This window comes from Cucumis sativus, chromosome 3, assembly GCF_000004075.3.
Source record: "Cucumis sativus cultivar 9930 chromosome 3, Cucumber_9930_V3, whole genome shotgun sequence".
Classification (NCBI taxonomy): domain Eukaryota; kingdom Viridiplantae; phylum Streptophyta; class Magnoliopsida; order Cucurbitales; family Cucurbitaceae; genus Cucumis; species Cucumis sativus.
This window is the reverse complement of record NC_026657.2, coordinates 4282232-4352118: the sequence shown is the minus strand read 5'-3', so window position 1 is coordinate 4352118 and position 69887 is coordinate 4282232. Positions and strand designations below refer to the sequence as shown.

The following is a 69887-nucleotide window of genomic DNA, read 5'->3' as shown; positions in this document are numbered from 1 at the left end:
AGTCGTTTTTTAGAATTTGATTGAATTTATATCGAATTAGAACCCAAAATAATAATAATAATAATTTTAAAAAATATATATTATAATAACTTTTTCCCAACCCTCTTGGTGCGTTGGGAATGGTTGCCGATCCCGACGTCGCGTCGGGCAAATGTCCTCCCACATCGCCTCATGTGTTTTCTATTGCCGACATAGACGTCGACATTGGCAATACTTTATTGCCGACACATTGACTGGACGTTGGAAGTGGCCTTTCCACGATGTTTCATATTATTCGGCGAAGCTTGCATCGAGAAAAATGAATTGCCGATATCGTCCTGTTTGCGCTTGGGTTTTTCCTCACCCAACACAGTACTGTGGACACTCTTCACGGCCTGGCTTACTGCTTCGAAAGAGCCATTCCCAACTTGTTTGGTTATTTTGGCACAAAATAATATACTCAACTTTTTGTAATCTACTCCAATCAAATTTAATAATAAAAGGAAATTGTTGTGCAACCAATATTGAACATTAATTATGTAGAACACAAAGAAGATTATAACTCTAATATGTATAGACAAGCAATTTTCAATTAAAATGGACTCAATCTTCAAATCTGCTAAGGTAGAGAGTGAAACGACAACGTCTTTTGATCTAAAAATTCTAACATATGATCACGACATTATGTGACATATGAGTTTGCGATCAAAAGATTTAACAAAAAGAAAACAAGATTACTCTCTTTCCCATGAATAAAATTTAGACAACCTTTCATAATTAGCAAATCCAACTACCTTAGTATTGAAAAAACCTCAAGGAAAAGTGTATGTATGGATGAAAATCCCCATAATCACGCTTCTCTTCTCATTCCAACCAACTTTTTTTTCTCTCATATAAACCTTAAAAACCAAACTAAAAATCAAAAATCAAAAACCCAAAACTTGTTTTCCACCCCTTTCTCCTCTCTTCCTCTCAATCCCATTCACTCTCAACTTTAAAAACTAAACATAGAAACTACGATGGAAGGGCTCCACCACCACCCAAACAAGGGTGGTCGGAGCCTGGAAGTCATAGACGTGAGAAAATTGAGTGTAAACAAGGTGTACCTAAACCAGTCACAGAGGCGAACTGTGGTCGACCCTTCGTTTGTGAAACAATATGTGACGAAGACATCGGAACCGTCGAAAAGTTGTATGAAGAAGCCATGGTGGAAGAAACCAGAAATGAGGAGACGACAACGCGTTGCTAAGTACAAATTGTATGGAGTTGAAGGGAAGGTAAAGAGATCAATAAAGAAAGGGATCAGGTGGATCAAAACCAAGTGTAGCAGAATTATATCTGGGTTTTGAAAATATTATTCTTTCTAAATCTTATATTGTAAAATAAAAAAGCATTATTTATAAGAAAAAACCATACTTCAATTTCATGGTTTTTTTCTTCTTCTTTTTCACGTTATTTCTGTGGAGACGCTCTTAAACATAGCGTTAAGATGATTGATTATCATAAACATCAATGTGCATTGCCTAACGTTGTTTGAATGCTGCATGGCATTGTTGTTTTGGATAATGAAAATATTGTGAAAAACTTATCATTCACTATATATTTTTTACATAATTTCTATGGAATCCTCTTTCCTTTTATCCTTAAATGGGTTTGTTTTAGCTTTTCAAGTATTTAATTTTAAAATAGATCGTCAAAAGTTTAAATGAAAATGACCTTTTTAAACAAAATTTTCTCTTGTAGTCTTCTAAATAACTGTTTCGTGGTACTTTACCAACACTTCCTTTTAAAAATGGTTTTTTCCTTTATTTATTTATTTTTTTTTTTACTTTTTTCCATAGAAATTTTACTCATTCTCCCTTTTTTTTTCTTTTTCCTTTTAACACTTTTTTTTTAAAAATATTATCTGTATTTTTCAACCAAATTTATTTCAATTTCGAGAAACTAAAAATTAAGATATGTTTGGTATAGATCTCATTTTAGGAAATAGGTAAAAGGAAAAATTAAAGAAAAACAAAAAAAAAGAATAGAGAGAATGTGTCTAAAAACGACGACAAAAAATAAATCTCTTTACTACCAACAGAAAAGAAAAAAACCCTATTTACCTAATTTGTTTCAAAAGAACCCATTTTTCCTCATATATTTTTTTTAAAAGAAACACTACATCATTTTTCCAATTTACGCAATAGTATAAGTTACAATTATATAACCTAACCCACTCCATGTTTGAAACTTCAGTAATAGTATTATTATCTATTTCAAATCTCTATTTATCGTTACAGCCCTATTCTTTATTTCTCTCTTTATTACAATGTTAACCCCCAGACATCTCATAAGATTTTAAAACAGAAAGTTTTAATCGACCAAAAGTTGTGTTGAGATGACAGTTAATTTGGTGAATTTATTATATTGGTAAGATGACAGATTGGTAATTAGAGGGGCGAGGTGGCCATGTTTATCTCTCTCTAATCTCTTCTTCTCTTTTTTTCCATTTCTTCTGGATTCTCCTCTCCCTTCTGTCATAGTTACCTGAGAATCTTCTCAAATATCTACTTCTACATTCCCAAATCTTATGTAAAACTACAGATTTTAAACTTCAGAAACAAACATAGTGACAAGAGAGACATTATTAGAACATAATCCAACCTCATTCAAAAGTACAACATTGTTTTGCAGAAATGCTTGGTGAGTAAAAAATTTAAAATTCAGAATTACAAGTGGCTCAAAATTTTTTGATTAAATTATACAGAAGGGACCCTATTACAAAAAGGCTTTGGACCTGAACACAGTGGAGATTGCTACAGAAGAACATAAATAAAATCCTCCAGGGTGATCAAAACTCAACTAGTATAGTGGGTAATAAAACAGTGGAGATTGCTATGAAAATTTTAAATACAAGCACCTTTTGAAAATTATGATTGCAAAGAACTCAATAATTTGAGAGCCAACTCCTCTTGTTCTGCCACTGAAATGGACTCTGTATTGAACTTGTTTTCTACTTTATTGTCAATATCACTATCACTGTCAACAAATTTCTTGGACCTTTTCTGTGGTCTTTCTTCTTCAGACTCAGAAATGTCATCCTCGTCATCCTGTGTTTCTTTGGCCGCCCTCTTCTTCATCTTATTCATCTTCTCCTTTCGCTTCTCTTTAAGACGATTCCGATTGAGAAGTTTGTCTTCCTTGTCAGCTTGTTTTAACTCTTCCCTCCTCTTTTTGTAGAACTCATTTTTTTCATCTGTACACATAAACCAAATAGTAAATAAAAATACTTATTTGCTTGTTTTCATGCTTTTGCACACAGTAGAGCAGATTCACTACAAGATACCACTAGTAGTTCAGGCATCACTTTGCACTATTTTACATTTTCTACATTTGTTATGTAGTCTAACAAAATAAAAGTGTGTTTGGATTGGCTTTCTAAATCTCAAAATTAGAGTTTACAAGTGCAAAAGAAGTAAAGACAATCCAAACAGGTCCTAAGTCAACACCAACGCATTTATTTGCCCTTCTTATTTTCCTGTACAGCTTTACGTGGGAAGATTGAATAGACAAGAAAGAAGAAACCATATCAAAGAAAGCAGCGCCTATCAAAAAGCAAAGGAGTCCCAAAAGATAAATAAATAAATAGTAGTAATCACAATTCCTACAAAAAAAAAAGTAGCTACAATCACAAATAAGAAGGCATACCTTTATCGACTACAAATGCATCATTGCTAGTTTTGATGTCAGCAAGCTTAGCAAGAGGGGCAAGTGGGTTGCCATCATCATCAAAACTGACTCTCGTCCCTACTGGCCTGTGGACATTGATCTTTAACTTCTTTTTCTTCAATATCCGCGTAGGTGCCCTGAGCAAAATTTCTAAATTTTCAGGTAGCAAGAAAACTAAAGAAAATAGTTGTAATTTTATTAACATTTTCCAATGCAAATTGCCAGATCATGATCATCTACTGAAGAAAAAATAACTGAAAACTAAAACAAAAAAGTGAAAGAACTCACACAGCATCTTCAACTTCGCTAGAAGGGTTATCAATAGGTGGAAAAAGTCCTTGGTCGCTTTCTTTAAAGTCACCAACCTCCAATTCTCCATCCATTGTATTGGAAACATTCTCATCACCCGAAGAATCCAATGCAAGAAAAGTGGTAGGATTAGCAGACATCTTCTGCGACCTCCTTTTCTGATCAATGAAACGAATTTTTGGGGTCATTGGCAACCCCAATGAAGCTGAAAATTCGTCAATTGACAGTTTCATAACATCAAATATTTCCTTATCCTTCTGAATATGAATTGACCGAAGATAAGTGATAAAGGCCCTTTGAGCGAGTTGCTGAAAATTAGGATACTTGACTAACAAGGCTGACAGCAAACCAGAAACTGGTTGAAGTCTTTTTGTGTTTGCCTACCAAATGAAGTAAATATTAGATAACACAGTCAGTACTAGTTAAACAATGATATTCTAAGAAGCACCTACACTTCTTATATGGCGAAGTATCCGTGTCGACACGTATCTAATATCGTTGGTATTCTTTTATAAACACCCCAAAAAATGATAATATAATTATCTCAGCTGTCATTGTATTGAATGTTAATAAATACATATATATGGCAGAAATGTCCCTTACAATATTACTTATCCAAATTTAAAAGGTCACATTTCCAATGATTAAAAAATTATAAAAAGAACTATAAGAAAAATTGGACAATAAAGGGTAAAAGTTAAATAAACCTCCCTTGATATATTTGAAACAATTCTAGTATATAGACTGTATACACAACTCTTCATAAGATATAATAAATAAAAGAACCAACAGAACAGGAAAAGGAGATGAAAAAGAAAGAAAGAAAAAAAAGAAAAAAAAAGAAAAAAACATTTACCTTGATAAGCTGAATAGGTACTTTGGCTGATTCCAATTGTTCAAGCATTTTCATTTCCGAGGGCATAATAAATAAAACCGATTTCCCACCTGAATGGTACCGAGCAGTGCGACCAACTCTATGTATGTAAGAAGCCACATCCTCGGGGCAATCAACCTTCATAAACAAGAATAAGATTGAAATCAAGCACCATCGGAAGTTAAGCACGATCATTTCTTTTACGTGGTTTACCTGGACAACCCAGTCAACAGCCTTGTTAAAATCAAGACCTCTAGAGGCTACATCTGTTGAGAAGAGAACTGAGCGCTTCTCACAGAACTCGGAATAAATACCCATCCTTTTGTCCTGCTTCATCCTTCCATGGAGGCACTTCAATGGGATTCCAGGGCGCAACTTTTTGAAAGTTTCAAAAACAAATTTTACCTGTTGAAAGATGCAGAGAAATGTCAATGATTGAAGCAACGGACAGTAACATTGAGAGTGACATTATTGTTGTTTTTTATAAGAGATGTGACAGTATTTTATTTTTTCATAATAAACAATAAAAAAATTATAATTTTTATAAGAGATGACAGTAGTTTCTAAAACAATATTCATAAGTTCTTGCTTGGTACCAATATGCGTGCATGTATTTTCTTAAAAGGATATAGAACTTTCCAATAAGGAAAGGAAAGAAGACTAATCCTCAAAATTATAAATATAAAGGAACAAACCAAAAGAAAGATTGTGAGAACTAAAATAAGTCTTATCACTTTTATCTTTCTTTGAATTTGTATTTGTGGGGCTTGGTACTTTTGTTATCAGATTACTTCTTGGAGAATAATAATCTTTTCCATGGATGTGCATAATACGAATTAAAATTTATGCTACTAACCAGTTTTATTGTCTTCTTATACACACACAGACAGATAAGAAACCATAGTATTGATGTATGAAATTACAAAAAGGGGAGCGAAAGCCCCATACCAAAGGCAAGGTTTATTAAAGCTTGAGGCACAATAAAGCACATAGGTTACAAAACGTGGAGAAACAGAGTTCAGAGTTCTCCACTACACTCCAAAAAACCTCATATGCTACGATCATCCAAGTGGCCAAGTCCAGTATTACTTAATATATTCAACAAATCAGCCGAATCTTCTATCATCTTCCCAATGGTCAAACATCGAAGCATTTAAATGAGTCATATTTGGTCTCAGATCCCAAGGCAGAGCCACAGAGGATTTCAGGAATTTGAAATGATAAGGAACAAAGCTATCATTAATACTATGAACTATAGAATGATTTAAGATGATAGCAAAATCCAAAAAATAGGCTATAACAGCCAAAAATAGAAGACTATCAACCACTGCATGAGCTATAAACTAATTAAACTGGGGTTTATATTTATTAAATAGTTATCTATGTATACATGGATACGTATGAGTATGCAGGCCCATTATTTAATGATAGTATGTAAACTTTAAAATGTCACAGTAGACAAAAAGACCAGACCCATTAGACGTAAACATGTGAGAACTTATCTTTTAGAGTGATATGTTTAATATGAGATCTCCTACAATCAAAAGTTCAACTTGTAAAAAAGCATGACCAATCCTTACCTGCTTACAACTAGAGAGAAACACGAGAATCTTAGAATTAAGATGCGCCTTTATAAAGCTCCATAACATGTCCAGCTTCTGCTCAAGAGGGACAACCATCGCAGTTTGCTGTAGACTATTGGGTGTGGCAGTCGTAGATTCTTCATGGACACTAAGGTACTCAGGATCTTTCAAACTGAGTCTGGCAAGATCCTGAACAGACTTCGTTTGAGTTGCTGAGAACAGAAAGGTTTGTCTGTGCTTAGGTAGCTGTGAGATGATAGCATTTAAAGTCTTCTTAAATCCAACATCAAGAATACGATCTGCTTCATCAAGGACTAAAACCTGTCACTGGCCAGGAACCATCCAATCAGTAGAGAATTATGCATACAACTAAAACGTCACTGAGAGGAAAAGGAAGCACATTATTACATTAAGCAAGTAGCGATGAACCAACACAATAATTTTTTAGAAAAAAACAAAAACAAAAACAAAAAATAAGCTTGGAAATCTATACGATGTAATCTTATTTTCAATTCCATTCCCTAATTCGGTGTAAGATAGAGAAAGGAGCCTAATAAAAAAAATGGAGGAACACTGGGCAGCGGCCAATGTTTAAAACAAAGGTCAGAACAAACAAACAAAGCATCAAATCTACAGTTGTATCTGGGAATGCAACTAGGTAACTGAGATGCGAAGGGTGATAAGAATGGCGTTCAAAGAGCTAACTGTGATGTATAAAAAATTACATGACATTTTAACCATTTATTTGTAAAGAAGAGGTATGGAATATATTTAGAAATTAAATATGATGACCTGAAGCTGTGAACAATCAAAATTTGGAGTCTCGTCCATATGCTGAAGAAGTCGACCAGGAGTGCAGACAAGAATGTTCAACTCATTCACGTGCTCCTTCTCAGTGTTAACATCTTTACGACCACCAATTAATAGGCCAGCACTGAAATTATGAAATTTTCCTACAGCTTTCAATACATCAAACAGCTGAGCTCCTAATTCTCTTGTGGGAGATATTATTATACTCCCTACTCCAAACTCGGGACCCCATCTCTCTCTATACAATTTTTCAAGAACCTGAAATAGGATTCCTTTGATCAATTTAAGCAATTATGCACGCAAGAGGTAAGATACACAATGCAAATAAATTTTTGACAAAAGCCAATTACAAACGCTTCTCAATTATCCCAAACTTATTCTAAATAACGACCCTCAAATCCAATCTAGAACGACTTTAGTTTTAGTTAATTACACGATCCCTATTCAACTTACAGGTATAAGAAAAGCTAGCGTCTTTCCCGAACCAGTTTTAGCTGCACCAAGAATATCTCGACCACAAAGCGCGTGAGGCAGTGAAGCCTTCTGTATGTCAGTCATGTCAATGAACTCAGCTTTGCGCAACCCATCTTTGGTCTTGCTCGAAATCGGCAGCTGATCAAACCTCGTCGCTCCGGCGTAACGAGAGTATGTATCGTCGTCGATACGGCCAATGGGAGCATTCGGTAGCGGCGGAGGAAGCGACATAGGATTGGAGCCTGAGTCCGGTTTCTGTGATTCAATCCATGAATTTAAGAGCTTAATTTCTTCATTTTCGGATAGTCTCTTCTGCTTGCCAGAGTTCTTGGATTTGAATTTCTGCTTCATTGTGAAAAAACTGAAAGTGCAGCAGAGGGAGAAATAAGGATAGAATAAAAAAAAAAAGTGGCAATTGGGGGCGCGCCGGTGAGTAGCGGTGGCTGAGACAATAACTGGAGATGGAGAAGTAGAAAGATGAAAGAACTGAAGAAGGAAGAAAATCAATGGCGTAGAGGGGGCGAAGGTAGGGTTTAGGGTTTTCTATCTTTTGGAACCTTTTCTAATATTATAAAATAGGAAATATAAGTAAAATAAAAGAAATTATTTTAGATAGCAATATTTTGTAAATGTTTTCAAATAGTTTTTTACTTTTGGTGCTTCTTTAATCCTAATAATAATAATTTCCAAATACCTTTTTTTCTACTTGTTATTAAAGATATCTCTCAACATAAACACATCTTATATAAAACATTATTCAAATATCATTTAACTATTATAAATCCAAAGGTAGGTTGTCTCCTCCCGTCGTTCTAACGATATGTCAATTTTTTCGTACTCGTTATAATTAATCAAATAAATATTATTTTGCATGTTTGATATATATTAAATTTCTATTATTTATTTCTAATAATAAAAGTTTGATACATTAAAATGTCATGAATAATATTATCATCAGAAAACAATTATCTTATATTTTGGATAGCTTCTACAGTAGTAATATCAAGAGAAATATTTTGAAGAAACATTTTCTTAATTTCTTATTGTGGTTGAATGAAATAACGAGTTATTGGTTGAAAAATAATAAACATTAGTCAACTAAAGAAACAACATTTTTATGAATTGAATGTTGTAAATTTTAAATAGTGGTGTATGAAAATAATCAACCTTGACCAACTAGAACAATCACATTTCATGGAGTGAATGTTGTGAATTTGACGATTGTTATAAGAAGTAATTATTTTTCGTGGTTGATCATTATAATCATTCAAAACTCAAAAGAGCCACGTGAAATGATGATCATAAAAAGAAAAGCTTCACAAGAAAAATAAGAAAATGTGGAAGTAGATTTTGCATATCAAACTTATAATATACTTGACCCATCCAGTATGACAAAATTGGATGCAGTAAAATTTTGAAACTCATGAAGAAAATAACATATTTGATCAAAAGTGTTTTATTTATGAATTAATAATTAAAGCTTTTTGTTCTCTCGTTTTTATATATATTCTAAGTTTTCTTATGATTGTAATTATTTTGTTTAATAAAAAAGCATAGATAACTTTTTTATATTGAATAACTTAAGAATAAGTAATGAAGATAGTGCAATTATGCACACATTACTAACAAGGAAAAATATTTTGTTCTTTTTTATCAATCAAAGAGAAACTTATTGAGTTTTAAAAATATATGTTGCAATGGTTATCATATTGATACTGATAGAAAGAATGAGATAGAATATATTTATATTATATCTACTGTCTCAAATGAAAAACTTATATTAGAAAAGTTGCATGTTTTATCTTCTGGATTATATTATACTCATATAAGAGTAATTGAAACATATGCAACAATGAACTTGAAGTTCATGAATCCATACATATTTGCAATTTGACACAACCAAACAAGTCATCCACGATCCATAATGATGAGAAAAATTGATATCCTACACAACATGTTGTCATTAATTAATATAGAACACACTAAAAGAATGGTAGACAAGTTGGTTTCAAAGATAAAAATCATCGAAAAAAGAATCGAGCCAATAACTCGATTAAAGATGTGGATGTTCCAGAAGAAATCCAAAAAATAACTTTTGACAAAAATGTCGAAGAAGATAAAACAACTAAGAATAATGATGAGATCTCGATAAACTATGTCATGACAAGATGGAACTGAATTAATGTAGTTGTTGACAACAATTTTGCATATAATGTTGCTCTTGATGTTAAATTTAAAAACGAGAATTATGAACCAACATCTATTCAAGAATGTCGACAGTGAAAGGATTAATTTTTGTGGAAAGAAGCAATTGAGACATATATAATTAAATTCCCTTTCCAAACGTCATATTTTTTAAAATGTGTAACCAAAATCATTGATTTGAATTTAGTTTAAACATATTTCAATTTCTAACTTTTTTTAGGTTAATTGCGTGCTCATGTCTAAGTATTAAATTTTTATTATCTAAAATAGTACTAATTTTAAAATAAATAAAAAACACTCTAAAAAATGTTAGAAATTTTAGAGTAAAAACACAATAAATAAATATACTAATTTAAGATAAATGACATGATGAAAAATAAAGTGTGATGTCATTTTACTTTCTCATTTATCTGAAAAAATAAAAGAAAGATATAATAAAAAAAAGAATATGGAATAAATTTTTTATTATACTCATCTATATAAGAAAAAAAATAACAAAAAGACGAAAGAGTTTCAAACAAATAGAAAATAAGATAATGTTTACAAATAAATGAAAGAAAGTATTTGTATAGATATCTAATATGGAAGAAATAAATATTATTGCATTTCCCTCTCCTTCTTGTAATTTTCTAGATTCACTATTTATCTTTTATTTTTGTCTTCTCATTTTTCATGTCTCCTTGCACTTTCATCTCCACTTAACAATGATTTGTTTCGAAGAACCAAGCGATACTATACATTTATATTGAACTAGTTCAACACATGTCACGTGATATTGTGTTTCATTTTTATTTTATTGAATAGCTTGATTTTTTTTCTTTCTTGCAAACTTTTTTTTTATTAATTATCTTCAATTTCAATTGATTAATTTTTTTTTTCGATTGTTGTTTAAGATTAAACTCATAAATAGTTCTTAAAATGAAATGCTATAATGACTGTCAGACAATTCTACTTTGCAACCTTTAGAAAAATAAATCAACAATACTAGATTGGTTTACTATACTAAATTACAAAAACTCTTAGAGAAGAGAGTTGATGAATGAATAAAAAATACAAATTAAAAGAAGATAGCAAACCCAAAGTTTTTCTCTTATATCATATTCTTAAAGATGTCAATTGACGATATATTTTTTGATAAAAAAACATTAACTTCATAAATCACATACTATCAATTAATGATACATTTTTCTAATTCCTATTGTTGTTTGTATTGAACTTCGGATGTGCTTTCATTTTTAGTGATGTTTATGAATTTTTTGGATCAAACCCAATGACTTCTCTATTTGATGAGTCTAGCCTAGCCCCTAGGTGTAGATCGATCGAAAACTCAACCACTAATGGAGATGTTCTAAAGTGCATGTTTATGTATTGTGAAAACTCTTCACTAAATTAGAGTATCATTTTGTAAATACCTTGTATCATTCATTTTTGAAAAACACTCATACTGAAAGACAATCTTGCTCCCAAAAGCACAGTGGACGTAAGTATATTTGTCGAACCACTTAAAAAATTCCTATGTATATCTTCTCATTCTTTCTATCTTCATCTTCATCATCTCACCACCTTCTACAAATAAAACCATCAATAAAAATCCAAAAAGAAACTCATAAAAGAAAAAAGAAAAAAAAAGAAAGTAAAGAAGAAGAAAGTTTGGAGGTTTCTTATTTCTTCTGTAATCAACATAATCACTGGCAAATGAAAAGAAAGGGAAAAGTTAAAGATAGAGGGAGACAACCTACTTTTACATGCAAAGAGGTGTTGCCCCTTATGTATCAACTTGAAACATAGATGAAAGGTAAAATATTTTCAAGAGATATATTTTAAAAATAAACACATCTAGAAAAGCATAAAAAACCAGAAAAAGAAAAAATAATGAAAATAAAATGAACAATCCAATACTGAAAATATGTCAGCTTCGTTGCATGTAAAAGTAGGTTGTTTGACATAAAGCAAAAAAACATGCAATAAAACTGACATATTTCTTTCGAAATTGTGTGCAATGTGATGTAGAAAAAGAAGTTTTATAGCCATTCATATTTGAAAATTACCACAAGCTCATTCACTGTATTTATGTAAGAATTAATAATTAAATAGATTATTAATTATTTTAATTTAGAAGATGAACATTTTCACTTCCTTAACTATGAAATTGTTAATAGTTACATCTTTTAGTTTGATTGAGCTATTGATTTTTTTGTATTTTATTAAGCTATTAGTTATTTAACCTAATTAATTTATAAAATTATTTCATTTGTTCTTCAATTAGAATAAAAATAGGAAAAGACAATATTGACATCTACCTAATCATAGAAGCTATTATTAAAGAAAGATAAAAAATGGAAAAAAAAATTTCTTCTCATCTAAACTTTTATATTTATCTAAATGGGTAGAAAGTGTGGGTTAATTTTTTTTTTTGAAAGGCTTCCTTAAATTTATTATCGTATCATAAAAATTCATCCATCGTTGATGAAGTTGGTAATAAATATTTTTCTTAGTGAAATATGGAAATGGTTAGAGAAATGGAGAGAAAGAGTTAAATTTGACCGTCTAGTGAAAATATTTATAATGAATAGGGTAAAATGTTATCAATTTAGGCCAATTGAGAATAAGGGAATAAATGAGGGGTGGGGTCGCGAAAAAGGAAATAAAAAATAAAAATTAGGTTGCGAAAAAAAGAAGGAGAGGAGAGTGAAGTACGGTTAAGGATTTACGCAATACGCATAGGCATAGGCACGTAACGCAACAGCCAACAACAACAACAACAACAACCTTTCTTCTTCCATTTCTTTTCTTCATTCTCCATTAGATCTCCTTTCTTCTTTCTTCAACTCCGCCACCCTTTTTCCATTCTGATCCCCATCTCTCTCTCTCTTTCACAAAACTGGTATATGGGTTGCCGAAACCGTGACTTTTCAGAAGATGAAACTTCCTCTTCCACGCTCAGCGAAGCCCTTCTCTTCGCTACCATGTGCCTCATTGGACTTCCCGTTGAAGTTCACATCAAAGATGGTTCTGTCTATTCCGGTATCTTCCACACTGCTTGTGTCGACAATGAATATGGTTTGTTTCCCTCACCCCATTTATTCATTCTCCCCTGAATCTGTCAATTGCTTCAATTCTTCTCTCTGTACTCATTCTTTTCTCAATTTGTGTATTGTTTTTGCATCTGGGTTTTTTTTTTAATTTTTTCGTGTGCGTTTGGTAGTCTGGTGTTTAGATGATTTGGATCGTTAATTTTGACCTGGGACATGGATGGATCAAAAGATTGGCATCTGTTTTGTTTTTTTTTCTTTCATCGTATTCTCTAGGACAACAGACGTATGTATCTCGTTGATTGAATTTATAGATTACAAACGGTGGTAGTTATGAAATGAACCTATGCATCAACAGGCGTTGTTCTGAAGAAAGCAAGGATGACAAAAAAGGGTAAAAGGAATGTAAATGTGGATGATGGCGTTGTAATCGATACTCTTATTGTACTTTCTGGTGATCTTGTTCAAGTTGTTGCGACGGTATGTAGTTAAGGGCACTGTTATTACTATTATTATTCCTTTTTATGTAGTTTTCATTTTATTTTATTTAATTCAGTTCAATTTAAATCTAGGTCATATTGGGTTATTTCAAATGTACAGGAGGTTATACTTCCGGCTGGTAGTTTCTCCAAAAGTTTGGCTGGTTGTGATAACGAATCCAAGGCCAACGATCCTACTTTGTTGCATCCAACTACAGCAGCTAAGACATGTACAGAGTCATTCAAAGAGGGGAGTCAGGTTAATCAAACAAGGTATCCTCCCGTTGTGGCTTAGTATATGTGTGGCTTAGTATATGTCTAGATAGCAATCTGGTCTAAATTTTGGAGCTTCATATTCTTTGGTTAGTGGCATTGACGTGATCTTACTGGTAATAGGTGTTACTCATGAAGCAGCATTGTTGTTAGAAACATACAAATTTTTCTTCAGTGGCGCTCTTGCCTATAACGTGAAAGTAAAGAATGTAGTAACTTAAAAAGTGTTGTAATTTATGTTAAAGAATATAGTCGATTTTGCTTTTTATTTAAAATTAGTACGAGGGATTTGCCCTCAAAGAAATGACTCTGTGTCGAGAGGGATATGTTGTCTTCAAATGACCACTTTTCATCTTGATTTTACTTGGAAAGAATATTCTGTTCTCTCCTACTTGGTTTTACATACAAACTAGACAGAATATTGCAATACTTAATCAGTTACGTGCAAGTAGCTTCAGGAAAGTATCATTTATTGACATGATAACGAGCACTGCCTATCGCATAGAATGCAATAGTATATTTTCTTAGTAAATCCATATTTCAAGATGAGAGAAGGGCTTGCCAACCTGCGCATAACTTGACTGGTTATGACATTATAACCTTGGTCAAAAGGTCCGACGTTCAAATTTCCATCTCACTTATTGTTGGACTAAATAGATACAGGGGGTTTTCAATTATACTTTATCGTGATTTCTATGCTTATTTAAATGAACGTGATTACCAACACAGATTCTAATTGTAAAAACAGTGACCTGGTCGAAGATCAAAATGGGTTTGCTCGTGGTTCAGTGCCTACCTTAACTGGGAAGCTAAATGATGTTAGACAACTGTTGCAAGATAATGCTGAGAACAACCAGGGAGATGGACATCAGAAAAGGGAAAAGATAAATTGCAAAAAGGTAATACCATGCTTGCATGGGGAGGAGCGACGACCTATTAAAAGGATATTTAAGCATGGCTCATGTATTAATTAAGATAATCTTCTGACAGATGCCTACAGTTAGTACTTGATAAGTAGTATTCACTTATGAAGCCTAAACTGTTAACTTTTTTTGTCTTTTGTGAATTATTTTGTTATCTAAGTTTATGCTTGTTAAATCTTTGTTTTGGAGTTTATCATTTTCATATTCATAATTTATCCACCTTTCCCCCAACTTCCTTGCAGCTTGAAGATGTCTCTGATGCTGGAATCAATTGGAGGTATGAAATAACTTCTACTAAATATATCTCTTTCTTTATGGTTGTCCAGCATAGAATTAGGCTCGTCTCATCCTATGATGAGGCTATCAAAAGTGGTTGTGATTCATAAACTATCATCAGTTCTTTTATTGTTATTGTTGTTTATGCTATTACTCTTGGTAACAATTAAGTTCATACCAAAAAGGAAACATGCTGTGTGGCAATTGATTCTCTTACTTTATTCGAGATTGGTATATCTGCTGGTTCAGTTTTATTTTGTAACTAATTACTATCATCAATTCTTTCGTTGTTGAAACTTAATATTATTATTATTATTTTTGGTAAGAAGCAATTTCATACCGAAAAGGAAACTTGTATGGTAAACACTACTTTATTTGAGATTAATATATCTATTGGTTTAGTTTTATAATTTATTTTGTAACCAATTACTCTTATCTCAGTGATGTGCTCCTTATCTTATAGTTTATGTCAAATTATTTGACAGACAGGACCCAGATAACCAATTGAAAAAGGAGCAAGATGATCATGGCCAGGAATTTGACTTGCAAAAAGTAGTCAATGTATGTCAATTATGCATTATTCAGGTCCCAGGTTTTCTTGAGAATTAGATGTTATTTGTTTGGGTGGACTAAATTTAAGAGACTATTTTTGTTTCTATAGGTTGATCGAGTTCAATCCTCTTTATCAAGTGGTGAGTTTAAATTACCGTTAGTGATATATGGCTCAACTAATTTGGTTTTGAAGCTTGTACAAAAGGGTTTTCTTAATATAGAAACTAAATATACTAGCAGATGGTTTTTTATTTAAAATATTGATTTTACAAATAGCATTACATAGCTGTAGTTTCAGCTTATGCTACTTACCTACGATTTTTAATACTTATAATGTTTTTCACACAAAGTGATGTTGTAGGATTAGGTCAAGGTGGCTATCTCTTGAAATTAGCTAGTTATTGAAGGCTCCTATGAATTATGATTTTGCTATATAGTGGATATTTCTTTGTAATGTTCATCATTCTCTGCCCACTTGAATTGTAAATCTTTCAACCTGATAAAGTAAATTCTGAGAAGAAAAAAAAATGTAATAACGTGTCATTTTTTTTCTAGTATTTAATTATTCTGCTCCCTCTCTTATTAAATTAGAGAAACCAAGCACTGAAACCATCTCAGCTACCACTACTACAAACGCATTTTCAGTTGGTGTCTCAACTTCTTCACATTCGTCTGTGGATAGCAGCATGGACTCTTGTCATAGTTCTATGTCGTTAACTACTGACATTACTCCTTCTCATAAGGTACATTCTGCTATCAGTTTATCACCATCAGTTCTAAGATAGTATGTTAATGAGACACTTTTTGGATACTTTTGAGCATTTTCTTAGTTGGATAATATCAGAATATACCTTCACCCATTTTATCTGGTTTGACCTCAATATTTATGTTATAGATCTTATGCCCTGGGTTAAAAATTTATCAATTTTATATTTGTACAAGTTCTGCATTCTTTGCTGAAATTCCCGCAAAGAACCTTTTTTTTTTAAGTTTGGAATGCAAAAGCTTACAAAAGTTCAAAGTAGTTAATAAACAATCCGGTCAGCACTAGTAAAACCGAAGCTACAGTTGCAAAAGTTGTTAAAGAAAGCATAGGAAAAACAAAAACAGTTATTTGTACAAAATACCACTAAACTTTGGGCCTTGCTGTAGGTTTCAGTTATGTCCATAAATTCTGGAAAGTTTCATTTTTATATTTGACTTTGAAATGTGTTTCAAATAAAGTACATTTAAACTTTGAAATTGTTCCAAAAACTATCTTTCCTGTTTAAGTAAATGATAGAAATTGGCATGATAGTTGATGTGTGAAATTAGGTGTACTTGATATTGCTTACAACAATATAGAAGATTAAGATTTCTTTTTGCCATTTGTGTGATCTCGAAAAATATTGTAAAAGTCATTTACAAAATCAACTTTTATATATCACTTGCTATGTTAATTTACTTGAATGAGTAAATGATGATGTCAGGTCTGAGGTGTGTTTTCTAATATTTTACACATTAGCTTTCCATATGATTTAGAAAAAATCTCTGCCAAGGTATTTTTGGAACAACTTTTTCAAAGCTTTAGGGTAGAAATGGAACTTTTCAAAGTGTGAGAGCACAATTGAATATTATTCAAAGTTAAGAAAACAAAAACCATGCAATTTCTAACTTATTTTCTTCACCTAGATACTCACTCTTATTCTTGTCCAAAGAGACCTCTTATGGCGTTGAGCTACAAAAGTTTGGCCACACAAAAGATTTCAATTAGTTCCTTCCTATTTCTCTAAGACTAGGCAATGATAGCATCAATTTTTTACCTGTTGCAACTTCGAACAGGATTTGAATGAAATAAGAAAACATTGTAAAGAGGCATAACTTTCTCATATACATGTAGAAGGTTCTTGCCACAGGTAATGATATAATTTATACCAAGGACTGTTTGGTTTACGGCAATGTTTTATTTCTTTATTTTTTCTTTTGTTGGACAAAAGTATGTTCTATTTTAAATGAGTCTTAATAAAACGTTTTTGATTGATCCTTCTCTTTGTCTTATAAAATGGATGCTTGACGTATTTTCTTTAAAGTCGCTTAAACTGAACAAGGTCTTAAAACTGTTTTCTAAATTTAAAAACTGTTCAACCATAAAGTCCTACACATGGTCGTTAAGTTTGACTAACGGGGATCCAGATTGATAACTTTCGTAAGGCCACAAGACATAATTGATATCTCCAATAACTAACAAACTAATTCTTCTATTTTATACTTTTACAGGAATTCAAGCTCAACCCTAGAGCCAAACTCTTCTCTCCATCAGTTGCAAATAGCATGTCAGCAACTCCTGCAGCTCCAGTGGCTGCAAATGTGGCTTATATTCCAAACAACTCACCAGTACTACCTGTGCCTGTCGCTCAACCAGAGGTGGAGTTCAGTCCTTTTGTACCTCGTTCACCTGTTCCTGCTGCCAAGTTTGTCCCATATGGAAATTCAATATCTGGTTTTGGTGGCAACGTTCCTCAATTTTCCCAACCTGTACGTATTGTTTGGGCAGGTTTCTCTTGATCAGTTTTTCTTTTCGAACTATCTATTTAGCCTTATGGGGACCTAAATAAGCTCTGCTAATAGCTGTTTCTCCATTTCACTATTGAAAGGAAGCTAAAGCTTAAAATCTTAATTCCAACATTTCAGCAGTACATCTGGGTCCTTTCCTAGTAGATGGAGATTTTAGGTCTTATTTAAAAGATCAGTTCTTAAAAAATGTACCATACCTTGGGTAACAGATTTAGTGTTAGTTGTTTGGTGAGTATTGAGATCTGACATTTGTTCTTAGCTAATCTCTCCAGGATTTTGTCAAGGGGTTTGTTTGTTTCATCAAATGAATTAAAAGAACATCGGGTTAAAGTGTAACCCATAGGAAAAGAGCTGTCTACAGGGCTTTTATTGAATGTTGCAATTGGCATTCTGATGTCAAATTTAGTTGACTAAGATAATGAGGTGAGGATAGGAGGTCTTGTAAAAAATTTGAGATCAACCATTGTACTGAAGCTTTATACTGCCCTGTAAACGAGAGATGCGATGTAGCAAACTAGCAATTTTAGTTTATCAATTACACAATAATTTGAATAGGATCCTCTTCAACTGGTAGTGGTAATTGCATTATGAAAATCTCAGTGCAACCTTTGATGAACTTCATTCCTGCCAATTTGCTGGCCAAAGTTTTGTACCTTATCTTTATCTTTCTTACAGATGGTGGGACATGTGGGAACCAGGACGCAGCCACTCAGATATGTTAGTCAGTATCCCCTCCAGGCTGGTCCAACCTTTGGGCCCCCAAATTCTTCGGCAGTAAGTGGAAAAAGGGTTAGGCTTACCCTTTGAATTTTGTTTCTTCCAGGTTGCAATTTTAGTTAGCAGATTATCATTCATGACCAGCTGGTAATGTGTTGCTAATCCTTCTGCACCCCCACCTCTCCTATTGTTACAGGTTATGGTTGGTCGTTTTGGGCAACTTGTATATATGCAGCCATTCTCCCATGTAAGCATTTAGTGACTCACTCGTTTAAAGTATAAACCATCCTTCTACAGAATCTTTTGCTTGAAATATTTTACCTTTTAAAATAGGTTTTTTTCTTAGAGTTTGAGTTTTGTGAGTTCTGAAGGATGTATATTCTGTTTTTGTTATTAAATGTTTGAAGTTCTTTGGGTTTTCGTCAAGGTCAATTCATCGTTTAATCTGTTTTCGTGGCATTGCATCTCCCTCTGCCTCAATTTCCTGTGACTTCTTTTTCAACTCCTTTATTTGTTATTTTAATTTCCCCTCTATTCAACTTTCCTATTTACCTTGTCTCATATTTCAGGACTTGGCTCACGGTACGACAGTTGTCTCACCAGTACAACCATGCCCTTTGTTGACCGCACAGCCTGCTCAATATCCGAAACATCAAGGTAAATTTTTTTTTTCCTAGCTACTGATGAATGTTTCCTTTCCATTGCTCAATTTTTCTCGTAAGCTTTGGTTTCCATGATATAGCTGTTTTTATTAGAAGTAAGAAGGCAATTATATTCTGTTTCGAAAGTGAGGACTTATGTTGTGTTTCAAGCTCCAAATGATATATCAATTCCAATTTTTGCAGGAACTGCTGCAACACAAGCATTGCAGTTTTGTGTTCCTCCCCCTTTTATGGCCGGTGGCCACCAATCGCTCGCCGCAGTGCCTAACCAAATCCCAATTTTGCAGCCCCCCTTCCCACTCAATCGCCCAATGCAAGTCCCAGGAACAAATGCATTCTTCAACACCAAGTTCTAATGAGTTTTGTGTCTCCTGTTAATTCTCCATGTAGTCTCAACCACAAGCATTTAGCAAAATTTTGGTCCTCTGAAAGTTATTTTTTCATAATTTGTTTTAATTATTAGCATTCATCTTTTTTTTTTTTTTTTAATTATTATTATTATTATTATTGGAGGGAGAGGTATTGTTTCCATTCAAATCAAGACATTTTACCTTTGATTGGTGGATGGGGTTTGTTGAACTTTGTATAGGTTGAATTAAATTTGGTTTTAGGATCAGTGAGGGAACTGAGTCATTGTCATTCATGAATTGGTTTCAAATTACAGAAAATGTGTGGAAAAAAAGATGGAAAGAAAAAGGCAGGATATTCTTTTGATTTTAACACCAATCTTAAATAAATGTGATCCCGACCACGTTGCATACTGACTTTGTATTATTAGGTCAACCGTTTTGATTAAAAACATTATTGAAAACATTTACATAGTGGTCATATATATATATATATATATATCAGTTATAGACAGTGAGATAGTTTACGTTTACAATATTTAGGATAGTAATCTGTAGATAATATATTTTGTTATATTTATAAAATTTTTTATTTTTAAATGTATTGACTATTTTAAAAATAAAATAGTTGAAGTATATAACAACATAACCAATTGATTTACAAATATCATCAAATAGTTCCTTTAATTTCTTTTTTACCTTAAAAAAGTTGAATATTTTTCAACCATCGGTTTAGACTTTTTAAAATTATTGTTTCTCTAATCAATCCAAATAGGTTCTAAATTTGTTCCAAATATTTGTTTCTCTAATCATCCCAAAATCCATTTAGGTTTGGAAGATCAATAACTATAATTCTTTTAATCTAATGTATAAGAAATAAAAAAGTACACTAAAGTTTAAAAACCAATTTGTATAAGAATTTTCATTATGAAGTTCAAACTTTAACTTCGAGTTTACAAAGTAACAAATGAGATCATAAGATGAATGAAACCTAGAAAATTGGTTAAAAATGCTACCTTGGTTTTTGAACTCCATTTTGGTCGATAAGAAATTTGAAAAAACATCACAAAATAAATACAATAGCAAAATATCATGTCACAAATAGGGGTAGATAATAGCATATTTTAATCATGAATAGAATGTAGTATTTTACTATATTTGTAAATATTTTAAAAGATTTTATCACTTAAAATAATTTCTAAAATAAAGAATTTAAAAATAGAGGTTGAAAAAAAAGAAAAGAAATGAAACTCAAAAATAGAAGTACAAATAATGGTATGTCAACCTAAAGAGCACTACTTGGGTTCATACGTGGAAAAAGTTGGCATTAGAAATTTTGAACTTTAAATTTTCATAAATTAAATTCAACTGCCTATGGAAACTTTATATAAGACTTAAGGCTCTTAGCTATTTTACTCTCACAAAGGTGAAATTGTCCATATCCAAATATCCAACTAGAAAAATTTAATAACTTTCTAGATAATGATCCTACTACACTAAGTTAGGATTAGAAGTGAGGTAGCACCCAGAAAACAGATACACCATATGATACCTTCTCTACCAATGATGGCGAAAATATTACTGCGATACAAGCTACTCAGATTTGCTTTTGGCTACCAGAATTTTCATCTCCAATCTCTTTTTTTGATTCAGGTTCATCTGACTTCAGCATGAAACCTGGGTTCTGTGCTTCGGCCCATGGCTCCGGAGTTTGGATCATGTTTTCCTGCAAAACCTTATCAAAGTATACATTACTTCATTAGTGCAGCCAGTAGCATCAAGCAAGATAGCTCTTCCCAGAAAAAAATTATTTAGTAATGTAACAAAATACATGAAGATTAATACAGAATATGTTCTAGTTGAAGTGTCTCGTGTACCTGTAGCAGCTCAGTTATTTTGCCAGTTTTAGACTCATCATCCAGAGCTTTGGGAATAGGCTCTGAACTTTCATGAAGGGGTTGTACTGCTTTTAGGGGTTCAATCATCAAAGCTCCATCTGCTATTATGTTAGCTTCAACCTCTGAGCCATCTTGGCATTCTTTAGCTGATATTGTAACAGATGGTTTGTTATCCTCAGTCTGCGTCTCAGCGGTCAGAGAGGGGGTTTGAATTCTCTTGATCACTTCAGTCACAAGACTCTCGAAAGGCGTGCTAGGCAATGCCATTGATTTACCTTCGGAATCATGCACTTCCACTACCAAGGATTGGTTATGAGAACTATTTTCTACTTGAACATCATCTATTAAGACCTGCTGAGTAGTTTGGGGTTGGAAGTTTTCAATCCCAACTGTCACACTGGTGGGAGCTGATTCGCTCAAGGTAGAAGTACCTACAAGGACCTCTTTGCCTTTTGCGGATTCAATATCAACAGTTTGAATTGTCAACGTTTCAGTGGGAACTGAGGGTCCATTAGTTAACTTAGCAGGTTCTAGCACAACAGGGACCACATTACCTCTTAAGCTTCCCGAAGGGGTAATTTGGGCGAAGATAGATGATATAGAATTGTCTTTCAAAGCATCCTGGCTGGAATGCGGAGTTGTATATTTAAACCCCAGTTTGAGACCTGATGATTCGTGCAATGGGATTTCTCCATTTTTGGATTGAGGGGTATCTTCAGGCGCTTGATTTCCCGTAGCAAGAGGAATTGCGTTTCTTCTGATCATTTGAACATCTGGAGCCACATCATTCTCTGCTGAAACAGGGACATAATGGCCGGGTTTAAAGACAACACCCCTCAAAGTGATTCCAGAGTTGCCAACCCTAACACACAGAAGATATCCAGCTTCAAATACTGCTTCAATAACACCAGACACAACTTGTCCCAGCATCCCATCAGCTACATTTTGAATTTGAATTGTTGGAAGTGATTGGTTTCCATTTACTCCAGAACCAGGAGAAATAGGAATAGCCTCCAAATGTTTTTTACCTCTATTCTTTGCAATAAGAATGTTCTCATCGTAATTTAACTTCGGATATTTTCTGGGCCGACCACGTTTTCGCTTCAAGGGAACATCAACTAAATTATCAGCGCTGATTCCTTGGTCAGCCTGACTCATCCTCTTCAGTCTCAGCAAATCGTTGCTTGTTCAAAAGTACTGATTAATTCCTTCCGCCTGCAGCCAAAGGAACAGAATATTTCAAGCCTACAGAGGAGGCAGATCTCTAATACCTTTATTTTATATATATATATATAAGAAAAAGAGAATATTATATATTTATATTCAAATCAAAATAAGACCAAAATGGAGATGAACAATCCTCACAAATCCTAGAGGATTACAAAATGAACTCCCAATCCGCATAAACTTGAACAAAACCATAATTACAAAAATTCTTGTTAAGTGAGAGCCATAACTAAGAGTCTCTATACTTACAAAGGGTTAGGTTTTAATATAAATATCACAAAAATTCATGTGAAATTTTAATAATAACAAGTAATGGAAACGTTTATGCAGCTGAATCAGAAAAGTGGCCCAAAATGCACAGAAAACAGTATTACCTTTTCAGAATTTAACACTGGTGCGCCTAATTTTACCATCAGTTACCCATCTCCCCATAATATTCAACTTTGGATTTATGAACTTTCTGACACTATATCTGACTATGATTTATGAAGATGCACGAAGACATACATGTTTAAATATAAAATAGTGAATACTAATCTTCATCTATTGCTTGGCTATTATTTAACAGACAAAATAATAGATTAGAAGATGCATATCTCTTGCTTAGTTCTTTTATGCTTGACTTAATCTGAATTTTCTCAGTAATCAAAAGATTGTTCTAACAATCTGATTGACTGATGATAATAGGCTATTGACTAATGATAGGCTCTGTATTACTAAAGTGTATGTAAGGAAGCATACGAAGAGAGGTGAGCGTGTATGGGGAAAATGTAGTTGTGAGGTGGGCCCAAGAGACTATTGTTCAAACTGGCAGCAGAACCCCCTCACCGTTTTCTTTTGTTTCAGTCGCATCAATCTCGCATAAGAATCTGCCTCATTTGCCGGCTGAAATCTCTTCAAGTAAAGCTCCCGAAACTGGCTCTAGTTACCTATTGATTTTGATGTAAGACCAGGGGTTAATTGGGTAATTAGATAATATTCTAGGTCAATTCCCTTTTTACCCCAATTGTAAAGAACTCTATAAATAGGAGATTTCTCCTCTTGTATAAAACATATTATTCATTCTAATAAAAAATCACAACGTTGGTTCTTGGAGGATTTCTCTTTGAGGTTACTTAGGCTACATCAATTTGGTATTAGAGCAACCGTCTGAGCTAACATTGACCGCTGCCGGTGGAAAACCGGTAAACTCTTGTTGACGCTGATCACAAGAGGGAGCTTTGAGTGTTGTGCTTGTTCCCAAACAACACATCTAATTAGGGGGAACCCTTAAAATTCCAAGAAAGAAAGAAGACACCAAAGATTTTTCAAGAATGGACTTCTATCGATCAAAGATGACCAAGAAAAATAACCAGCAGTAGGTATAGACAAGAAAATCAATTTTACTCCCATAAACAATGCTGGAGTTTTGATTCACGTGATTCGGAAGAAGAATACATTCCAATTTTGGCCATGCTCAATTTCCTCAAAGAACCTATCATTATCCAAATTGGAAAATTGATTCTAGCGATTTTAGTGACTCCAATGATATTTCTAAGGCAGTTTGGGACGGAATAAGAAGGCGACAATATCGAAAAATGGCTTAACGATCCAATCAAACCCATTTTTTAAAAAATCAACGTAAAAATTGGAAGCTGGATGAATTAAAGAATCGTCAAGAATGGATTTTTACCATCCAAGAAGAGCGTTCAAGACTCAAAATTACTCTTTTGGTTATGAAACACGCTCAAGAAAGATTGATTCAAGAAAATCAATGGATGGGTCTTATACCCGCTATGAGATTGAAACACGTTCAAGAATCCAACAAAATGACAACTTAGATCCCATAGCATTGGAGGAAATAAAGAAAGCAACAAAAGAAGTTCAATGTTCATTGGGAGAAATGACTAACATATCAATCAACTATCAATTCATCTGCAAGAGTCTAAGAACGGACTGGTTTCATATACAAAAGAAAAAACAAAGGAATCACGGTTGGAAAATTTTCAAATAGAAAATCTTGAAGATAAAGTTAAAAGAACAAGAATTTGAAAATGTTGATTTGGAAATGGTCACAAGTAAAGAAAAATCCAATGAACAAGAACGACACATTGGTTGCAGTGGAAATGAATCTTCAAACCGTCCAAGAGCTTGAAGCAAATGATAAAGAAAATGTGATTCTTGAAGGATTTTCTTCGAAAGCTAATTCTTTTGAAATTGATTCTTTGACTACGGTTATGAGTGAGAATGAAGGAAACATCTTTTTTGAGTTCATGGCCGATGGAGAGATTCATCTTTTAGTGGCCATATTTGATTTTTTGTCTCGATTTTATCCCTTAGATTATAATTTTTTTTTTTTAAAACGTAGGAGGTTGGTTTGGTCATACTCCATTGAAAAGTTTATTTCATTCTTTTTTCCTTTTATTTTGCTTCATAAGTTTCTTCTTTCAAAAACTCGGGACAAGTTTTCTTTTTGGAGGGGTAGAATGATGTAAGAAGACTAAGGATTAATTGGGTAATTAGGTAATATTCTAGGCTAATTCCCTTTTTACCCCCCAATTGCAATAGAACTCTATAAATAGAAACTTCTCTTGTATAAAACATATTATCCATTCTAATAAAAGATCCACAACCTTGGTTCTTGGAGGATTTCTCCTTGAGGTTACTTAGGCTACATCAGATTTCCCATCTTCTTCCCACTGATACCAATCTAATGCCTCCCCTTCTAAACATAACACGACCGCATCCAATTTATCCTTCTCAGACAAACGATTAACTATGAACTATCTCTCAACCTGATGTAACCATCCGACTGGGTTTTTGTTATCCACTCCCTTGAATATTGGAACTTCGAACCTGCGCAATCTCATGTCGAACAAAGGAACCACCTTACTCCCAAGGAGTGAATTCCTTCTCTCTGTTCTTCCTCTTTCGTCCATTCTTTCATTGACGTCTCAGCAACCTCCTGCCCTTTATCCATCACCGTTCGTTCTATCAATGTCGATCCTTTTTCTGTCATCATGACATTCAATCACGACAAGATCAGATTGATCTGCACCATGACTGGCTGCATTTCCCTTGCTAATTCATCAATCTTTCTAGTCGACTCATTGAATCCTGAATCCATTGTGGTTTGCAACACCATCTGCTTCTCACCAACTTCCAACATATTCTCCTCCAATGTCATGACTTTGCTTTCCATCTTTCCCACCATGCCTCAGATTTACCACTCTGGTCCCAAAATTAATAGGTCTCAGCCATTTATTTTTTAACAACCAAGGGAGAGTTCAGAGCTCCCTACCTCTCCAAAACTTCTTAGATAAGAGAATGCTTACAAAATCGGCCAAAAAGATATCACTCCTTCCCTCCTCACCCATTGCATACTGCCCACCCCTGGCCCTTCTAACTAACAATATTCTCTTGGGCCCACCTCACAACTACAATTTCCTCACACACGCACACCCCCTCTCTTCGCACGCTTCCTGACATACACTTTCGTAATACAAGGCCTATCAAAATCTAAGACAGAAACAACAATCAAATCAAAGATGCAACCTAACGATCAGGAAATTGGGAAACCATTAGAGCTAAAAATCAAGGATGAGAAGGGTAGCTACATCTACATGAAATAAATCAAGGGACTTCAAATAAACTCCATGTGCCGAAAATCTCAGGTTCTAGATGCAAATCCAACCAAGATACTCTTGCTTCCCCAGGAGGAACTATTATAGGATGGAAGTGGTCAATAAAACCTCAAAGACAGTAGAAATAGAGGACATGAAGGAAATGAGAGGCGCTGCGAAATGAATTCTTTTGTTAATGTCTTGGAGATGGAAGGAAAGATTCAACACCTGTCAAAACCAAACTTCAAACTATGGTATATGTCTTATTACAAGGATTTTGTCGTACCTTTACAGTTCTCCATTTTATGCCTCTAAGGCTAACTTAATTAGGGAAGGAGTTTTCAGGCCTATTTGCTTCGTTAAGAGAAATGAAATAATATCCTTACATATAAAAAACAAGCCCACAAGAGGAGTCTTCAACTTCCTACAAGAAAAGACTCCAATCTAAAAGAATCATACCAATATGATAATTACAAAAGATCGACACATAAAGAGACCCATTAAATTTCACAACCTCCCGCACCTTCTCTATTTCTATAGAGCTACCACTCTAAAAATTCTTGACTAAAGATGGAAAAGTTCATTAATTTTACACCCCAAAATTCATTGTTTTATCAAAGCAAACTACTGCTCTAGAGCTTAAGCAGAAGGTGCAAAGACAATTGAGGGCTTTTTTTACTTGAGGTACATAATAGAAAAACACAGCTTTAATAATAATAAAAACAACAAAAACAACATATAATGAATAGTAAAATTGTATACATTTTACAAATATAGTTTATTTTATTTTATTTTGTCCAGAAATTGGGGATGAAAAAGAAATTTCCTAATAATTTCTAAAAGATTCTTCATCAAAAGATGAAAGACGGAAAAAAAAAAAAGCCCTAAAGTGCACTCAAGTACGCACATTTACACTTAGGCATACCCTCTAGTAAGGGTGGCACCTTGCTTAAAGTGAGGCCCATATCACTTTGCTATTCTGGGAAGCATGCATTTCCAAAACCCCGGGGTCTAGCAGTATACTTTAAGAATGAAACTCCAACACTTTTCAATTAAATGAAAAAGGAAGCTTTTGTAAATATATATTTGTATGTTTATGGTTTTCAATTGTTTAGTTTTAAAAATTGTGTTTAACAGAAGTACTCTTACAGTACTTCTATCCCCTCTTTTTACTGTCTTTGCTTGAAAGATGAGGAATCATTCGATCACTTATTCCTGCACTGTGAGTTTTCCACTAAGGGGTGGTTCTCTTGTTTAACACCTTTGGTTTGAAGTGCTATCTTCCAAACATAGTTGATCACTGGATGCTTGATGGTTTTGCCTTTGCTGGTAATGGGAAAGTTATATGAAGATGTGCTACACGATCACTTTTGTGGTGCCTCTAGAAAGAAAGGAACAACAGAATTTTTTAAGATAAACTCTTTTGAATCTGTTTCGCATGTTGTCCAACATACAGCTTCTTGGTGGTGCACAAATCACACCAAATTCTTTTGTGATTGTAGTCTTTTGATAGTTTTTAAAAATTGAAAGACTCTTCTTCACTTTCTTTTTGTTGGGGGATGGGTGGGGGGAGTCTTCTAGGGTTGTTTTCTTTTGTCCTCTACGAGAATATACACATTTGTTTCTTAATTAAAAAAGTACTCTTACAGTAAAAGAATATATTAAATTCACATTCTGATCTTTGAAGCTTTAATTTAATTGTTTTAAAATGAATTAGATACTTCCCATATAAATTAACAATGAACTGTAACTAAAAAGTGCAATAGTTTAGAAAAAAGTATAATGTACAACACATGATGAATATATTTTAGTCCTGACAAAAAAAAAACTAAACTAAAATGAATTAAATATGAAAAAATAAGTATGAATTGAAAGGAATTGCACATTCAGTCATATGCTTTCTCACTGGAATAAATCACAAATATTTGATTATAACTTGACTGATATGTGCAATTCCTTTCAGTTCATACTTCACTTTTAAAGCATATTTCATCGGATTTATTATGTGAAAAGTACGGGCTCAAAAGCAAGCCATACTAATAAAAAAAGTTGATAGAAAAACCTGCATAAAAACAAAGGAAGAACTTTCCTAGAACAAGCCGGCCAAACTTGTTCACGGTCTACATATCTTTGCAAGCCATTCAACATCATTTTTAGGATTCTACGGGATGCTATTTAACAGGATTTAAGTCTTTCATCTACAAATTCATGACACAATTCAATTGTTATAGAAGTTCAACAAAAAGTTAAGAGTAGCAATTTCCAAATAAAAAATTATATTAGAACATGTACAAGAGAACAGGATATATAGTTCACCTCCTGTTCCATTCATAGAAACCACAGGTCACAAGCTATCGTCAACCTAAAACACAAGTCCAAATGGAAAAGAAAGTCAAAAGATAGTTAAAAAAATATTAAAAAAAACCCTAAAACAGCTCCAATGTCAGTAAAGTTGTAAAAAGCCCAAAAGTTACTGTCGCTCTTCAAAACCCTATATTGATTTTGAAAAAAGAACATGTTTGAATTATTCATCATGAAATTATTAGGCAAAGGGAGAAATTTCTCCAAACTATCTTTGAGTGTTCTATTCCACTAAGCAAAACAGAAGCGCTACCCAACCTTCACAGAAATCAACAATATAAAACCATACTGTCTTCAAAAAAGAATAAAAACAAAATATGAAACTATCCAATCCAAGAATCCTAAAACTTCTGATGACATGGTTAATCAACAGAAAACCACAAAATAAACAAGATAACATCAAAAAGAAAGGAAGAGCTAGGGGAAGAGAGAGAAAGGAAAGCCTATCTTTTTAGCAGTGGCGAAAATTAAATGAATAAAATATATACTTGGAGTCACCTACAACAACATATCTCAACTGGTTAAGGCGTTATATCCTTGACCAAGAGATCAGTTTCGAAACCCCATTCTGTTGAACTCACTAGGAATCATCAGTTTGATTTGACCAAATGAAAAAGACATTAGACATGACTTGGGAACGTCTCTCTTTTTACCCTCAGACATGAAGCTGAGTGAGACAGTTTTGGTGGGTTGGGTTCTGAAGGTAGGTGAGGACAATGACATGGCTGTGTAGGACCTTTATGACACTGCCACATAAATGTAATTCCACATTCCCACATGCAAGTACTTTATCAACAAGAACAAAACTCCTTTTATTGAAGTGAGAGTAATGATCCAAAATTACAAACTCCCTTAGTCATGATGGCTGAAGTTAGATAGGAAATACTGCTGGTAAAATTAATTTAATGGTTTAACTGTAGTTTTCACTTTTGCTATTGTTTTTGGTTAGAATATCGTGATTGGCCTTCAAAGTTTACTTCCTTTTAAATTGGAGCTCTAAAAACACAGTCCCACAGATTTTAGTAAGTTCAAGATTGAACCTTGGGTCCTTGACAAATAAGTGACATGATTTTACCTTCCTTGGTGGAATGGAAATCAATTTCTCCCTTGTAATTTGGCTAAATAATTTCACAATAAGAAAGTCAAACATTTTCTCATCTCCCAATCAAACTGGGTTTGAAGAGTGTCAGTAACTTTTGGGATTTTCACATTTGCACCAGCACTGGAGGTGTTTTGTTTTCATTATTATCTTTTCTGTTTTGGATTTCTTTCAGGTTGACATCATTTGTATGCATTTTCTGTTTACATATGTGATATGTCTATTATGCACTTCACAAGTTTCTTCTTTTTTTTTTTTTTTTTGTATTTCCTTTTCCTTTGTGTGCCTCATACTTAAACCTAGGGTGCTAATGAACTTTAGAGGGTGCCTCAGATTTCAATAAACATAGTTCATTTCTTCATCCTTCTCTCTCTCTCTCTCTCTCTCTTCATTTTAATGTTAATATTCCATCTATAGTTACTATTTAATTATTAGTGTCCATTTAATACTTTAGTTTAACTGTGGTTAAGCTCTCTCTCTCTCTCTCTCTATCTATTTTTTTAATTCTCTTTCATTATCTAACCTTGAGATTATATGTATAGTGTCATGACCGAGCTACGCTCAGGTAAGTATTAAGTATATTTATGTTCAGTATACAATTTCTCTCCCTTCCCATGTCCATGTTGCTCCCTCCCCCCACCTCCTTCCCTCTTTCATGTCAATGTTTCATTATGTAACTATAGTTTTTTCTTTACGAATGTGTTCATTTATTCAAAGGTACAAGAGGAACCCAATCAAATAAACCCCGATCATTTATTCAATTTCCTTAAGCATTAAATTTTTATTTAAATTATTAAAAGAAAATAGTCCATCAAAATGAACTGTGTCCAAGCAATTTTCCCAAGCAGGATTTCTCATAAATATGTCTACTAAGTTGGGCTACGTTTTTCCTTAATCGTCTTAGCCGTCGCACAAAGCTCAATTAACCTGGAACATAGTCAAAAGCGTAATTCTTCTTCCATACCCTGTTCCTAGGACTCCTACGAAATTTTGAATCCTTTCATAGAAAAAAAAAAAAAAAACATAAGTCTACTTTGCATAAAGGCCACAACAAAAACTAGCTAAATCTGAACATCATAAATAAGGGGAAAAAAAGATTGCAGCCTGTAGAACTCTTGTCCACCAATGAAGAACCCCACAAGAAGTCATTGTAACAGATCGCCATCCTCAAACATACCTCAGAATTTATTTATTTATTTGAATCCCAATGAGAAAACCCAATGCATGCAACACAATCAAAATCCTGTCTGAACAAACTTAGCCAGCAGAATTAAGAAGGAAAAAAAAAAAAATCCTTGAACTGGAGCTGAAGAAAATCCCCAAATAAAAGCAAGTAACAGCATTTCAAAGGCCATATTCTGGCCAACCGTAAAAAGAAATGTAGAAAAACAAATCAAAATAGCTAGAAATCGAAAACCCCACCAGAGGAATCATGGAAATGACGTCTAAAAATTACACATTTGTGTAAAAAGCAAAAAAAAAAAAAAAAAGACAAAAAAACGTAGAGGAATAGAGAGCCAGATAAAGAAGAGTAACATGTGAAAGAAAATCGACATACCTGGGTGAGGAGTATTGAGGAGCAAATTGAGAAGAGAAAGAAGTTATATAAGGAAAGTGGGAGAGAGGTAAATGGTGAGAGGAAGCAATGTAAGTTAGGGCAAAATAAAAAGAGAAAAAGAATGTTGATGAGAAAAATAGAGAGAGCTGGAGACTTTCCGTTGAGACGGGGAAGAGAGGACTGAGATTGAGGTGGAAATGGAAGTTTCAAAATCTTGAGGGTTAAAATATAGTTTTTCTTGGAGGCGACATTACAAAAAAGGCCAAACTCTTTTTCTTTTTGTCTTATCAATCTCCCAACCTCTCCATTAAATGCTTTATTACTCTTTTTCTTTTTCTTTTTTCTTTTTTAAATTTAAAATTCATATAATTTTAAATAACAAATTTCAAAAAATAAAAGAAAGATAAATAGGGAAACACTAGGACAAGCACGTAATATAGATAAACACATCTAATAGTCTATAGCGATTTTATAAATGAACGATATTTTTTTTAATATTTTAATTTATTTTGTTATAATAATTTAAGTTAAGTCAATCCCAAATTTAACTTTTATTAAAATTAATAGTAATTTCTATGTAGTAACTTGTATATATTTAAAGTGAAAATGTTAATAGATAGCATTTTTTATTAAAAAGAATCAATAATAAACTATATAGGGATAAAAATTGGATAACTAAGAGAATATAGAATATTATTGAATAAACTTTAAAATATACGGATAAAATTTAAATAGTAAAAATAAGAAAAAATGAGCTCATTTTGAAACAGTCAAAATGCCACACCAATCTAAATAAAAAAATTACTATTAATTCTACAATGTGAATTGAAGACTTCAATTTTTACTATTACAAATTGGTGGTTATACGTATAATTGTAAGATTTACTATTCTTGTAAGAAGAAAAAAAAATAATTTGTACTCTAAATTCTCAATTTAAATCTTCTATTAATTATAATTGTCATTTTTTTTACATTATATCGATGAGTGTACAAGCCAGCTTAGCGATTAATCTCATGGGATTGCTTAATCCTACAACATTTGGGTGTCAAAAAAACTCGTACAACATTAATTTTTAGGTAGGTGTCCATCATAAATTGAACTCATAATCTCTTAATTAGTTATTGAGATTATGTCTCATTAAAAATAATTGTATTAATTTAACATTGAACTTTCAAGAATGTATCAACTTATTTCATTTTTAAATTTTGAACCTAAGTATTACTTTTGTCTAAAAAAATCGATGAAGGAAACCAATTTAAACCCTAAATTTCGATAGTTGTTTCAATTTAAATCTTGAACTGGATTGTAGCAAATTAGACCGTGAATTTTTGTTAGTATACCTATTCACATTATTATCTTTTAGTTCTTTTAAATGTTATATGAGTCTTATAATTGTTTCAGTTAAATATCTAAATTGTCATATTTAGAATATTTAATTAGTAGATGAAATTTGAACCAAAGACCTTGAGATTGTAAAGGGGTACAACCATTCTATCAAAGACAGGATATAGTAAAATAAGTGCATTATTTAATATATATTGTAATTTGATACTTCGAAACTAATATTAAAATACAAAAATCGGGAATGTAAAGGGGGCATGTGCCCCCGATCCCTTAACAGATCCGTCCATGTGTCCAAACATAATATAATTACATAGATACAATTATACAAGTTTATGATTTGAATGAGTACAACTACGAGTTGATTTTAATTGACAAAACGCCAAAGTTAAGTCCTAAATGAAATGGTTAGGACATAAACTGATTTCACAAAGAAAAGTATGACAAAAGCCAAGAAATTGGATTGCCATGTAGCCCTAGCTAGATATATGTGATAGACCATAGGATAAAGAAATTGCATGAAGTTAATCTAAAATTCAACTAACCATAAGTTTAACTATTTAGCCTCTTTAGGAACTTGACATTAAAGATGGAATAGAGGAGTTTTTTTTTTGTTCATGGTAAGTCATTGTCCAAGTATACTTGTGGTTGTATTGTCCAAAACACATTATTTCGTTTTATTTATTGTTTTTTTTTATCAACATTCAATCAATTTTACCTTTTGTTCACATTTCGTTACTTTTTGCTATACTGATTTTGTCGTGTTAAGGAATTTTAATTGAATCTAGTCTCGTTGAATTCTATTCTTGAAACGCCTCAAGTTAGTGTATTTGCACTTAGACCGTATTTATTATTCAAACGTGATCGGTTAGATTTCAACCCTAAGTTTTCATGCATTATCACTAATAATTATGACTAATTTGATAACCTATTTAATTCTTTTATATCTCCCTTATGTGTTTTTAAAGGTCTAATTATCTTCTTTCCTAATCTTATATATAACTAAAATGAGGAAACAAATACATAAGTTTAGATTTTTCTTTTCTAAAAAAATATAAAAATAAGAAAACATCAAACATTATCGAAAACATAATATGGAATAAGATAGTTTAAGTCTTATTTGGTAACCATTTCAATTTTTTCTTATTTGTTCTAATGTTAAATCGTGTTTTTAAATTTTTGTTTATTATAAACAAAAGCTATATATATATTTAGTAATTGGTTTTTTTGTTTTCTATTTAAAAAGAAAACAAATTAAATTTTTCTTAAAGCTTTTTTTTTTCATTTCCAATTTTTCTTTATAATTTTTGAAAAACGTTTAAACAAAAATAAATTAGATGTCTGATGGCATTTACCCCTAAAAATTAATTTCAAAAAACAAATTGGTTACCATAAATAAACTTAATTTACTTTGAGAAAAGTGCTTAAAAGTGGGAGAGTTTGCAAAAATAGTAAAAAAAATTATGATAATAGAGATCCTCCCTTATATTTTTAAAATTACAAAAATAGCAAATTTAAAAATAGATTAATGTCAGATTATCGTTATATTTGCTAAATTTGCAATATAAAAAAAATGTTATGAATTGTTTTTTTTCTAAATTGTTTTTGTTATCTAATGCAATTTCTCTTAAAAATTTAACAAACATTCTTAATTCAAACTTAACAACGGTTAGAAAAAGGAATATTCTGATTTCAACTTTAAAGATCTTAATTTCTAGACACTTAAAAGGTGAATTTTGAAAAAGTTTTGATTGACCAATCTGAATAGTTCAATGCATAACACCACTTTACTATCTTTATTGAAGTGGAAGGTTGAATCCACCTCTATATATTTTGTATACTAATTTTAATCAACTGAATTTTAATCAGCACCAAACCTTTGCATCTTTGTTCCATTTTGTAAGATCAGAAGAGGAGAATAAACTTCCTTTACAAAATCAAGATAAAAGAATAAAACTATTACAAGTTTAGTAAGTGATTGAACAAAGATAGAGAGAACAAGCAATAGAATATATATGAACACCTCTGGTTAACTTAAAATTTCAAATCATTGTCATGTGGCAGAAAAATATAGAACATTTCTTTTATACCTTCTCAAAAGCTTCCATGAAGATGAACAAAATATATGCAGTAACTTTTTGAAAATGAACTAACATTAGATTCTTCTTACTGATGAGGTCTTTGCGACTCTGGTAGGTGTTTGGCATAAGTCTCGTGTACCGTTTTCACGTATTCGTCGATCTTTTCCACTGTCCAATTGTTGGTTTGTATTGGAGGAAGATACTTCACAGTTACAGGAGCTGGTCGTACATGTAAGCTGCCCTTTCTCCATGCCCGATGAGTGCCAGAGAAGACAATAGGAACTATTGGCAGCTGTGTTTGCAATGCCAAATGGACAAAGCCCTACAACGAGAATGCAACAATATACTATAGACAATGAGCACGAGATTAATGGATGCACTTCACGGTTGATATCGATATCGAAGCATGAACATAACAACAAAACATCTACCTTAGATAATTGTTAAGTTGAAGACCCAAGAAAATAAATTTATGGTGGTTCAAACACAGGACACTCTACTGTGACACCAGGTTAAATCAATAAACAATTTTACTTATGTCGATGGGTTAAAACAAGTTTAGTTATATAAATACTTCAACAACAATCAGACTCAGCCTCTTCCTCATGTTGGCCCACAATCAAATAGATTGACTCTAATGTATCATGATTGGAACACTTATAATAGGAGTTCTGTTCATTTTAAAATTTGAGATGGGGTAGGATGGCCAAGATTTTGAAAAAACAAGCTAGTGTGTGGAATATCAGCCACTTAGAGAAACATTTAACTATGTGATTTTCAAAAAGAAAAATAATGGACTCTACTTCCAACGTTACCTTTTTGAAGGGAAGCAGCCTTCCATCCTTAGACCGAGTACCCTCAGGGAATATGATCAAGGACAAGTTATTTTTCGCAACTGCTCGAGCTACCTAAGTACATTAACTATTATTAACAATGAGGAGAAGATGATCAACCAAAAAAATAAATGCTGGAGAATGTATGTACCTGTTTCATGGACTCAACTGCTGCAACTGGATTTGAACGATCGATGCGAAGATGGTTAGCGAGAATGTACAGTTGTCCAAATAGAGGGTACCGTATGATCTATGCCAAGAGAACCTCAATATTAGAAAAACAAAGGATAGGAGGCTGTCTGCCTCTTTGTCACAGCAACACTTCCTAGAAACTTTTTTCGTGACTCAGAAACCAAATGGTAAATCAGAACAGAACAATGATAAAATTCATCTTAATCTTGAGATGTTACTGAAAGGAATAAAAACAGGGTTCCTCTAACACAAACATAATTTAGGGGATAAGAGTAATTATACTCTATTCCCATTATCGTTGTACCAAACTTGTAATGGATTAGGCAATTGGTTCCCTATTTGTAGGCCCTGCAGTAAGATAGGAAATTTTATTCTCATTAATTCATTCCCCATCTGGATTAGTTCTACTGTCTCTCCATCTCTCCATCTGTATTCTAATTCAAATTCCTAAGGCCCCATAACTTTTTGGTTTTTGAAAATTCAACTTACAAAACACTGCTTCTGCCAGTTGTTTACTATCTACTTTTTAGAAGCGTTTTCAAAATTTAAGTTGAGGTTTGAAAACTACAAGAAAGTTTTGTCATTCAATCACACGAGGAAACTAGGGTGCATTCAACTTTCCCATGCATGCCTTCAGATAGAGAAAGAATTGACTAATAAAACTACATACCTCGGTGCTAAAAAAAAATAAATTCTGAATAAAATATATGTGAATTGGGAAAAAATCTCCATGGTTTGTTTAAATAGGGATTTATACCTCCTTTTTTGCAATGCCAACAGAACCTGTGGGTGTCAGCCACATTATGAGAAAAATGTCCAATGGTGATGCATGATTGCAAATGTAAATGGCCCTTTCATTTGAAAACTCAGAACCTTCAATCTTAATTGGATTCCCAAGGATCCACATCTGCAAAATAATAATAAGTTAATAACAAATGAATGAATAAGAATACAAGTCTTGTCATTCATTCAGAACCTATCAACTTTTGTTAGCTTTACTTGACAACAAAAGATTGGGGGAACATCACTTCTTCTTTTTGATATAACTCAATCTATCCTATAACAATCTCAAGTTCTGTCATAGTCTTATAAGGCTGGAATAGCCACTCATTTGCTATCTCCCCTGGTGTAGCCAGTGATTTGCAGCATGTTTACAAGGTTGATTCCATACTCTGGCCCATACAGTTAATACATATAAGATATATCATATTGATTAAAGGTTCCCATTTCCTAATTCCATTACCCTTGCAAATTTTCTCAAGCTGCATAGCCGATTTGTGCAATTAAAAGTTAAAAATCAAATAAAGGTTAAAAATATCAAGATTAAGAAAAGATTAAAAAAAGCAAACATATGCTTGTCCAAATACAAATAATCTTATCTAGACTAATGAGTTTCTCTAGATGTGCTTGGTTTGGTTTTGATTGTTCGGACTCTAAAATTCACTCTCATGTGTAAAAGCAAGTAGAAATACTTGTTATGGAGCTGTCAGTGGTTATCAATTACGCAAATCCGGTTAGATTAGCATAACAATGGCAGACATAACTTTAACGCTCCTTATCAAACAAGGAAGAACTACAAACTGATTTTTCAAACATCACCTTATGAAGTAACAAGCAAACAAAACAAAGATGATTTTACCAGTAATCTGCCAGTCACATGGCCATATATATTGCCCTGTCTAATCCTTTGGTATGGCCATGGAAGGAGCAGAAGCATAATCAGAGCCCAAACGAAAGTAGTAACCATCATAGTCAGAAAGCAAAAGACAGTTCTGAAACAGGATATCAAAACAGAACTCCACCCATTATCATCCAAATAAATATCAGTCTTCTCCCTCTTTGGTATCTGTTCATCAACGGAATATTTTGGGACTTCTCTCTTATTTGGTTCAGAACTTGTATTGAAGTAGCTCTCTAACCTTCTACTCCTCAAAGAAGCAGCTCCAAAATTCTCCATGTTCTCTATGGCAAAACCCCCTACAGGTTTTGATCAATAAAATACAGAAATTATCAACCGAACTCCAAAACTACATAGATTCATCAAACATAGAACCAAAAGGAAAGAACCCATACTAACACCATATCTATATATCAGATTGCTATTAAGATTACTTGAAAAGAGAAGCCACAAAACTCTGGGTTCTCACTAACATTAAATACTATATTAATAAAAACCCATGAAGATTGAATAAACTTAAAAATGTTAGTCTTAACATTCCATTTCACCAAACAGCACTTACCAGTTGGGATTGTTTCTAAAGAACCTACTAGTTTTTCTGTGGGGTGAATCCTTTTGAATGTTAAATAACGATTTCAGCTGCCAAACAGTCCCAGAATCTGCTTAAAAGTTTGGTCAAAGACCAACCAACACCCACTTGGCACTTGGGAAACCAAAGTCAAGTTATCAAGAAAAAAGATGGAGAAAATCACAAAAGAGGAAAGGGTGGATTGGGAAATTCCAGAATATGTGGAGTAAAAGGGAAGAAGAAGGAAGTAAAAACAAATGTGCGGATTGTGGCTGTAAGCTAAGGAAAAACAGAGACAAATGGAAAAAAAAAAAGAAAAAAAGAAAGAAGCGCCACGGAATTATAATATGGTGTCCATTTCCATTGCCCTTCTCCTCCGCCATTGTCAGAATCTTGGTGTCGTCTTATGGTTTTGGTATGTGTCAACCAAATAATTTTTTATCATGTGCATTTGACTACAGAGAATAATTTGGTGCAATTATGTTTGATGTGCTTACAAGCTAACTACCCAAAACAGAAGATTACGAAGAACAGAGGACACGAGAGTTTCAAAAGGTTTTATGTGCTTTCAGAATAGGAGAAGGCAGAGCACACAAAAAGACGAATTTAGTCTATTAGATTCTGAAACTCGAGTTTCCTTTTAACCTCATGTTCTTTGCACAAGTATGAACTGACGTAGTATTAAGATTGTTAACTAAATCTAACTTTCCACCTCCTTCAAACTTAGGATCAAGCTTCAATCATAAAGTCTAGTCAACAAAATCTTTGAATTTATAACTGCATAATCTTGTCCCTCGGTTTCTTCAATATAGAATTCTTTTAACATCTTTCAATTTACTATTCTTATTCGAATCTTTTTTCTCTATTATAATACTTATTTACTTTCCTCCACTATTATCTTAGATAACATAAGGTTTCATCTCGAAATCAAGTAAAATGTGAGAGTAATTTCATCTATCTTAAGTAAAAAAAACCTATCATCTTAAAGGAACATGTTTAGAATTGAAAAAACTAAAAAACTTATCATTTCTTATAGGTTGATGAACTATTTCATATTGACCATATTGTTAATAAGTATTTCTAAGATCCTTTAGTTTAGTTTTGAATTGCACATTTGGAATGGTTGTAGTGATTAAATTGACATACAAAAATGTTGACCAAGGTAGCATGTTGAGGCAACTAAGATAAAAGCTAAGGATTAAAATATACAATAGCCTTTTATGTGTAAACATGCCGTGGCTAAAAACACACACTAAAATCCACGTGAAAATCATGGTTTTCTTATAATATTTTATGTTATCACGTGCAGTGCACATGAATATTTAAAAATGATCAAAACTCTTAAAATTTTTAATCATTGATTCCATTAAAATATGTTTGAAGTGTGAATTGTTTCGAAAGTTAATCAAATTTATTAGAACAAGAATGAACCCTCCTCCCTATACATTATCATTAAATATTATAAATTTGGTGGGAAAACTAAAATAGTGTCCAAAGCACATTGGTCAAATATGGTTAAGACTTCATTCTCTCTCATCATTTTCTTTTGTCCTTACAAAAATAGCTCTCTTTTTCTCTCATTCATGAATTCTAGCCACAAAAATTGTCTCAAATTTTGACCACATAAGTTACATGAAGTTTTGTGAAAACTAGCAAACCAAAATTCTTATTGGCCATATTTATACATAGCCTCGATTGGGTTAGGTTAGGTTAAGAAGATTTATGGATCGGTCAAATTGGCAACCCAAATAATCCAAATACAATTTTTAATTCAATAGAGGTTAAATTAAACGAAACATATAAATCAAGTTCCCATAAACTATGTTCAATAAAATTATAGATATCATTATATGGATTGAAACAATCGTGACGAATGTGGTACAATCGCTGAATATTTGTTGAAAGAATGATATCAAAATAATTCAATATGTATATATGTTTTTATACCGAAATCTCAATCAAAATTTGCTAATATAACTTTATTTGTTGATGATTTAAATATAATTGAAACTCATGAATAGCTTTCAAAGATAATAAAATATCTTAAGAAAGAATTGAAGATGAAAGATTTCGAAAGAACAAAATTTTACCTTGGTTTACAAATTGAGTATCTAGCCGATGAGATATTTGTTCATCAATCAATTTATACAAAAAAAAAAAAAAAAGTTTTGAATAGATTTTATATGGATAGAGCACATCCATTAAATATTTTAATGCAAGTTCGTTCACTAGATGTGTAGAAAGAAATATTTCGACATCGAGATGAAAGAGATATTTCGACATCGAGATGATAGTGAAGAACTCCTTGGTCCATAAGTACAGTATCTTGCTAATAATATAAGACCAAATATTGCATTTTCAACAAATTTATTAGCTAGATATAGTTCATCTCCAACAAAAAGACATTAGAATGGAACTAAACATATACTCGTTATTTGAACAATTGATAAGGGATTGTTTTATTCAAATAAATCAAAATTTAACCTATTTGGTTTTGCAAATTCTGGATTTTATGTGATCCATACAGAGTTAAATGTCAAACATATTATCTATTTACATATGCAAGAACGATTATATCCAAACAATCAGTGAAACAAACAATAACAGCTGCATCCTCAAATCATGTCGAAATTCTTGCAATTCATGAGGTTAAAATAACTTACCCACGCTGAAGCGATTGGATGAACTATTAAAACCGAGCAACCACCTCTAAAGCACTTTCCTACAATTTTATTCTTGAATTCTTTCTATTGAACAAGCACTTCACTCGAGAGTTGAAACGTTTGATTTTGTGGTTAAAGTCTTATTAATTACAATCAAGTTAGGACACAATTACAATTTAGATCATAAACTACGATTATTCAAAAGATATTCTAAATTAAGAAACTCAAACATCACTTAAGTATATATCTTTCATTATTCTTCAAATATTTTAAAATTATTAAGATGATTTGCAAATAAACCTACCATTACTCTCTCATCCCATTTTGAAAAGAAAAAAAAGAAACATAAAATCTGCAATCTCTAATTTTTTTTTAGCTTTGAGATCTATGATATTTCAAAATCTTAACACAATATCACCGTTCCAAATCTTTTTTATTTTAATTTTTGAATTTGTGGTTGTTAGATACCATGGTTTTTACAACATTTCATATGTATTCAAGTTTGGAGTTTAAATATATTATAACTAATACATCATAACATATAGGAATATATTATAAATGCTAGAATATATATGCAATATAAATGTGTGATATTAACATGCATTATGTCAGTATATTTCAAATGATAAAATAAAACAAACGAAGTAGTCCATGATGTAAAAAGCAAACATCTTAGCATACTTCAAATCATTGATATAGAAATCAATTATACGAAAGAAAAAAAAACCACTAAAGAAAAAAAAACATGCAAACTGTGAAGAAGATGATGAAAAATAACATCAAATGGAGAGTAATTTGAGGTAAATAGAAAAAAAATTGGCTAGTGTCGTTTTCATCTCCAACTCTAAAAGGAATGAATCTAAATTAATTATTGCAAATATAATAAATATGCATTCTCTCTCCAACATCAGATTATATCTCGTAAATATGAAAAATATTATTCAACCGAAAAAAGAGAGAGAGAGAGAGAAAGAAGGTATTTTAGATTAAAAATCACATAAATAAATCTAATTAAGTCTCCTATCATTTGGCTCAATTTACAATTTCTAGTCCTCTGTAGCATTAATTTTTTGAAAAATATATAGCATAACATTAGTAGCAAAAGAAGCATGTAAGGAAAGTTCCATGCAGTTATGAGCTTTCTAAAATAGTATTCTTTTCAAAATACAAACAAGTAATTGAAAGCTTTTCTAGAAATTAAAAAGTTATTGCCCTCAAACACAAACAAGAATCTACAAGGCTAGAAGCTATGAAGAAGAAATCAAGATTATGATATATACAATACCGATATTAGAATTTTCTAAAAATTGAAAACCAAATCATATTTGATTAGTTAATTAACAAGCTAATTGGTACAATAAAACTGAATAATTATGCAATTTATACCAAAAAAGTAAATCATAGCCAGTATGTTACTACACCCTTGACATGCAGTGAATATTAATTTGAAATATCTGCATGAATATAGAATACTTCCCTAAAACTATCAATGTTATGTGACCCAATTCATCAAAGCTACAGTTCCTTAACCAAAGGATCATAATGAAAACATACGACTAAATGAGATTAATTGAAAACACGTGCCAACTTTTAGTTGACACCAAATTAATTTGAGAATAGAGACATGACAATTTGTTACCCTATAGTTATCTAAATTAATATAATTACACAAAATGAACAACTTTCACTATGTGGGCACAAGAATTCTCTATTGGCTCCGATCCCATCCTGATTTCAATTTTGATTCCGAAAGATGGAGAAGGTGGTGGAAAAAGCGATTTGAATGTCCGCTGATCTCATTCCTACAAAATTTGTATTCTGCTTCAAATTTTCAATCCACTGTATAACCCTCACTAACGGTGGCGGAATCCAAAAATTTAGTTGACCTGCTTTATATAAAGAAAACCTATAAAGAGACTTTAACCTGGGGCTAAAACGACTAGAAAACAGATTTATCATTGGGCTAACTAGTAGTTTGTAATGTATATTTGTCCGTGCATAAAGTTAAATGGAGAAAGTGGAGGAAGGTCCCACAAAAACCAGATGAAATTTTACAAAATATAAATAATTATTCCCAATATCATAGATTCATTCTTAGCAAAATAGGTTTCAACCTTAAAGCTCCAAAGGTAAGAGAACACCACAGTCTCAGTCACTTTATTAGAAGTATTAGAATTTTTACCACTTTTTGTTTCGTTCATTTTCCCCTCAAATTGGTTAAAGGTATTAGTTTAGGTAAGAACGGACTTCCAATATCCTTTTCAGAATACTAGAACTTCCAATGTCCTAATTGAATTATAAGATCAAAGATCAAATCCAATCCTAAGGCTCAAACAATTATTAACCATCAAATAGTGCCCAAGCTAACGTAGGTCAATTGACATTTTACCAAAAAATATAGTCCAATTGACATATATTATATGTTAGCAACCAAAAGGTTTGCAATTCAAATCCTCCTTTTTATTATACTAAAGAAATCAAAATAGTCACTGTAGCATAAGCAGGCCGGTTACTTCTACAACATTTAATTTTGAGGTATACACACGGAAACTTATTTAGTACCCTAGTGAGAGTACCATTAGGGCATTTGAGCATTTGAGCATAGTGTATGTTCTCATCAGGAAAAAAAAAGGGGTAGTAGAAGGCCAAGGGTTACTTGGTTATATGGAGAGCTAGGTTTTGTCTGGAGAGACCGTATTTTGGTGAATCAATCCATAGTAGGTGCATTGTGAGAGACAACATTCTCAAAAAGCTATTGTGTAATTTTCACTTGATATTGCAACGAAGGTTTATCTTGGTATTCGTATTCCATGTGGTTTACTTGTACTTGGGATCTAACGCCTTTTATCTCTGATCATTCATGAACACAAGGAGAGATGGATACCAACAAGAGAACTGAACAACAATCGCATGTATTTGAGTACCTTTCTGTTGAAATGACTTCCCCGAATACCTTCTGGAGTGGAGCAGTCCAATGTTGTATGCCACCAAACTGAAAAATGCACATGTTAGACAGGATATTGAGAAATATTAAAGGTTTACTAATTCTAAAACCTCAAAAGTCAAAGCTATTGCTATATATCAGTGGATTGGAGAAACATTTCGATTTATTTTGCTGTGCACAACAAGAAATAAAAGAGATCCTTTCCAAAGAATGAAGTAATACAATAATACCTATTCAAACATGAACAGATCAATTTAGCTTTTCGAAGCATGATAATGGGGAGCCAGTTCCAACAGCCAAAGTCGATCAACTTTAGTGATATTGCGGATGTATTTGTTATTAGTTTGCACGAATTCATTGAAAATTACACAATCTGGTTTTTTACGAAATAACACTGAAGAAGGATGAATCTGTACCACCTCGCCACTGGAAAAATCCCTGCATTTTTGTCATGTGTGAGATAGATTAATAATTATACTAGAACTGCACAAAAATCCTATCATAAGAACGACCAAGAATATAAAAATATGTATGAGACAAGTACAAGATAAGATCAATGCCTGTATGTTCCATCAGGCTGCTTTGTGGCAACGTTGAGAAAAAAGGAACCAGCAAGGCATCTACAAAACTGAAGCATGTCATCTCCACAAGAGTTAAGAGGAAGGCCCATTTGTTCAACATGTCGTCTAATTTGACTGCAATAAAATACATAGTTGGAAACATTACAAGTGCTCAATGAACAAAAAATATGTGGTTCTTGTTTTAATAAGAAACTATACTTTCAGTGGGAGAAGTAAAAGAATATAAAAAAACAAACAAAAACATCAAGTCCAGAAAAACCCCTCATCAACTCTCAAAGCATGGTGATTAGTAGGAATAGGGTATTATGGTCAAATCCTTAATTTATTAGGATTAGGATTAGTTTCTTTGGTTTATGAATATTAGGATTAACTTTTTCTACAAATTAGGATTAGGATTAGTTTGCTTTCGGAAACAACAATGTAGGGGCTTGATTACAGAACCACACTGGACCACCTACTCTGATACCATCTCAAATCACCAATTCACCAAAAATTTAAGTTAGTAGTTGAGGACAAATTTATTTATATATCACTGACACTTTCACTATACATACATAGAGTACTTGTCTTCACAACTTTTAAACATGAATAAAATTTTCATATTTGGCAAACATCAATTTTGGGATCAAAGCAGTCGTGTGGGCCGATAACAAGGAGACCTTTGTGAGTTGTGTTCATTGCCGAACAACACACATCTAACGAGGGGAACCCTTATAATTCAAAAAAAGAAAAAAAGAAACCAAAGATCTATTAGATTCTGCAAGAATGAAACTTTATAGAACTACTACAATTTGGGACAAAAAGTTATTATTTTTGTTATGGAGAACAACCAAGAAAGACAGAAAAAAATGCAAGAAAATTCAAGAATAGGTCCTACATCAAAATGATGAAGAAGCTTATTCAAGAACACCCAATTTGTACATCAATAGTGAAGTTTTTGAAGAAATGAAGAAGGGAATAAAATCCAATGTTTGTTGGGAAAGATAACTCAAAATGTGGAGCAGTTTTCAAAACATTTGCAAGAATTTAAAAAAGATATAATTCAAGAAATTCACTAAGAGGAACAAAACGATGAACAAAAATCAGGGAGAATTTCTAAAGAAGAAGAAAATGCGAGAACCAAAAAAGATCAAGAGGTGCACCCGGGCATCTCAACTAGGTTGACACGCCCTTAGCACCCTCATCAGGTGCACCCGGGCATCTCAACTAGGCTGACATGCCCTTAGCACCCTCATCACTTCCACCAAAATAAAGTACCAAAACAGATATAAAGAGTCCAAGTGGGGGCTACCCACAGTCAATACAAACCAAAAAGAGACAATCAGACAAATCTAACAAAGCAAACAATTCTAACTATATTAGGAACAAAAGATTGGCTAAATGGAGCTGCCAAAAGGGGAATCAATGAAAGGCGCTGCCCAAAACTGGATTGTCAGTACTAGAATCCACGTTCATATGTGATTCATACTCCATTTTGGAAACTGACCTAAACCTTTAACTCCTTTGCGCAACTACAAAATCCCAAAGGTTCTCTTTTCCCATCCAAAACCTTTTGATACACTTGCTTTGAAGCTGAAATTGAAACAAGGGCTTAAAGGTGATCTACTGCTTTCTAGTTTTCTGTTTTAACTCACTGTTAGTTGGCTAAACTACTTAGTTAGTTACTATGTAACCAACTACTTGTACTATTTTTCTCTATAAATAAAGCATCTCCTCTCACACGGAGAGCAGATTATTCATTCGAAATAAAAAGATTCTTTGGTTAACACCAGTGAGATTCTCGAAAACCCGAACGGAAACCCAACCAACCCCAAAACTTAAAAACCCTTCAAAACATATCAAAGATTTTTATCCTTGACAACTTCTAACTAAAACAAGACTAGACTTCCCCCTCGAGTTCGACAACACTTACACAAGAGCTCCTCTAAGTGTTCCAGTCGGCGGAGCGACTCTCGGTCGAATTTTCAACGTGCTTGGAGAGCCTATTGGAAGGATCATCGACACATTCAAACTTTGTCTTCAAAGTCTATCGAACTCCCAACTTCGATGTGGCCTACAAAGCAATTCCTAACCCTGGTAATCAAACCAAACTCCAAATCTAACCTCTCTACTAGATTACCTCTACACTCCTCAACTAACATTTCCCTTCTATCTCCTCGCGAAGAATGCCATCGTATCAATATTCACCTTCCTAATCTCATCCTACTCTTTAGTTTGAGAAGAGAAAGGAGAGTATCCATGTATGATTTAAATCCTACTTTGGTTATTGAAAATTCATTTATTTCATTTTTCGACCTTTTGGACTTTTACATTTTGAAATGAAATTTTCTCGTCCCTAAGCTTCCAAGTGTTCGCTTTTAACCCTAATAATTTGCACAAAAGACTGTTATCCTTGACATTAATTTGCTGTTGACCATTTAATAAGAATTTTAATCTATTTGAACTCTACACACGACTCATTATAGGTAGCTCTTTTTTTTTTTCAATATCTGTGAGTGTTCGCAGCTTACGCGCACCTCGACTAATCTCACGGGACAACCCTCCTAACCCTACAACATTTGAGTGTCAAAGAAACTCGTAGAAAATTAATTCCTAGGTAGGCGGCCATCATGGATTGAACCTATTGACCTCTTAGTTACCTATTGAGACTATGTCTCCCATTTTTTACTACTAGGTCAAACCATGATGGTTACTCATTATCTAGCTTAAAACATTTGTGCATGCAAACATTCATTAATCAACTTAATAAACAAAAGATGTACTGCAGTGAAATTCCTTTCAAATAATTCATTAAAAAGTTAATGGCAAGGACTAAAATATTTAAAATTAAAATTAAAATAAGTTATAAATATATAATAAAATATTTAAAATTAAAATTAAGAGATTAAAATAGAAATTAAACAAAAATTTAAAACATGAAGAATGTGGTCTAGTAAGAGATATCACAACTTTCTATGGCAGACTTCATCAATTGGACTGGAAGCATGAACATAAAACATAGAAATTCCATGGCTAACCTGTGAATGTCACGTGCGTGTCTCAAAGATCTACTATTGATAAAATTTTCTTTGCACCACTTTCTCAAGCTTTTCTCCAATTTTTCTTTGCTAAGTTCCAACTTTTTCTTATTCAAAAAGTCCACAGCAGATCGATAAACATTGATTAGAGTGAGATGATCACCTTCTGGACTTGAAAAACATTTCATTTTAGCTCTTGCCTGAAAGCAGAATAAACAAATAGAGTTTTACCATAGAGAGATTAAAGGCTAAATATCTAATAATCATCTCATATGTTGTTATCAAGTGAATGATAGTAGCATGCTATAACTTTTATGATACAAGGACAAAATTTACAAACAGAAAATAAACTGAAACAACATAATTCCTATAAAGTGTTGTGACTGACCTCTTCTTGCTTTTCACGAGGATGGTAAAAAATGGATTCCACTGACAGCATTGACACAGTTATCAACATTTCTTCCAAACAGTTGAACTGACTGGCAACAATCAGAGCTTTAGAGTATATTGGATCTAATGGAATACGAGCCATCTGATGTCCTACAGGATCAGATAGTTTTAGTTTTCCGTCATTGGTAATAGCCCCAAGCAGAATCAACTGCTCCAACGACTTGAAAATAGCTTGCCTGTTGAAAACAAAAGTCAAGAACACTTTGCCATCTTTCCTTCCTTTTCTTTTCCACAAGGGAGAGGAAGCTCTAAGGTAAAGAAATGCAAATAAAAAGTAGTAGTTACTACTCACTCAATATCTAGCTAAAAAAAACATCATGCCACCCATCAAAAGAAATAACATGCTCAAGCAATAAACTCTATAAAAACTTGCACCTTGGTGGTGCTTCCAAGAAATCAAATTCCGTGACATTATCAACACCTAAAGCCGTCAACTGTAAAATGACATTAGAAAGGTTGCATCTCTTGATCTCCGGCTTTGTTGAATCCTCAAGTTTATAAAACATATCCTCAGGATATTGACGGAAGCATTTTCCAGGTCCTTCACGGCCTGCACGCCCACTGAAGCACTAGAATATTAACAGTAGAACACTCTAGAAAAACTCAAATACTTTTGTGGCCTAAACAAAACTTCATAATGGTAATCATGCTTAATCCATGCCCTACCTCCTTTGTAGTGCTTGTGCTTTTGAGGTTGGAAAAACAATCAACGACTCCATCCCTTTATTTGGATCATAAGTGCGCGCTTTTACAAATCCAGGATCAATAACATACTTGATTCCAGGTATTGTCACAGATGTCTCAGCAATATTTGTCGCTAATATCACCTAAAATGCATGGCCAGCACCAAAAGCTTTAGATTATCAAGCATAGAATAGCACTGAGGAACCTTATACCTATCCAACGGTAGATAGTACAGACAAGAAACAACAATTCAAACATGAAACAAACAAGAAATCTACAAGATAATAAAAGAAAATGCAAGAATGAAAATAACTTTTTACGAAATATATGCTTAAATGATAATATCTGATTGAGAGACGAATGGAAAAAGAGAATTTAGACAAAGAATTCATTAAATACAACATGGTCAAACTACCTTACGAACTCCAGGTGGAGTTGGGGCAAAAACTCGCAATTGTTGCTCCGATGGAAGTGCCGAATATATAGGTATAACTACTAAATTCCGTTTGCTTTCAGGTAACTTTTGAATTGTCTCCTTAGCAAGAGTTTCAATAGATTCTATCTCATCTTGCCCAGTCAAAAAGGCAAGTATGTCACCAGGACTCTCCTCCAAATGAATCTAGTTGACAAGAATATACGTGATAAAATATTCAAATTGTCAGACGAACTTGTCTTAGAAAATGAAAAGACAAAGGGTGTTCAAGAGTTTACACTCAAATCAAAACTTGATAAATAATAGTAATGGAAAACATGTACAAATAAGATGAGAAAGTAGGCAGATAATTTACACGTTATTGTTGATAAAAACCATAACACCATTCCACTAAAATCCCATATTAGCAACAGATGTTTATAAAGTCCTGGCCAACATTCTTGCTAAAGTGTTTGCCGATAAATGAGGGAAAGATTTTCCCAAGACAATCTCAGATTCTAAAGGTACCTCCAAGTTGGAAGACAATTTTTGGACCAATGGAAATACCCCAAAACAAAGTGCTACCCAAAGTTTCCATAAAAAATTCCCTCTCATAAACAGCGAATGGCAGATGGAGGAGGAACACCTCGAACATATCACTAAAAGCTTTGTGAGAGGATAATTGAAGGTCGAACACTCCAAAGAAGTAGTTCCAAACCGAACAAGCATAATCACAACTCCAAAATAAGTGATCTAGATCTTCCTCTCCCCTCCGACAAAGGGTACATAAAAAATGCCCAACCAGGGACAATTTCCTTAGGAATCAATCAAAAGTATTGATAATTCAATGAACATCTTGTGAGACAAGGTTACCTCCAAAAAAAAATGTGAATTATCCCTTTGTCTAGGCAAGACATCCCCTAATAAAGAAAGAGGAGCCATGCCTCTATCGTATCCCTATTGGACAAAGGACGAAAAAATTCAAATGAAAGAAAGAACAAACTCCCACCATGCAACAAAACATCAACATTATAATGATTTTTCAAAGTAGATAAATGATAAAGGTTACAAAACAACCATCAAAAGGGTCAAGCCCGTACTGACCACACAGTGTCCCTTTAACCCCAATTGACATTTAATCAAGAAGATGAAAACTGTACTAGTGTATTTGCTCATGATAAACCTACCATAGGGAAGAGGACTCAAAGAGGAAAATGTCATCAACATTTCAAAGCTAGAATCTTACCCTAGGAGCTACCATTTATAAGGAAAGAATATTTTGCCAACCTAAGACAATTCCAAATCCAAGATCTCCATTTATAATCATGGCCTTTCCTATCATGAATTTTATCCAAGGAAATTCAATCTACATGATGAAAAGCCTTTCCAAAATTGATCTTAAAATCGATTCCCTATTGTTTCCAGCCTTTATAATCCTAAATGGTTTCATCGGCACTAAGGACTTGATCCAAGATTTGCCTACGGCCTATCCGCAAACAATGAAAGTCCCTTGAGAGACCATGATGGTCCAAGGAATAACTTTTAGCCAGCAGTTCTGTTAAAATCTTTTAAGCATAAAATATAACACTAATTGATCTAAAATCCTTCATCGTTATTGTCTTGTCTTTTTTAGGGATAAGACATATAGAGGTTTCGTTCCACATACTATCCACTACCCCCACTCAAAGAACTTCATAAGACCCTGTTTATCAAGGTCATCCTTGACAACATCCCAGTTATCCTAAAAGAAGGCCATGGGGGACCATGAGACTCATTCCCACCACACTTAAAGACCAACCTTTTAATTTTATTCAAGGAAACAGTGATACCAACTTTGCATTCTCAAAATCAGAAATAGGACACCAATTGATCCCTTCAATAAAGGGTTCACAATCTAGTCCCGTCTCTAGTTTGTTGATGAAACCACTTTCTTTACCTAGGAAAGGAGTATTTAATATTTAATATGTATCTTTGTATATATTAAATTTCCTCAACAAGATACAGTATAAACTTCCAACAGTCCAATATAATGCTCAAAATACAACTAAAATTCCAGATCACAGCAGTTTATCAACTTACTCGGAATAAGACTACGAACAAATAATAAAAACACTACGAAATCATCAATCAAAACAAACTGAACAATAAAACCTGGATGCTCTTACTTTCTTCCCTCGCAAGGGAAAGCAGACTCCTCCTTATCAGAAATGATCTTCGATATTTCTCTCCTTCTTCTATTTATTCTAACTAGTGGACCCACTGAGGAATGTTCCTGCCCCTTTTCCTCTCCCAATGCTCCACATGTAATTCTGTTTTTCCCTTTATTTCTTCTACTGTACGTGATGAGTATAGGAGGCCTAGCATTTTATTCTTAATTTGAAGCATATTTTGCCATTTTTGGAGTATTTATGCAATGAAGATTAACAGAGGAAAGTGTCGAGGAACTTTCTCAAGGGTCCACATAAAGTGCATTAAGAGGGGATGGCTAGACCAATGTAGTTCAGTGGCTAGGTATAGGGTATTTAAGCTTAACCGATGCATCCTTATGAGTGGTTGCTTATCACGTGGGGCTTCAAGAGATATTAACAAAAAGATTCTTCTCGGAATTTATTCATTGGCAATGGTTTGAACACTAATTTCTAAGAGGATAAATGGTTACGAGATAGACCCCTTACTCTTTGTTCCATCATCCATATCATTAATTTACCTTGACATTTCATTATTGCTGCCATCATCCACTCCCTCTAGGAGCTTATGGTTCATTTCTCAGCACCTTTCTCCCTCTTCACCTTTGGAAAAAGTTTACTTTAAAACACTTTGGAAAACCAGCAGTCCAAGGAGAATAAATGTCCTGGTTTGGATTATGGCAATGGGTTCTTTAAACTGTTCCGAGAATATGCAAAGGAAGCCTCCCAATACGTGTTTGTTGCCTTCAGTGTGCCCCTTTTGCTTGGAAAACAGTGAGCTATTAACTCACCTACTCATTTTCTGTCCCTTCTCATCAAATTGTTGGTTTAGTATATTTTCTATGCTTAAATCAGTTTGGATCTTTGATGGTTTGTTTAGCGCCAATGTGCGCCAATTACTGAAGGGACTTTATTTATCAAAAAAACCTTTTTCTAATTTGGGTTAATTTGATAAAAGCGATTCTAGCTGAGATTTGGTTTGAACGTAACCAACGCATCTTCCATGATAAAAAAAAAAGAATTGGGCTGACATCGTAGAGATTTCTAAAAGAAATGCAGCAATTTGGTGTTCTTCAAATGAAGAATTCAAATATTACTCCATTCAAGACATTTGCCTCAATTGGACCGCCTTCATCGAATAGTTTGTAGTTTGGACAGGTTTTATATGTATTTCTGCCGTTTTGTTTTTCCTTTCAGCCTTGATTTAGTCTACCATAGGTAGCTTTCGTAGTTATTTCGGTGGTTACTTTGGTCTTTTCATGATCTTAGTATTGTTCTTGTATTTTGGTTTTTTCTTTGTATTTTGGATATGACGAGGGTGCTATGGGGTGTCAACCTAGTTGAGATGTCCGGGTGCACCTACTGATCCTTTCTCTCTTTTTCTCCCTCTTTTCTTGGCTTCCCTATTATTCTCATTGTATAGCTCTCTTATACATTGAGTTTATTAATAATAAAGAAGATTGTCTCCTTTTTAAAAAAATATAAATGTGTGTGTGCACGCGCCTAAGGCATACAACAATAATCAAGCCCCTAAAAAAGAGCCCAACAACAGGAAATGACTCCAATCGAGTAAAATAAGACCTATTTGGTATGCAGAGACTGATAGCAATATTGTGGTCCCCTAAGAAGCAAGGACATGGACACAACGAGGAACCAATTTCTCAAAAAAAATGTAGGACACAGACATGTCAAGGACATTAAGTACTAACAATAACTAAAATATAAATAAAATAAACAAATAAGAATTTTTAAGTGGCAATCGAATTGGAGCATAAACCCATAAAGACAAAAGACCAAAGCCCATATAAAGAAAAAACCATAACCCTAAAAATTGTTTATTTTATACCCCTACCCCACAATTCTTTTCTTCCCCTCTTCCCCCTCCCCTTGATTCTCCCTCTCTCCCCCACATTCATTTTTTATCTCTCTTCCTTCATCACCGCTTTGCCATCACCTTTGACAACGTCATCGCAAACCACCACTCCCCATTGTCACTACCTATTTGAAAGGTTTGGGTATTTTATGTGTCTATGTGTATTCCCGGTGTGTCTATGTGTATCCCCGGTGTGTCTATATGCATGTCCATCACATGTTCAAATTTTTATTTTTTAATTAAGAAAATGTCAAATTTTTGTGTGTATCTTGACATACTCATGTCCAACCACATATCAGAAACAAACACTTTGTAGAAAAACAACACACTTGTGCTTCTTAGGTGGTCCCTTTAGCCATGTTGGAGGATTTTTTTTCCAAGGGGAGAATGGAATTTTGTCTTTGGAGCCCTAGTCCTGTTGAAGGGTCTTCCTATAGCTCATTCTTTCGTTGTCATGTGAGCCCTTCCTCTTCCAACTTCTCCATCTTCTCTTTACTCTAAAAGATCAAAATCCTAAAGAAGGTACAAAGGGGACAAAGTTTTATACTTCACAATGGTCTTATGATTTTGCTAGGCTGGTGTGGAGTTGTTCATTTGAGACGTTCAACTTTAGCTAGGATTGAACTAGAGGTTGCAGCTCCACAATGGAGGAGCTTCTCATTCATCTCCCTTTGTGGAAAAGGTCACTTTTTGTACTCTGTGAACTTTTAACATATTATACGAGGACCTTGAAAGAAAATAAAAAATAGAATTTTTAGAGGGTTCTAACAACCTTCGGTGAGGTTTGGTCCCTTGTTAATAAAAATATATATATAATAATTAAAAAATGCATCGCTATACTAAAAAAAAATCTTGAGCTCAATTGCATATGGAGATCCGAGGTGAGAATTTAATCACTCTACCTGAAATATAGTAATAAGAGTGGCCTCCGTATAATCTAATACATGCTTACGAGTATAAGATATAGCTACTGGATATTGACGGCCTTGGACACGAAAAGCCTTTGCACCACCAAAGTACTCAGAAAAAAGTCGTGCATCTAAGCTGGCAGACATGATAATTAACTTCAATGGATGCAGTTTTCTTCCTCGATGTTGCCTGAGGGAACTTACATATTTGCCATTATTTCCCTTTTCTAATTTGCCATTAGTATTCATATTCTCTGTATTAAAAGAGTCATTCAAAGACCTAGATCTTGTTTTCTGCACTTTTTTCAAAAATCCTAGCAATACATCAGTATTAACCGTTCTCTCATGAGCTTCATCAACAATGATAACTGAATATCTTGAAAGATAAGGGTCCAACAATGCCTCCCTGAAAATTTATGAAAGCAACATGATAACTAATTTAGAAAATTACAAAAGGTCCACATTTACCTTAAGATATCTAAATCTCAAAGAGCCGCAATTAGTATGCTAATAAAGAAATCCACTTCATGTATAATAACCTAACAAACTTATTTATCACCTATCCCTATCTGTAATAAGTTATATGGGGAAAAAAATATATTACATGGAACAAGAGAAGGGAAACAACAGAAATTCAAAATCAAGTATCACCTTCAACATAAGAATACAGAAAGACGAGAAAGAAATATAGGATCAAATGAAAAATAATAATAACAAAAAAAATAGAAATAAATCCTTGTCTTCGCATCCACTGAAATTACATTTTGGAAACGAAGGCAGTGTTTCAATATTGTACCTTAGCAGTAGACCATCTGTCATGTACTTGATTCTTGTGGAACTAGAAGTTACATCCTCAAATCTGATAGAATACCCAACCTTTTGCCCCACTTCAACACCACATTCCTCGGCGACTCTTTTTGCCACAGTTACAGCAGCAACACGCCGAGGTTGGGTCACCCCTATAGCTTTGCCATCTCGACAAAATCCAGCATTAAACAGGAACTGTGGTATTTCTAAAATATATCGAAAACAAATTATTTAGCATAATAAATAAGGTAATAAAATTCGGTTATAACATTTATAAACAGAGGATAAAATCTCACGCGTCGTTTTTCCACTCCCAGTTTCACCAACGATAATCAATGTATCGTTTCTAAGCACCTCTTGCATGAGCGAACTTTCAACTGAGCACATAATAGAAAAGAACAAACCTTAGGAACTTGGGAAAAAAAAAGAAACTAACTTAGAAACGAAGTGCAAAAGAATTTAGCTTAATACCGGAAGCTACTGGAAGTGACTTTCTATGTTCTGCAAGTTTTCGCTTCCTGCATAGCAACCAAAATCAAGTCACTGAAACTACTACCAAAACATGAAAAGCCAAAGTTGTGCACTCCAATCCGTCTTCTTTCTTAACCTTTTATATATATATATATATAATTTACTTGTCCTTGTACATTGTAATCTGTGAGCAAACAAAAACAAAGAAAATACAAGAGAAAAAGAGGCCAGAAGTAAAAGTGCATGCCTGGAGACATTTTCACTCTTGCAATCGTTAGTTGAGACCTTGGCATCGAGTCCCTGTCTTTCCATTTCCCTGTAGCAAAAAGGAAAATAGAAACAAAAACAAAAGAACACGGTTATCAATTACACAAACACACAAAAACTTGGTTTTACCCAAGAAAATCTACAGCTTTTATGTTACATGAACAAAACAGAAGAAAAAAGACTGTAATAAATCAAGAATTGAATTCACATACCAGGTTAGAGAAGGGAATCGAAAGCTGGAAATGGAAGGTTAAAACGGCGAAGGAAAGAGGTTGAAAGCAAACAGGATAGTGGAGATGGTAGGCAACCAAGGCAGAGAGTTGCAAACCTTCTGCCGCGGTTAAGTGGAAAAGGTCACCAAGCTGCCGGAATCGCGTTCTGCTGGCCGCTGGTAGTACGAAGTATGAAGGTGCTGCTGCTAGGGCCGGAAATTTTAATTTTTTTTCTTTTAATACGATATTTCAAAAAAATAATGCCAAACAAAAAATAGATTAGGTAAAACTATTGTGAATTCGTGTATTGTGACAAGTAAATTTTTACCGTATAATTACTTCCTCATCAAATAAAATAATTTACCATATAAAATTATATTTATTTCTCCAATGATAACGTAAAAGATAATTTTTTTGTGGTTTTTTAAATAGAAAAATAAATTAAAATATTTACAAATTATCATCCAATTTTAGATTTTATTAACGAAAGTCTATAGCATAATTTGCCATATAATTTGTAAATATTTTTATAAAATTTACTATTTTTTAAATAAAGATTCTTAATAAATTACTTTCTAAACTTTTTCATTTGATAAACTTAAATTTTAGATAATTATATAATTACTTAAAACAATTTATCATATATAATTATATTAAATAATAATGTAAAATGTGGATAGTAACAAAGTAATTTTGGTATAGTTTTCTGTTACCAAATTTAAATTTTGAATACTAATCATGGAATACAAGCAAAATCAATTATTTCAATTTTTTTATTTTTTATATATTTTTAATTACACTTAGCTATTTTGAAATTGCATTCTAAAAAAGTTAATTTCATCTAATTATCATTAAAATTACAAATTAAACGGTAGGATAAGGATCGAGTTACAATTCATTTTTTTCTTTTTGGAATTTGGGATTATTATAAAATAAAACAAAGTTTGATCAAGAGTATCTTACTTTTAGTAAAATATATTAGAGTCTAAAAATGATAAAAATTTATCACTTAAGTTTAATTGTTAGATCATATATGTTATCAACGAAAGAAGTTTACTTTCGTTATTGCATATAGAGTTTGACATATTTGCAAGTTTTTCAAAAATTTGTTATACAATTACTTATTCTAAAATTACTACTAATTATAATTTGTTTTTACTATTTATAAATTCATTTAACGTAACAATTAAGCAATCAAATATCACTAATGTAAATACATTCAAAACGAAAAACTTCCCTATTTTCAACCAAACATGTTTAACTTTGGTATTAATAAATTAAAGTTTAAAGTAAAATAATACATTATAAATATAGATTACAAATCACGTTTGTCATAACATGAAGTTTAATTAACATTAAACTTTCTATCGTTGTTAATAGTGTGTGTATTTAATTGGCTCTTAAACCACAGTTTTTATTAACGATCACATTTGATTTCTAGACAATGATTTTATATTCTAAATATGAAAAATAATATAAGTTTAAAATTTTGAAGTATTTTTAATATTTTGCTTCAGAATAGTTTAATAGAATACAACAAAATATTGAAGGCAGAATGTTGATTTAGTTAAAATTGAGTTGTATTTGGATCACTTACCTGGTAAGCATGCTTTGAGTACTTAAAAACTAACTTCGAGTTTTGGTCATATCGATTAATTCAATAATAAATAATCATTAATTTTCATACATTTTTTTTGTGTTATTTTCTATCATGCACGTAAACTAAACGAACACAACTTCTCTTTTTTGCTGCCATGCACGCAAATTAAACAAACACTTAGAACAACCTTTGATGAAAATAATTGTACAAGCACATAAACAAGTGGTTATTTAACTGAAATACATTTATAATTATATTGATACAAATATAATTAGCAAGAGCTTATTGTATAAACATTAAAATTGACAATCTAAATGAACTATTTAGGAGAGGTTTCAAAATTAGTCAAAACTACTCTTGTCATTTTTAAAATCACTCGAAAAATATTTTTAATCTTTCAAACAATTAATACTATAACAAGTACATTTAAATGTGTGAAAATAAATATTTAATTATCTTAAGCAATCAAAAGTGTATTTTAGAATGATTTTAAACAAAGATAAAATTTATTTTAATCCTTTCAAAATTAACATTAAAACCAAGATTACTTAAATTAGTTTAACGTACATCTTGTAATTATTGTATTAAAAATAATCATTATTAGACATGTACTAACTATATACTCTCACAATTATTTTATAGGGCACTTCACAAAACTTATATATAGTAAGTGATCAACTTTATTTATTTATGTATTTATTGAGTTACACATTTTCCTTTTTTTTAAAGATGTGATTTGTTTTTTTTAATTAGAAAAAGTTGAATTAGGATATATTTGGAATACACCCAAAAAAAAAAGTTTTTCCAAAATGTGATTACCATTTCCTAATGTTTGAAGACATTACTTATCTTCAAAGTTTGTTTTGTTTGACGGATATTCAAAATGTTCATATGAAAAAAAAAAAAACATACTAATTTAATCAACTAACAGTCAAATTGATCCAACGATCATTTAGAACTATTAATCAAATCTGATGGACTTATACATTTTTTGAAAATTTTGAAATTACATAAACAAAAAAAACAAATGTTATTTGGGAAGAAAATTATTTTAGTTTTAACCATATAAGATATAACATGAAAGAATGAAATGACAATTAAGTGTTATTTTTGGACTAAAAAACCTAAAATAGAAGAATTTCCTTTACCCACAACACAAGGTTAGGAATATTTAGATAATTACATTGTCATCTTAAATCCATCCAAACTAATAAATGCACATTTTATTTTAGATTCAACTATTCATTCACTCGAGAATTAAGATTTATATCTTATAAGTTTGTGCTAAAATATAAGATTTTAGACAAAAACTTCAATTGAGACATGTTATACTATTTTCAACACCAACATGAGTATAACTCAACTAACATCCATTTGTATTATCAATTTGAAAATTTGAGCCGATTTCCATAAAAGCAAAAACATATTCTCAAACACCCCCTTCTCACATTTAACAAATAATGACAAAAATCGCAAAAGGAGTGTAGTGAAATTGTTGGACATGGAAGTGAGTTCTCTTTGAAGTTTGAAGGGCAACCACAAATTCCTGTTGGTGGCCACCATGCTCCTTGCCTAATTGTTTGGTCAGACCCCAGAGGATCGGAGGACCTGAATATGAAAGAATAGGAACTTTCCGATACATCAAGTACGCACTTTATTAAGCCAACTTTCATTATCTCTTATATCTAGTATCAACATGAATCCTATGCAACTTAATGTTCTGACATTTATGACTTTTGAGTTTAATAAAAGCTCTTGATTGTCACGTACGTTAGCTGGAAGAAAAACCAACAAACTCTGGAATTGGTTTCTCTTTAACTGCCTCCTTTTTGTTTGAGTTCCTGGTTATTGAAGCAAAGGTAAAACCATATTACAAGGAACAGGAACAGGAACAGGAACAGTTATTTAAACATAATCACATTGCACACATTTTTTTTTAGATGTTTTACCCGTGATATTCATTAACTAGCAAACTCAGAAAGAATTACAATCAATAAGTCAATCCACAATATAAACTCAAACTCCCAAAGAATAACAATTAATAATTTACTCAACTATATCCACTAGCTACCTTCCAATCATATAAACTAGCAAAATGCACTTTTAGTCCATAAAATTTGGAGAATTTAAACTAGGGCAAAATGCACTTTTCATCCCAAAAACACCTCAATCCTTTAGGATGGGAAAATATTTCTAAATGGACTCTAAAGTCACGATTAGTTGATTAATGGATCATTGATGTGGCATGTTTTTTTGCTAATTTTTAAAAGTTTATTTGGGCTTATGTGATATTTTTCCTTCTCTCTTGTCATCTCCACCCTTCCCGCTCCCACCAGTTTCTTCTCCCCCTCCAGAGGGTACTTGCCAATGCTGGAGAAGATTGCGGCCACGATTGATCAATTCACCAGGAGCCCAATAAATAACATCTCGTAACAACAAAATATAAAAGAATAATTGAAGCTATGACAAAAATGAAAGCAGAATGGGCTGAAAATTTTCCATATCAGTAGGAACAAACAAAGAAGAAAAAACTGTGGGGATTATCTTGAACATTTTTCTGAACTTCAGAGATTCTAAAAGTATCTTCTGAAGCTTCAAGGACCATATCTTTTTTTGGAAGGGAAACGAGTCTCTTTTATTAATGATCATAAATTGAGACAAAAGCTCAAAGGAACAAGAGAGTTATACAATGAGCAAGATAACTTATGGATCAGTAGACGTACTCGGATATCTTAACTAGGTTGACGACCCTTTGGTGCCCTCGTTATATCCATACAAACTAGTAAAAACATGAGAACTAAGAATAACAAATAAATTGCCTCTACAGCATAGTCGAGAATATATGAAAAACCAAAAAACTAAAATCTAACTCTAAACCTCAGAGACCAAATGATATAATTCAATCTTTCCATGAGATGAGCCTGTACATGGCTTCCAGAACAGTGAACCACTTTCTTCAGTTTTTAAGAAACGATTCACTGATGAATGAAATATCCTACAAATGGATCCTATCGAAGGGTACACAAAAGATGTTCATTCTTTCAATAACTCCCTACAAATAAGAGAGAATAATGCAGGCTCAAGAAGTTACTTCGTATTTTCTCTCTCTCAAAGTCTCTCTACTCCTGCCTTCTCCATAAATAGTCTGTTCACACCCCTTTTGCCTCCTTGAAATGGCCATCAGTTCACCAACATTCGTTGAATTGAATAATTTGTTTACAGTCCAGATTGGCACACAAAGGAGGGGTGGCTAAGACGTCATGATACCATCTTGTCGACATGGAGGATGAAAGAAACTCAAAAGTAACGTGAACTACATTCAGTCCATATCCAATGATAAGGTGCAATCCAAGTCTTGAAGGTTAATTTTCCCCATGTATAAATCACTAATGTGATCAGCACAAAGAGGGAGGCATCTCTGATTTAAACTTTCATGAATCACTCCCATCCCTCTCACCCATTCCACTCCATCAGATGGATTGACATTCAGAGTCCTTTGCAGTAATCGGACACGGTATAAAATAGAGTTTGTTCTATTGCAAAAATTAGCAATACAAGGATAGGAAGCTTCATCAGTGGCTAACCTAATCAGAAGCAAAGATAAAGCACCATCAACAGGATACGGGTCTGCAAGATTTCTTTCTCCCAACATCTTAACTTCTTTTTCTGTTGGGAAGTGCATTTCTTCATTGCCATTCAGATCGAAGACTTTCAAATCCTTACTGTAATGTTTCATGGCTTCTCGTTTGGTTGATTCATGCTTTTCTGCCAATGTCAAAATACAAGAAAACCTTAAGTGGTAAGTTACAACAGTTTTGACCATCTTATAGTTATGACAACAGCAGAAGAAGTCTAACCACCGTCTTCCTACACCAGAATACCACTTGATAATATCAGCATCTTCAAGAACAATGAGTGAGCTGATTGGCCGAGGGCGACCCATGTTGTTTGTAAACCCAACCATCCTGACTGCCTTCCTAACAAGCTCTATAGGAGCATCAACTTTGATGCATAGCCTTGTTAAGTCGTCAACTGTTCTTTTGGCATATAGTTCTTCTTCCTCCAATCTTTTCTCTTCATCCTCCCGAGCCTTTTCCTTTTTAAACTTTACAGGATTCAAGTGCTTGTTTACTTGATCTTGAAACCTATCATAAGCATTCACAAGATCTTCTGGCAATTGATTTCTTATGTGTTTTAAAGAGAGGAAGTCACCTGCTGACAGCACACGGTGCCACTCTGCATGATCTTCAGAGGACTCAAAGAAATCTTGCACCACTTCATCGGCCCAGTTTCTGAAGATACTTCTAACTTCCTTCTCAATTTGAAATTCAGATTTGAACCCACCAGTTCTCTTGAATTTCTTGAACACATGACTCAATATCTTCAATCCCAATTTTTTCCTATTTCTCTCACGGGCATTTCTCAATTCTATTGCTCTAACTTCCTTCTGTCTAAGGTACTTCTTCCTTGCCCTGATTGCCTTCTCTGACATTGGTGGATGTAGAACTGACGGTGGTACAGCCCGTAGTTCCATTCCTAAGAAACCAATTTTCTCTGAGACAGCACTATGAATCGCAGTATTCATTCGATCGACTTCCAGTTCTAAATTCCCTTCTAAATACTTTAGGACCTGGCTTTTTAACTCCATTGTTAGCATCTTTGACCCTGACGTTATAACTAATATCTCATCCAGATATCTAACAGCATATATTTTTACTGGATTATGAAAAGAAACAATCTCATCCAGATTGAACTTAGGATTTTCTTCAATTTTTTGGAGTCGAATTCGTTGAATTTCCTTATCAAAGCCATTGAAGTATATATTTAACAAGATGGAACACAAACCACTTTCCTGAGGGAAACCCCTTCCTAAATAACAACCACCCAATTCAATTTGAATTGCTTCCACTTCAAACAGTTTCCTTAACATATAAATCAGAATATCATCCTTAATTTTCTCTTGCATCAATAAACACAACGTATTTACATGTACAGATTCAAACTTTTTGCGACGAAATGCAACAGTAAACCACCAACTAGGGTTTTGCACCGAGTTTTTCAGGTACCTAATCGCAGTGTGTCGCCCCATACCGACACGCCCACCGTAAGAGAAAGTTACAAATCGTTCGTCATAAACAATTTCCATCACCATCCTAATAGCCTCAATTAAAACCTTCAATTTTAAATTCGGTAAAAGCAGAGACTCACCTTTCTCTTCCAATGGTGCCATCGGAACACAGCAAGCTCCAACATCAAAACGATTTTCAGAGAGCTCCCGAGCCATGACCTCGACCGAAAAGCATTTGGAGACCAAATCGAAAAGGGGTAAGGAATCGGGGGCATTACTGAATGGCGGAGTGATGAGGTTTTGGGAGGCAGTGAGAAGAACGGAGGGAGAGGCAACGACATTTTGAAAAAGGTCGACGAACTTCCCATGGGAGAAACGACTGAGAACTAGAGCCTTGAGTTGGGAACTTGTGAGGGTTTCTGGAGAATGTTGAGACGGCAGGTTGAGCTCAGGGGAATGCTTCAATTTCAATGGCAGATGGGAATAAAGCTTGTTGAGGGAATTTGAGAACTTGGGTTTTAATGAAGTCGCAATTTTTCTAAAGTGGATGAACATCTGAAGTTAAGGATACAACGAGCTCAATAGAGAAGAGAAAACTATAGCTTTTTGATCCATGAACAAAACAGAAAACAAAAATTAGTGATTAAGCAAGAAGAATTCGATTCACATACCAGTTTAACGAAATTTCTGCGAACGTGAGAGAAGGAAATCGAAAGGAGCAAAGAAGGAAGAGAGAGTCGCAGAGGTGGTTGAGTGAGTGAGAAAGCGAAACCGTGGAGCTTATGGTGTTTGTATGATTGTCTATGTTTCATAGTCTCAATGTAGCCACAACAGTCCAAGGAAAGGAAGAAAGAAAGAGGAAACTGAGCGAGGTGAAGGTGAAGGTGACTATGACAAACAACAACTGGGGAGGAGGGAAGTTTTTTTGGTTTGCTTGGCTGTGTCTAAGGCATTTATATAACCTTTTTTCTTTATTAACCATTCCAGACTTTAATAAAAAATTAATTTCATTGAGTTCTCTTATATCATTCAATTTATATCCTGTCACATTTATCATCATTCCAACCTATTATTTTTAAAACCTAATTCAATTATAATTGCACCCTAAATCTTAGGAGGTGTTTGGATTCGGGAGTTTATTTTAGTTGGTTACAATAGTGTTCTTGTATGAACTCTTAAAATAGAAAATAGATGGTCAAATATAAGTTAAAGGATCAATCTCGTGGAATAATAACATAAGGATCTAGTGGTTGGATGAACCAAAATTGGGATAGAAAATAAGAATTTGTCCAACCTTTTGAAATTGAGGTTTTTTTTTAACTCAGTACCTCTTGCTGGTAAACATACAAATGTTTGAGCTCATTTTGGCAATTTTTTTCCCTCTTTAGTAACCTCATATACTAAGTAAAAATATCAAACAAAATCTCGTGCACTCAAATTGGTTATCAGCTCTATCCTTGTCTTCTTATCTCACTCTTTCAACCTCTTTTTTTTTTTCTTCTTGATTTCCTCTCTATCATTTGCTACCCTAATCTCTCTCAAGCTCTCTTTTCGATCCTCTCTCTCTGGCTCTTCACTATCCTAATCTGTGTTTCAATGGCTAGCAACAACTTCTCTAAAACGATCTGATGGTCAACCACAAATGGATTAATACAAAATAGAGAATAAGAGAGGAAAGCAAGAAAAAGAAAATCAATGATAATTTTGTAGCCTTGGCTGAAGGTAATGCAAGAGGAGAAAATTTATACATTTGGAAAGGCTACGGTTATTCAGACAATAACATTGACATCTCAAATCCACCAAAAGTAATGGATATCAAAACCAGATTATTACATTTAATTTCAGATTGAATTATTCATAAAAACTATACAATCATTACTTTATATCTAATATGAACTAGAATTAAATAAAAACAACAATGTTGATTTACATTTGTACAATAAATTGAGATTAACATATTGATGTGTTAGCAATCATATGATTTTTGCTTCGAAACCCCCCATCCTATCATACAGGGTAAATAAACTTTATATAATGAATTAGTTTAGGACAAAAATATAATAGTTTAGACAGCCAAATGAAATAAAAATCTCCAAAATTCTCATTCTCAAAGGCCTAAACAATCACACATTAATCCTATTCCTATGCCCTAACATCATGTTCTCAGGCTTCCCATTTCTATCCTTATACCCCCACAAATGTTAGTAGCAGGAGCACACAACAAAATATCGAATGCATCAACATTATTAATCCCTCTAGCTGAGCCTGAAAACATTATTACAATGAATTCCAACCAATCTGGGATAAAATGTTTTACAAATCAAATCATAACCAACAGGAATGATATCAATCCCACAGTGAATCTTCCAAGGGAATGCTGCTACCGACAATTGCAAGTTACTTTTCTCAGCCTCTAGATAGAATGGGGGAGGTCAAAACTGTCACAAGTATTCTATAAGGATACTTATTGAACTTACTACATAAAATTTAAGTAACAACTGCTTTTCATCAGACAAATACTACATATGACCATTTGAAAACCAAGGCAATGCAGAGTGACAATCTTGTTTTAGACCTTCCGAGGGCAGGATCTGATACAGTCAAGTAGAAGGGCATGTCCTCAGAAAAAGTAGAAGGTAAGGAATCGGAACTCAGAAGCTTACCAAATTGTTGGGAATAGAACGAACTGCTAGCTTTAATGTTCGCGAGTTCTCCTTGAAGGGCAATCACCATTCATGTTGGTGGCTGCCATGTTCCTGGTTTAAATGTATGGCCAGACCCAACAGGCTCGGAGGACCTGAATATGAAAGAATGGGAACTTTTTGGTATTCAATAGGCACTTTGTTGTTTTCCTTTTTTCTGAAAAGGTAAAAGATATGCCAACCTTCATAATCCCTTGTATCTAATGTCAACATGAATCCTATGCAATCTAATATTGACATTTATGACTATTGAGTTGGGAAAAAAAAAAAAAAAACAAAATCAACTTACTCGGGAATTGGTTTCTCTTGATCTGCCTCCTTTTCGTTTGAGTTCCTGGTGGTTGAAGCAAAGGTAAATCCACGTTACAAGAGGAGAGGAATAGTTCTTTAAGCATAAGCACATTGCACCAGAAAGTTTCACATGTTTTTAACAGCAAACCAATGACATAATGATCATACTACTATTTAACTAACAAACTCAGAAAGCATAACAATCAATAAGTCATTCGGTAATATAGACTTGCTCTAAATTCTTGGTCCTTCGATGCATTCAAACTATTAACTCAAACTCCTAGCACACTGGACCAATGAGCAATATTGAGGAGAGAATAAATAGAGAAATATCAGTGGTGAACTACACAGAAAAGTACATTTAAATATTTCTGCCCATGATATGCCCATAACATTGAGAAAAAAGAAGACAGTTAACCAATATTTATGTCACCTCACCAATATAGAAAAAAGAAAATAGCAGTATAAAATTCAAAATGAATGGCCCACCTCAGGCTATCCCTTGTAGGCAATCCTTCCACATCTTGGGCACCTTTGAACAAGAAATACCAAAATGAATGAACTGAGTGTAAACATCCAATCGGTATAATATACTCAAGTCCAAATGAAATGAACTATCAAATTTGGGAGAGTTACACATGACCAGAAGAGGTACATGGAATTAATCAGCCAACAAGAGGAAAAACTTAGATCATTCCAAATGATTATTTAAAATAAAAAATGCTTTTTTCTCCAATTGGGAAAAGGCCTAAATGCAATCTTGAGGCTTTCCTCTAGGTGCGGTGCAAGCCTCAAATTTGATGAAAATATTTTACAAATCCTAAAATTGAACTGACTAGGCGTTACTGAACATCATAATCATAAAGTGTGTGTGTACATAATCACCATTGCCAAGTGCCACAGGTTATCTTTAACATCAATATCACTACTATTATTATATGATTGACTTATCCTAAAATTTTATGTTTGGACACACTTAAAGCCACGATATGAAATTAGTAATAGCTCAAAATAAAGTGCATTAGGAAGAGAACTGTAATTGTTTCAAAGTTCCTGATTATGTTTTACTTTCACTTCCTTCAAGACTCGAGAGTTTGTAACCCTTGAACATTAATTTTCTTTCCGTTATATCAATGATAATTTTTTTGTAGTAATTGTAATAATAATAGCTCCATTTATCACAAATCAAACCTTTTATGTATTTGAAGAATGGGGAAAAATAATATTATTTTTATAATCGTTAAACTTCAGTCACTCAGTGCATTTTTATAAACACAAGTCTCAAGGTTAAAAGTTAGAGTCTTGCCTTGGGGCGAGCCTCAAGGAGGCATAAACCTCAATAGCCTCTTAAAACATTGATATCAAGAGCCTTTTAAACCATTGAGCTCCATGGCTCTTAAAAAAATCCTATTTAAGGATTGAATGTAATCACATTTCTTTTCTCTTGGTGAAGAGTGGGGAGGAGATTAAGGGGGTGAGAAAATACAAAATGAAATCAAATAATACCTTCTGAACCAGTTGGGACCTGTCGGATAAAGCTTTTCAAGTCAGGACCCATAACTTGACCTATGCAGCAAATGAATATTAGCTATATGCTACAAGTGTAACAAGCACTTAAGTTTTTGTCAATAAGCAACTGACCGGTGCTGATGATTTTCCGTAAATTGCCTTCTTTAGAGTTTCTTTCCATCTCTTCTTTCTTGAGAACTAAATTGATCACAGATAACTTCCAGTTAGACCATGTTAAGTCAAAGAATGAGAATGATATTGGTTCTTCTAAAAGTATCAAATAAAATTTAATTCTGAACTGCAAAATCAAATGATAATTGCTTTTATACCTCATAAAAAGATGGTTACAGAAAAACTTATCTACTAAGGCAGGAAAGAAGACCTTGGTAAGAATGTCTTGAGTAAGATTATAAAGTCAATCATCAATTCCTACAGCCTCATTTGGTAACCATTTTGTTTTTTGAAAATAAGCCGATTTTCTTACCATGGTTTGTATCAATCTTCAAGTAGAAGAGTTGCATTCTTGGCCATATTCCAAAAACAAAAACAAGCTATTAAAGACTACTTTTCTTAGTTTTCAAAATTTGACTTCGTTTATGAGAACCTGGGTAAAAAGTGTTTATAGGCTTAATTTCCAAAAACCAAAAAAAAAAGTGAAATAGTTACCAAATGGGACTCTAAGAGAATTAATTCTCAAATATGAATATGTTTGGGTGACCTCTATGTGGCAATTTCAGGTACAATGCAATTCATACCTTTCTTCCTGTATATAAGTCACAATTTTGATATAGAGAAGTTGACGATGATAATTACATAATGTAGAAAAATGTTCAGTCATGAACAACCAAGTAATAAGATGCAAAATTTTATTGAAGAGTCAACATACGAGCAACATTTTGTCGTACACGTTCACGCCTAGCTTCTAGCTCCCTCATTTCCTGAAGACAATGGCAAAAGAACAAACAATATAAATATCAAATCCTGCTTAGCACACCAATCACAAATCCTCTGATCATTCAAGTGGAATGCAAAGATCAGTTGGTCGTGGAAGAAGGTAATGGGTTACCTCTGGGGTTGGAGCCTTTTTACGCTGCCCATTTAACCAACATATCCACTCCACTGCAGCAATAAAATATAAGCAATCATCATCAGGAAAACCTAACATCAGCAAATTCGGTTCTTTCTAGACTACATATCCAGCTCATGTTAATAATCATTCAAGTTCCCAAAACTGGATATGTTCCCAAAACTGGTACTATATCTTAAACCGTGATTTAAAAATGACATAATCGGATGATTCAAATAACAAAGCCCTTCTCCTAATTCATAAGTCTTAAACATAGGTCCATAAATGCTTACCTGGAATTGACGTTGGATCATCCTCACCCTTAAATAGCACCCATCTCTTCTCTTTCACTAGCAAACCAAAGAGTGAAAATTGCGTGAGCTGTATATGTCCAATGATAGAAGTTTCATCCTATAAACAACAAAGGCAGCTACCTATGTATCACCCTAATTCATGAGCGCTCTCTCTCCATTTCTCATGAACATCATCCACTTAATGTTGAGTACAACTGTGCAAAAAGATATTTTCTTACAATGTCTTGCATATTTCTTCAAGTACAAAAGTTGAATTCTATGTCAAATTCCAAAAACAAAAACAAGTTTTTTTCATATCCACGAGTGTTTGGGGCAACTTACGGGCACCTCAACTAATCTCACCGAGAGAACCCAACTATCCCTAGAACATTTGGGTGTCAAGGAAACTAGTAGGAAATTAATTCTATGAACTCTTAGTTATTCTTAGTTAGTTATTGAGACAGATTTTTTAACACTAGGCCACTTGATTTTTAAAAAGTAGATAACAAAGCAAGATATTTAGATGTAGAAGTGGTGTTCGGAGGCTTAATTTTCAAAAAACTAAAAAACAACACATGGCGTACAATTTTTAAACTCAATTGCAAAGGTTCAACGGTGGGCTTAGAAAACTGCTGGCTTTCCACAGTTCAAAATCAGTTAGATGCTAAGTTCTTCTGTACTTTCATACTTCCAATACTGTTTAATTAAAATTGATCAATGGAACAGGAAATGCACAAAGAAACAAAGAGAACAAATTTTTAAAAACAAATAAGTGAAAAAATCTAGAAATTCAAAATGCAACCCAAAGAAAGAACCTCATTCCGATCAAATGCAATCTAAGAAAGGAAAATATAGAAATAGAAAAGAAAGGGTATTTAGACCTACTTACTTATACCATCTATTTCTTCTTTTACGAAGAAGTATCTGTTTCCCGCTTTGTCCACTCCCACCAGAGTTCTATTGCTGAAGAAAGCAGCAATTTTCCCAAAAAGTTTCGACATTATCTTCGTTCCAACCACCGTTTGATGGGGGTATTACAGAGCATTCATATCCCAAAATTTCTTTCTCCTCTTCCACTCCAGAAAAATTATGCTCTCCCCATTGTAGACTTGCCTTAAGATCGTGCTCTCTCTCAGTTTAAGCTCTGAATTTGGAGATCCCTCGATTTTTCTTCCTTCTTGTCCCCTGAATTAAAATAGTCGGAATCGAATTTTGTATCGAAGATCCTACGGTATGAATATGATGTTTATTTTGTAGAAAAAATTGGGATAAATACACAATTTAAGATGAAGGAAAAAGGGTTGATGAAGATGTGAAACAATGTCAAAGTGTTACGTCTACACCTAAATTTAGGGTTATATCAATCAAAATAAAAAACTTTGAACTTGATTACAATAGCTTTCTGGTTGAGCACATACTATTTTATTTTATATTGTTTTTTATTTGGATTTTGCGATAATATATCTAATATATTGACAACAAAAACTTAGCTTAGTTGATATGTAGTTGATATCTATATGTCTATATGTGTTGAGGATCAAGACATAAGTGGTTAGGAGAGGATACCAAAATTGCAAAAACCAAATCAAATTCTTACTAATATTGAAAAAGAAAATGTGATTGGTTTCACTTTAGACTTGGAAGTGTTTAGGGGTGGACACCAAAATCGAAGTTCCACTATTTGA

General features: G+C 33.2%; 7 protein-coding genes across 20 annotated transcripts; 1 reads left to right on the top strand and 6 right to left on the bottom strand.

The window, feature by feature from the left end:
• Positions 1-2605: 2605 nt before the first annotated feature.
• Positions 2606-8291, bottom strand: LOC101213480 (DEAD-box ATP-dependent RNA helicase 32). Its single transcript, XM_004152876.3, has 8 exons — positions 7720-8291; positions 7249-7524; positions 6454-6777; positions 5087-5278; positions 4856-5011; positions 3979-4379; positions 3670-3827; positions 2606-3217 (listed from the first exon to the last, which is right to left on the bottom strand). Exons 1-8 carry the CDS (start codon positions 8089-8091, stop codon positions 2892-2894), a joined length of 2205 nt encoding a protein of 734 aa, XP_004152924.1. The 5' UTR covers positions 8092-8291; the 3' UTR covers positions 2606-2891.
• Positions 8292-12651: 4360 nt separating this feature from the next.
• LOC101213714 (polyadenylate-binding protein-interacting protein 4) lies at positions 12652-20170 on the top strand. The gene is made up of 13 exons (XM_004152877.3): positions 12652-13005; positions 13336-13457; positions 13578-13729; positions 14478-14628; positions 14895-14929; positions 15414-15489; positions 15590-15620; positions 16072-16223; positions 17737-17994; positions 18709-18807; positions 18947-18997; positions 19320-19407; positions 19596-20170. Exons 1-13 carry the CDS (start codon positions 12834-12836, stop codon positions 19766-19768), a joined length of 1560 nt encoding a protein of 519 aa, XP_004152925.1. The 5' UTR covers positions 12652-12833; the 3' UTR covers positions 19769-20170.
• Positions 20171-21067: 897 nt separating this feature from the next.
• LOC101213958 (hypothetical protein) lies at positions 21068-31753 on the bottom strand. 4 transcript variants are annotated; one of them, XM_011652227.2, is made up of 5 exons: positions 31505-31746; positions 28803-28848; positions 28549-28684; positions 21637-22872; positions 21068-21494 (listed from the first exon to the last, which is right to left on the bottom strand). In XM_011652227.2, exons 4-5 carry the CDS (start codon positions 22813-22815, stop codon positions 21357-21359), a joined length of 1317 nt encoding a protein of 438 aa, XP_011650529.1. In that variant the 5' UTR covers positions 22816-22872; positions 28549-28684; positions 28803-28848; positions 31505-31746; the 3' UTR covers positions 21068-21356. The 4 variants fall into 4 exon arrangements, with proteins under 4 accessions (XP_011650529.1, XP_011650530.1, XP_031738674.1 ...); XM_011652228.2 differs by having other exon boundaries at positions 28576-28684; XM_031882814.1 differs by lacking the exon at positions 28549-28684 and having other exon boundaries at positions 21068-21485; positions 31505-31753.
• Positions 31754-34835: 3082 nt separating this feature from the next.
• Positions 34836-38748, bottom strand: LOC101217317 (1-acyl-sn-glycerol-3-phosphate acyltransferase). The gene is made up of 6 exons (XM_004152891.3): positions 38193-38748; positions 37592-37929; positions 36710-36859; positions 35912-36010; positions 35743-35835; positions 34836-35249 (listed from the first exon to the last, which is right to left on the bottom strand). The coding sequence occupies exons 2-6, from the start codon at positions 37907-37909 to the stop codon at positions 35013-35015; spliced, it is 897 nt and encodes a 298-aa protein (XP_004152939.1). The 5' UTR covers positions 37910-37929; positions 38193-38748; the 3' UTR covers positions 34836-35012.
• A 3462-nt stretch (positions 38749-42210) lies between these two features.
• On the bottom strand, positions 42211-55895 carry LOC101214201 (pre-mRNA-splicing factor ATP-dependent RNA helicase DEAH10). 4 transcript variants are annotated; one of them, XR_004215378.1, is made up of 15 exons: positions 55674-55895; positions 55442-55510; positions 55195-55241; positions 55020-55100; positions 54713-54929; positions 53911-54322; positions 48953-49156; positions 48520-48680; positions 48229-48414; positions 47792-48029; positions 47404-47603; positions 44366-44500; positions 44036-44243; positions 43786-43853; positions 42211-42767 (listed from the first exon to the last, which is right to left on the bottom strand). XR_004215378.1 is itself a non-coding variant. In XM_004152879.3 (14 exons), exons 2-13 carry the CDS (start codon positions 55504-55506, stop codon positions 44060-44062), a joined length of 2130 nt encoding a protein of 709 aa, XP_004152927.1. In that variant the 5' UTR covers positions 55507-55510; positions 55674-55895; the 3' UTR covers positions 43260-43853; positions 44036-44059. The 4 variants fall into 4 exon arrangements, 1 of the variants encoding a protein (XP_004152927.1); XR_968861.2 differs by having other exon boundaries at positions 42211-42747; XR_968862.2 differs by having other exon boundaries at positions 42211-42663.
• A 2727-nt stretch (positions 55896-58622) lies between these two features.
• LOC101217546 (nuclear intron maturase 3, mitochondrial) lies at positions 58623-63321 on the bottom strand. Of its 2 annotated transcripts, XR_004215377.1 has the most exons (3): positions 63013-63321; positions 59044-62896; positions 58623-58881 (listed from the first exon to the last, which is right to left on the bottom strand). XR_004215377.1 is itself a non-coding variant. In XM_031882860.1 (2 exons), exons 1-2 carry the CDS (start codon positions 63151-63153, stop codon positions 60593-60595), a joined length of 2445 nt encoding a protein of 814 aa, XP_031738720.1. In that variant the 5' UTR covers positions 63154-63321; the 3' UTR covers positions 58623-60592. The 2 variants fall into 2 exon arrangements, 1 of the variants encoding a protein (XP_031738720.1); XM_031882860.1 differs by having other exon boundaries at positions 58623-62896.
• Positions 63322-64419: 1098 nt separating this feature from the next.
• Positions 64420-69588, bottom strand: LOC101214441. 7 transcript variants are annotated; one of them, XR_004215380.1, is made up of 10 exons: positions 69092-69582; positions 68203-68259; positions 67910-67962; positions 67730-67781; positions 66976-67041; positions 66841-66900; positions 65824-65866; positions 65333-65377; positions 65005-65200; positions 64420-64779 (listed from the first exon to the last, which is right to left on the bottom strand). XR_004215380.1 is itself a non-coding variant. In XM_031882862.1 (9 exons), coding segments are annotated over exons 1-9 (510 nt in total). In that variant the 5' UTR covers positions 69089-69588; the 3' UTR covers positions 64420-65067. The 7 variants fall into 7 exon arrangements, 3 of the variants coding, with proteins under 3 accessions (XP_031738722.1, XP_031738721.1, XP_004152928.1); XR_004215379.1 differs by having other exon boundaries at positions 64420-64932; positions 69092-69581; XR_004215381.1 differs by having other exon boundaries at positions 64420-64932; positions 65005-65138; positions 69092-69573.
• Between the last annotated feature and the right edge of the window lie 299 nt (positions 69589-69887).

Coding starts and splice junctions, on each gene's coding strand:
- LOC101213480 (XM_004152876.3), bottom strand. CDS start 8,091: ATGAAGCAGAAATTCAAATCCAAGAACTCTGGCAAGCAGAAGAGACTA. Junction 4,380..4,855: donor TACCTATTCAGCTTATCAAG/GTAAATGTTTTT, acceptor TTCATTTGGTAG/GCAAACACAAAAAGACTTCA. Junction 3,218..3,669: donor TGCATTTGTAGTCGATAAAG/GTATGCCTTCTT, acceptor TTATGTGTACAG/ATGAAAAAAATGAGTTCTAC.
- LOC101213714 (XM_004152877.3), top strand. CDS start 12,834: ATGGGTTGCCGAAACCGTGACTTTTCAGAAGATGAAACTTCCTCTTCC. Junction 17,995..18,708: donor TTCCTCAATTTTCCCAACCT/GTACGTATTGTT, acceptor TCTTTCTTACAG/ATGGTGGGACATGTGGGAAC. Junction 19,408..19,595: donor TCAATATCCGAAACATCAAG/GTAAATTTTTTT, acceptor CAATTTTTGCAG/GAACTGCTGCAACACAAGCA.
- LOC101213958 (XM_011652227.2), bottom strand. CDS start 22,815: ATGAGTCAGGCTGACCAAGGAATCAGCGCTGATAATTTAGTTGATGTT. Junction 21,495..21,636: donor AAATAACTGAGCTGCTACAG/GTACACGAGACA, acceptor TACTTTGATAAG/GTTTTGCAGGAAAACATGAT.
- LOC101217317 (XM_004152891.3), bottom strand. CDS start 37,909: ATGGAGAATTTTGGAGCTGCTTCTTTGAGGAGTAGAAGGTTAGAGAGC. Junction 36,860..37,591: donor ATGTGACTGGCAGATTACTG/GTAAAATCATCT, acceptor ATTATTTTGCAG/ATGTGGATCCTTGGGAATCC. Junction 36,011..36,709: donor TTGGCATTGCAAAAAAGGAG/GTATAAATCCCT, acceptor CTCTTGGCATAG/ATCATACGGTACCCTCTATT.
- LOC101214201 (XM_004152879.3), bottom strand. CDS start 55,506: ATGGAAAGACAGGGACTCGATGCCAAGGTCTCAACTAACGATTGCAAG. Junction 55,101..55,194: donor GTCACTTCCAGTAGCTTCCG/GTATTAAGCTAA, acceptor TTATGTGCTCAG/TTGAAAGTTCGCTCATGCAA. Junction 44,244..44,365: donor CAGCCTGATGGAACATACAG/GCATTGATCTTA, acceptor ACAAAAATGCAG/GGATTTTTCCAGTGGCGAGG.
- LOC101217546 (XM_031882860.1), bottom strand. CDS start 63,153: ATGAAACATAGACAATCATACAAACACCATAAGCTCCACGGTTTCGCT. Junction 62,897..63,012: donor GCAGAAATTTCGTTAAACTG/GTATGTGAATCG, acceptor CCTTAACTTCAG/ATGTTCATCCACTTTAGAAA.
- LOC101214441 (XM_031882861.1), bottom strand. CDS start 69,203: ATGTCGAAACTTTTTGGGAAAATTGCTGCTTTCTTCAGCAATAGAACT. Junction 67,782..67,909: donor AAAAGGCTCCAACCCCAGAG/GTAACCCATTAC, acceptor CATTGTCTTCAG/GAAATGAGGGAGCTAGAAGC. Junction 67,042..67,729: donor TGTACGACAAAATGTTGCTC/GTATGTTGACTC, acceptor TGATCAATTTAG/TTCTCAAGAAAGAAGAGATG.